The sequence below is a fragment of the Panicum hallii genome, chromosome 7 (assembly GCF_002211085.1).
Source record: "Panicum hallii strain FIL2 chromosome 7, PHallii_v3.1, whole genome shotgun sequence".
In the NCBI taxonomy this organism is placed as follows: domain Eukaryota; kingdom Viridiplantae; phylum Streptophyta; class Magnoliopsida; order Poales; family Poaceae; genus Panicum; species Panicum hallii.
The window spans coordinates 20175967-20246975 of NC_038048.1; the positions used below are offsets into that span (position 1 = coordinate 20175967).

The following is a 71009-nucleotide window of genomic DNA, read 5'->3' on the forward strand; positions in this document are numbered from 1 at the left end:
AACGTAGCCAACCACAGCTACAAATCCACTTGCCTTAACCGACGAAGCAAGCAAGAGGGACTCAAGTCCGATCCGGAGCACTACCACCTGTTCGGAGAATACAATTCATTACAAACACTTCAAATATCAAGCACAAGTAAACAGCGCATCGTCCCTACGGTCCATTCCGACAGCCGGCTATTAATCCCTAGGGAACCCCAAAACAGCAGCTGCAGTTGTCTTTTTGTATCTTTAATTTTGTAATAGCTACAACAGTAACGAGGACTCTATGAGCATCTACAGTTCACAAGCTACAACTTTTGTATTCAGACCGAATCCAAATTCCACCATCTTCTATGTCTAATCCTCGCTACAAAGTTGCAGAGTCAATCTGTTCATGACAGCAACATTGCTGTTTTGGAAAAATCATAACTCTCAGATCAATTATCCAAATTGGGTGATTAAGCTACCTGGGGACAGAACAACTATCCCACTACATCACACTCCATAGAAATAGGGCTTGATTCTGCCTGCAGCATATTTTAAATTGCATTGCAAAACTGAAAGTGGCACTGAGATACGTCTGAAACTGTAATTTGACAGGATGAGACACCTGACTTCGGAAGCCTATAACTCTTAAACCACTCATCCAAACTGCGCAAATAAACCATCCTTGGAAAGATAATCTAACATACTAGAAAACACTCTATAGAAACCAGGGCTGATCCGGCCTCTAAGGCACTTCATAACGATGCCGAAAATCAAGCACTGCAACTGAAAAATCAAAAACTGACAGAACCATACCTGTACACGCTGGTCACCAGGGAATTGGGGGTCTCCAACAGCTAGCGCTTAGATCAGCAGGAGAAAAGTGAGAGGCAGCGTAGGGGAAGGGAGGACTCCCTGGCGGCGCCCAAGAGGAAGCAAACGGGAAGGGAAAAAAGACTGGGGAGGAGTCACGATGGCTGGCTAGGGTTGTTTTGTTTTCTGTTTCCCCTTTTCTCCTCCACGTCCTGGGCTTTAGATGGGCCTTTCTTTTTTTTTCCTCAAGGCACAAAAGGCCCAATTAGTAATAGGTTATTACAAAGAGTCCAAAAACCCCCCAAAAAATTACACTTTCCGCTATCCTATCACCTATTTTAACCTTTGCAAATTCATTTCAGATTCGCTTTATTGAGTTTGTGTCTGTAGTTGAGTCTTGTTGCTGGTTCAGTGAGTTCGTAGTCATAGTTGAATCGATTGTCACTGTTTTTATTTCCGCCGCTATCCCATCCACCTTTACCCATGCAACAAGTCGAGCCATCACATTACTTGATTTGCGCCGCTAGCCGCTTTGTGTGAATTCTCGTCACGCAAACCCAAGATAGGTTGCAAGCCGCCTTGTGCCTTTCGCCTTGCATCGCAGCCCTTCTTGATTCATCTGGCGATACCTATTGTTGTATATACCAGGGAAGCTTTGCCCTTGTTGATTGCTGAGACACTTTGCTGCAGGCCAGCGCTACATCAGCAGGTAGCTGAACGTGAGTTGGATAGGTTCATGTTTTTCATTACATTTGAATATTATTTTCCAACTTTTGGAAAAAAAAGAAATATTATTTTCCTGGATATTCAGGTTAATTTTGGTGTTGGGATTTTTCAACTTAGATCTTAAATGTTTGAAAGACTGTAATTCAAAATTTGATAATTGTTGAGTTAAATGGGGACTTTCAATCCTTATGAACCTGCTACAAGGTTTCAAATTGACCCCGGAAACTTCCAATTCAACAATGTCCTCTAGCTGCAGCCGCATTTACACTCCCACCTTCATATGGTAGATAATTTTTTTAATCAATGAAGATGGACTGGGGCACTGAAGTATTACAAATATGCACTCCACTCCAACATGGCTAAGATCTATCAGAAGGTACATACTCCATCCGTAACGAAATATATAGCGGTTTGTCTTCTCTAGATATATGATTAAAACTATATATCTAGACATCATATATATTTAGGTGCATTACAAAATCTATACATCTAGAAAATTGAAACAACCTATAATTTGTATGGAGTAAGTATAAACATTTTCATTATTAGATGAGAAGATTTAAAAGTGTGTGCTTTCCACTCATAATTGTTTATGTCCTTGTTTGACTGGACGGTCTCGTTTAGGACTTTAAGCTATACACAGCCATTAGAGATTACTTCTTTGAAAGGGCCATTCGGGATTCTGCTATGCAGGAGGTTTAAGAAGACCTGGCCCGCTGACGGATTCAGGTCAGGTGACAGGTGTACCAATGAAGCAGCTGCTGCATATTCTAGTATCATAGCAGAAAATACCTCCACCGGATCATTGGTTTTAGTTCTAGTTACTTAAACCAGAGAACCGGTCGCTTTCGACTGTCCTGGCTCGAACCTCAAAGTTGCCGATTGCCGTCCTATTTCTGTTCTCGCACACAGCGATTCCTGCCGTCTTCATTCGGTGATGCAACTGTCACGACCCAAAAATTAAAACATGTAGTTAAAAATTTAAAAAACATCATCATGAACATCATCCAAGCATCAAGGAGCATCATATGCATTTAATTACCTAGTGATCATCCATTTTCTTGTGTGGTTTAAGTGGAAGTTGTGAAGAAAGTTCAAATTGTGCTATGTAACTTGCCCCAAAGATTTTATTCAAATACTAGATTTCAAATGGTGATTTATAGATTTTTTTACTCAATTTTTAGATGTCTTTTAAGAGCCATAAAATTCTTGGAAAGTTTAAAAACTGCAAGATTGTTGGAATTGTTGTGACCAATATTTAATGGATTTTTGAGTGTTTGTTGTTGCATTGTGTTCTTGGTAGTGAGATCTAGTTTTGGTAAAAATTTGGTGAATTTTGGAGCCCGGGAAGTAGCAGTTTTAGATTTTTAAAGTTGGGCCTTTCTTTTTTGGGTATTTTCCCTCCACCCGGGTCCACACGTCAGTCTCTCCTCTCTCTCCCCGCGAGCGCTCGGGCCCGCGCGTCAGCCGCCCCCTCCATCTTCCCCGCGCGTCTGCGCCCGCCCGTTGGCCGGCCCCGCGGCGGGCATCGCTTCGCGCCCGCCGGTTGGCCAACGCGGCCCGGGGTGGGAGTTACCCCGCGCACCGCCGCTCTCCCTTCTCTCTCCCCGTTCAAACACGCCGTTTCCTCTCCTCCCCAAACCCTAGCTTCGCCCGCAGCCGCTTCCCCTTCCGCTCGCCCGCCGGCCGCCGCATCCCGTCGCCATCGGTGAGCCCCCATCCAATCCCTTGCGCCCACACCACCTCCTCCCCCTCCTCGTTCGATTTCGGCCACTCGCCGCCTTCCCCTCCGCCCGCAGCTTCTCCCCAACGCGCTCCTCCCTCCGCCGCCGCCGTGCTCCGCCGCGCCGCCGCTCACCGCCCCGCCCCGCTTGCCCGTGCCGCGGGCGAGCACCCTTGCTGTGCCGCACTGCTGGTGCGTGTGCGTCCCCGGCCCCTCTCGCGCTCCCGCTGCCTCGCCGCCCATGGGCCGCCGTGGCGTCGCGCCGCGCATGCGCGCATCCGCGCGCGGGCCGCGCCACGGGCGTGCGCTGGCCGCGCCCGTGGCGAGTCAAGGCCACGGCTGGCCTTGACTCCGCTTGGGGCGTGCGCTGGCCGCCTGGGCCCGCCTGTCGGCGCCCAGGGGCGCTAGATCCAGGTGGATCTAGCGCTTGTCGCCGGTTTCTTTTATTTCTTTTATGCTGTACATTTGTAAATTGCATAGGAAATGTTCTAGGTCTCCAAAAATTGTGAAATTTAATTTGTTGGACTCCTCTGCAATAGATCTACTTAGAGAAATTAAGTTTGAGCATGTTAAAGTTCTGTACACTTAGTTAAATTTTATCCTTTCTAAACATAGTTAAATGCTTAACTTATTTTGTGATGCTCCAAAAATGTTAAATCAAACTTTGTTAGAATCCTCACTAAAAATACTAGTTGATGATGCAGATTGTGCAAGTGTTTGCATGCTGTTTGGTAGAGTTTTAATGTGTTTACCTAAATTATGCCTGCCAGTTTGTTTAATATGTAACTTTTGATTGAAAAATGATAAAATGATAAAACCACTTCTGTTACTTTTTTTATCATGTCCTGTGTCTCCAGTAGTTCTCTAAGAATTTATAAAGATGCTTTGTGTACCTTTTAAGATTTAACTTGAGTATAGCAGCTGAAAATTATAAATAACATAAGTAATTCCACAAAGATGTTTTTGATGCAATTTCAACTCTCATGAGTTTCTTTTGAGATCCCCTGTGTGCACAATTTAAATCATAATTTATGCTTGTTAAATGCCTTGTTAAGCAAATTTCGCCCTTGGCCCTAGAATTAAAATTAGTAGTCAAGCTTGTTGTGCCATGGTCGTTTTGCTTCCGTGATTGGAGTGATATTTTTCTTCCATTGCCATGTGATTGCATGTCATCTCATGTTCATATCATTGGCATCATCCTAATACATACATCTCATTCATGCATTATAGTGACCGAGACGCTGGAGGACGCACCCGTTGAGCCCACCGAGACCGTTGAGACCGAGCCGGGAGCCGAATTTGTTGTGGAACAAGAAGAAAACCAAGGCAAGCAGCTAAGCATGATCCCTTGACCCTTTTAACTTGATTAGACTTAGTTATCTCAATGGGGTATACATGTATATGCTATATGTTTATCTATTGCATTGTTGATCCTATTTACAAGTTATGACCTTCCTTGCTTTTACTTTCATGTCCTTGTCACGTGTAGTAACAATTTAATGATCTAGCAAATGCTTAGTCATGCTTAGATTTGGTCTTTAGTTTGCAAGAAACATGGGAATAAGGATCACTTTACTCTCTACACTACTCTTAGTATATTCGTGCTTATCCGTTGATTGTCGGAAGTTCGGAAAAGGGGTTGGTTGGATAGTTATATCATGATTCGAGCGGAAGGTAGGGCCTAGAGAAAGGAGTCTCGGAGGCATAGTCCGCTCAAGTTGGTTAAGGACCGTCTGTGGATGACCTCGGAAATTGAGCACTTATCGTACTACCACATATCCATTCATGGGGTGGATAAACCAATTACCCTCTAGTTCTAATCGTTGATGCACGGTCCTAGATGCGTGGCCATAGAGCTTTGTAGAGAGCCTTAGGGGTGTCCCCGGTGGACCTAGATAACTCTTCGCGCAAGTTAGGCGTGATGTTCAACGTTTGAAACTTGTCGGAAAAGGTTGATGCGAGTACCCCCTTGCTCAACGTGATCGGTTGAGTGGGTCGTATGGTTCTTGTGTCGTGTGGGTAAAGATGTACACCCTTGCAAGATTATTGAATCAATTCAAATTGTCGTGCTCTCGGTTATGAGCAAGCTCTTTATCCTACGAATTTTTTGTAGAAGTTTTGGTCGTGTTGGTTGGATACATGTTACCTCTTGTTGATGCTTAGGGATTGGTTAATTTATTTAACTAAAACTTGAGGTGGGTTGGGCAAGTAAATTAAAATGCTAGAAGGCTAGATGGTGGAATTAGGGAGCTCATGGTTATCTAATATTACTTAACTAAGTTGGTTATTAATTATTCGCGTAAGTCTTGCGAGTACCTTTGTACTCATGTTGCTTTATTATACTAAGTTGCAGGTGAGCCGAAAGTGGTGCTTGGCCATTTCTACCTCGCCGAATCCGGCGCGGGTGAGGAGTAGGCCGATGCGGTTATAATGGTGTCCTTGAGCAAGATGCCGTTACTTTATCTCGTTATGTTATCCGCTGCGCTATCATATTGGGAATTTCATGTTAAATATTAAACTTTATGGTTTATATTCCTTTTTAATGATTATTTGTGAGCCCGAGGCTTGTATAACGTATTTGAACCTTTAAATTTCCGATTTGAAACCTTTCCTTATATTAATGTTGTAATGGTTAGTTGCTCAACTTTATATTAAAACTTGCTTTTGTGGATCATTGGTGATGTATGAGCTTATGACGGTACGTGCATGTGCATGATGTTGGGCATATGTTGGAGCATATACCGGGCTATCGGGTTTAATATCATTTTTGGCGAATAATAAGTTGGTCCTTGGTAGTTTAGATGTGGGTTAACCCGTGACGCGCTATTTGTGCGAGCGCGTATTAGCTCTCGTCTTTATAATATGGACCGACGATTTCGCTTAAAATGATGTTAAATTGGGCGGTTGTCGTAGCAACATGGTCTTCGGAAGCAAGGCAAGATCACAAACGAAGGATCGCATTATGACAATGAATGTCATTGTTTGAAACGAGAAAAGAAACATTTTAGATGGGGTCAAGGTCAAGAACGAGAGTGACAGACAAGCCGAGTAGTCTAACACGACGAATCCGGGAGCTCCCAACGGATTTCGCTTTCCCAATGGAGGAGTAGCCTATGCGAATCGGATCCCGACGGATCCCCCAACGAGCTCCTCGCAGTCGCAGCACACGGGATGGCGCTCCCCTGGTGGCTCGCCACCACGGCGTGCGCTGCGCCGCAGTCCGGCTCCCTCGCCGACGCGCTCGCGTTCCTCTTCCTCTCCCCGTGCCCGCAGCGCGCGCTCCTCGGCGCCGTCGACCTCGTGTTCCTCGCCGCCTGCCTCGTCCTCCTCGCCCGCCGCCTCCGCAGGGGAGGCTCGGCTGCGGCTGCTCCTCCGGAGCGCGAGGCGTTGCTGCGGAAGCCGGATCGCCCTTCGCCGCCGCCCTTCCGCTACGTGGTCGCGCTCGGGGCCTCCGCGGTCTTCGCGGCGGCGTCCGTCGTCCTCCTCGTGCTCGCGCTCCTGCTCCTGCCGAGCACGCCGTGGCGCGCCGCGGAGGCAGCCTTCCTCGCCGTCCACGCCGTCGCGCATGGAGCGGCCGCGTGGACCGTCGCCGCGTCGCGGCCAGCAGGAGCTGCCCCCGGAGCGCACCACGCACACCTCCGCGTGTTCTGGCTCGCCACCGCGCTCGGTGCCCTGCTCTTCTCCGCCTCGGCGGTGGTCCGCGGCGCCGACGGCTCGCTGCTCTTCCCCGACGACGCTGTCGCCTTTGCCGGCCTTCTCGTCTCGCTGCCACTGGCATACTTAGCGGCCACTGGCTTCACCGACCATGGCACCTGCGCGGGAGACGTTGAGCCAGATCACGACGGCGAGGAGGCGCCCGCGTCGCCGTACGTCGCCGCGTCGTTCCTCTCGCGCGCGACGTTCAGCTGGATCATCTCCCTCATCAACAAGGCCTACGCAGCCGAGTCCATCACGGCCAACGACGTGCCCCCGGTGCCCCCCAGCCACCGCGCCGAGGCGGCGCACGCCCTGTTCATGTCCAACTGGCCGGAGTCGCCGGCGTCGCGGCACCCGGTGGGCGTCGCGCTGTGGCTATCTTTCTGGCGGCAGCTCGTGCTGACTGCGTTTCTCGGCCTCGTGCGCCTTGCGGCCATGTACGTCGGCCCGTCGCTCATCGACTGGTTCGTCGAGTACATCCGCCGCGGCGGGACGCCATGGGAGGGCCTCCGGCTCGTCCTCATCCTGCTCGTCGGCAAGGCGGCCCAGACGCTGGCGTCGCACCACTACAACTTCCAGGGGCAGCTCCTGGGCATGCGCATCCGCGGCGCGCTGCAGACGGCGCTGTACCGCAAGTCGCTGCGCCTCACCGCCGGCGCCCGCCGAGCGCACGGCGCCGGCTCCATCGTGAACTACATGCAGGTGGACGCTGGGATCGTGTCCTTCGCCATGCACGGGCTCCACGGCCTGTGGCTGATGCCGCTGCAGATCGTGGTGGCGCTCCTCCTGCTCTACACCTACCTCGGCCCCGCCGTGCTGATGACGCTCGCCGTGATCACCCTGGTGACCGTGATCACCGCGTTCGCCAACAAGCTCAACCTGGCCTACCAGCTCAAGTTCCTGGGCGTCCGCGACAGCCGCGTCAAGGCCATCACCGAGATGCTTAACCACATGCGCGTCATCAAGCTCCAGGCGTGGGAGGAGAAGTTCGGCGGCAAGGTGCGCGACATCCGGAAGGAGGAGCTCGGGTGGCTCGCCAAGATCATGCTCTTCATGTGCGCCAACACGGTGGTGTTCTCGAGCGGCCCGCTCGCCATGACGGTGCTCGTGTTCGGGACCTACATCGCCTCCGGCGGGCAGCTCGACGCCGGCAAGGTGTTCACGGCCACGGCGTTCTTCAGAATGCTGGAAGGCCCCATGCAGAACTTCCCGCAGACGATCGTCATGTCCATGCAGGCGTTCGTGTCGCTCGGCAGGCTGAACAAGTTCCTGACGGACGCCGAGATCGACACGACGGCCGTGGAGCGCGTCGAGAGCGGCGGCGCCGAGGAACCGGTGGCCGTCAAGGTGCAAGGCGGGGTGTTTGCGTGGGACGTGCCGGCCGGCGAGGTGACGAGGGACAACGTCAAAAGCCAGGCGCGCCATGGCGCAGTAGAGACGAATGGCCAAGGAAATGGGGCGGAGCTGGTGACGGTGCTTAGGGGGATTGACGTGGAGGTGAAGAAGGGTGAGCTCACGGCGGTGGTCGGGACGGTGGGCTCCGGCAAGTCGTCGCTGCTGTCCTGCATCATGGGAGAGATGCACAAGGTCTCCGGCAAGGTGAGTGTGCTGACTCTAGTGGTGTTCTGATCCAAATCTTATTGTGGCCGCCCTGTAGGTAGCCACGTAGTGAAATCCTCGCCGTCCAAATATAATTGTCAGTTTCTGATTCCGGTCTCCGAAGGTTTGATAAGGTGGTAGCGACGTGGGGATGGTTCGATACCTTGGATGGAAGTGGCTTGGATCCTGGTTGGACTTGGACTCCAATCAGGCTGTGATGCTTTGAAAGTTTCTGTCCATTGCAGTTGTAGCGTATTGCTTGGTCCACCTTCTAATTACAGGCCGCTGTTATAATAGTTGGTGGGGTCGGGTTCAAGAACCTGCTAGAAACTCTGGTATACTAGAACAATACATGACCAACTTGACTGTCACCATTGCTTAATAATGTTATGAAAAAGATTCTTTCGCACAATAACAAGGATTATCCAGCTTATATATGCTAAGTTCTGATTGATAACTATATCCAGAAATTTTAGTTATGCTAGCAGTATCTTTCTGATGGAGAATTAATATTATACATGTTGGAGAGTTAATATAAATGGATGGTTAGCTCGACTAGGTGAAAAGCATCATGAAATTCAAACATTTACATTTTAAATATAATTTTTTTGCTCCAAAAATTTATGGTTTAAGCATATTATTTGTGGCGAAGTAACATATTCATTCACATCTATTATGCCAATATGTTTTTTCAGATCATTTTACTTTTGTCTTATCTCCATTTTCTCTTTGGTTTAGGTTAGCATATTTGGAAGCACAGCATATGTTGCTCAGACTGCTTGGATCCGAAATGGAACCATTCAAGAGAACATTTTATTCGGAAAGCCAATGTACCCAGAGAGATATTTAGAAATCATACATGCTTGCTGCCTGGAAAAGGATTTGGAAATGATGGATTTTGGCGATCAGACTGAAATAGGTGAGCGAGGGATCAATCTCAGCGGGGGTCAGAAACAGCGCATCCAGCTTGCAAGGGCAGTTTATCAAGATTGCGATATATATCTTCTTGATGACATCTTTAGCGCAGTTGATGCTCATACTGGATCAACTATTTTCATGGTGAAGCCTAATCTCTTTCGTCTCATTTTTATATTACGTTCTGGCAAAATCATTCAGTTATTTAAATTTGAAATAAGTGCGAGTATTGTAACCGTTCTTGGTAAATATAAATACACTTTAGAAAACTTGTGGACACTTAATGATTGCAACACAACACATTGGCTAGATCTTGTACCGACATACAATATTCAGAAATGAGAACGATATTTCAACATCAGATACCAAAAAACAAATGTCATTGTAAAGTCAAAAAAGTAATGAATTGGCCCTTGAATAAAATTGTTCTGATATCTACTAATGTGCTCTCCCATTGTGCATGCATTTGGTCTGTTTAATCTCTTTGCCTGTAGTGCTCGAGAAAAATAAAACTTTACACTTATTCACCATGCCTTATATGTGAAAAATCACAACTTGTCATGGGGAAATGCTCAATTGTTGCTCAGTGGCTTGTATTCCTTTGCTCTGTTTCTCTGTTTAAATGTGCAGTGACTCTTCAGACCATGCAAATTACACATTTTGACATGCCCTGTATGAGGGTTTTTTTTTCTCGAACAGCGCAGGAGGACTGCACGAGGACTGCACGTCATTTCATTTAAGATAGAAGAAAAGAAAGATTGCATGGATTAGACCACCCCTGGACTCAGTTACAACTCACGCCACTAGCAGTGTCTTACAGAAAAACAAACCGTGACCACCACCCACCAAAACCTAAAGGGCCGGGGGCTGCGATCTATCAAGGAGCTCTTTGAGCTTGGAGGCTCCTGCCAAACACCAGAGAACACGCTCACTAGACACTGTCTGCAGGAGCCACTGAACACTTGGTTGAGCTCCCTCGAACACACAAGCATTTCGGTGCTTCCAGATTTCCCATGTGACCAGGATGATTAGGGTGTTTAGGCCCTTACGGCATTCTCTTGGCGCAGACTTGATAGTAGAGCACCACCAAGCGGACAGACTGGTCGTCAAGGTGGCAGGCCCGGCGATGGCCAGGCTCAGCTGCTGAGAGATCAGCGCCCAGCATTGTCGGGTGAACACACAAGTGAGCAGGAGGTGTTGGGCAGATTCCTGTTCCTGGTCACAAAGTGGGAAAGCAGCTTCGTGAGGCAGACCCCGCTTGGCGAGGCGATCCACTGTCCAAACACGTCGTTTAATAGCAAACCAAAGAAAGAATTTGCAACCCTGTATGAGATTTTATTAGAGAAATTGACAGAAGATTGATGAGTACTGTAAATAAACAGACAGAAACTTGCATCACAATCTGCACAATTCAGCAAGCTAGCACGCATAGGTTATGCAGAACCATGATGGTATGGAATCTGTTCACAATAAGGTGGATCACGACCTACTTGATTTACCAATGCTATTTATTTTTTTTGTTACTACAAAGAAAGGTCTTCTAAGCAAGTAGAATTGTGGTCAGTGTTTGATTAAGGTTCTTAAGCTGTACTCTATAACTTGGCTTTGTATGTAGGAATGTCTGAAAGGCATACTCAAGAATAAGACCGTGTTGCTTGTGACTCACCAAGTGGACTTCTTGCAAAATGTGGATACTATAATTGTAAGTCTTTTGAACTGTCCATGTTACATTTTGACGAAACAGATTAGTAATGCATTCTTCCTTCAACATGTAAACTTAGCAAAACTTTGCTTTTATTATAGTTAGTAGCAATGTTTTCTTTCTTGGTGTATGGAAATAACAGTAATATTCACATCTATGGTTACTTGAAAATAGATATATCTTAATGCATGTCTATCTTCAGATTTCTTTTGCTGTGAGCATATGATATATAATCATATTACACTGATGATACCATGCTTATGTTGTTGATGGCTACTGGAAATTAAACTGCATTGGCTTGTGTGTCAACATGCAGGTAATGAAAGATGGGTTAGTCATCCAGTCAGGGATCTATCGTGAGTTACTAGCATCATGCTCAGATTTTTCAGATCTAGTTGCTGCTCATCATAGTTCCATGGAGACAACAGGGGAACAAGGTTGCCATGTTCAGAATACAGAGAGCACTGATGCTTCCACTGGATCTTTAGATGTCCCATCTGTTAACTCCAAATCCAATAATGAAAATGGTGAAACAGTTGGCACTGCAACAAACAAAGAAGCAGGTTCTTCTAAGCTGATCCAGGAAGAGGAAAAGGAGAGTGGCCGAGTAAGCTGGCGTGTGTACAAGCTATACATGACACAGGCCTGGGGATGGTGGGCGGTTGTGGTCATTTTGGTCGTGACACTACTCTCAGAGGGCTCCAGTATGGCTAGTAACTACTGGCTGTCATATGAAACATCAGGAGGCCCTGTATTTGATACTTCCATATTTCTTGGTGTTTATGTTTCGATAGTTGCTACTACGATTATACTGGAAATGATCACCACTATTATTGTGACATTCTTGGGGCTTCAATCAGCCCAGGCCTTTTTCAACAAGATGTTTGACAGCATTCTACGAGCTCCAATGTCATTTTTCGACACCACTCCTTCAGGAAGGATCCTAAGCCGGGTATGTGTTGTATATCCAATTAAGCATAGAATCTATTTTTTGTACATTATGCACATAATTACTCCTTGAAAAGCTATGTTAACCTTTTACCTTTGACAGGCATCATCGGACCAATCAAAAATTGATACTTCCCTTGTGTTCTATGTTGGTTTTGCCACATCAATGTGTATTTCAGTGGTTACCAACATTGCTGTTACTTGCCAAGTTGCATGGCCGTCAGTCATAGCAGTGCTTCCTCTACTGCTTTTGAATATCTGGTACCGGGTATGATCCAAATACCAAAACGCATCCCAGATGACTGTAATCACTGTTCAAACTACTCAACATCAATACAACACTCAGTAACAAAATTAATGATAAATTGGATTTCTTTCTTTTTCATCATGTTTTTCAGAATCGTTATATTGCAACTTCTCGAGAGCTTACTCGTCTTCAAGGAGTAACAAGGGCTCCAATTATTGATCACTTCACAGAAACCTTTTTGGGTGCCCCAACTGTAAGGTGCTTCAGAAAGGAGGACGAGTTCTACCAGACAAACTTGGACAGGATCAATTCGAATTTGCGTATGTCTTTCCACAATTATGCAGCGAATGAGTGGCTTGGATTTCGCCTGGAGCTAATAGGCACACTTATTTTGTCTATAACTGCTTTTCTCATGATCAGCTTGCCTAGCAATTTCATCAAGAAAGGTAATGTTGTAATCTCAATTAGTTGCAATCTCAATTAGTTGTGATCTCAATTAGTTGCATACTCATAAAGTTTTGTGGTCATGGGGTAGAGTAGAATTGGTACTCATGTCCATGCTAAGCTGATGAAACCTCTAATTGTTGTGACAAGGCAATTAACTTTATATGGTCTGTTAGGCCTGGTTTGGACATTTAAACTCTCTATAATGTAGTAAATATTCTTGTCTTTTCTCTGAAATTAATTGTAATGGATGTCACATTCAGGAAGAATGTACTAAAAAAATTATTTGCTGTGTGTGAATGAATTGTGTCACTGGGATGAACTTGATAGCATGACTTTGTCTGAATATCCAAACCTTGAGTGCAGTCTTTCATAGATGTTTCCATCAACAATGAAGCATTAATATACCCGCAAAAAAAACAATGAAGCGTTAATAGTTTGTTGAAAGCATGTCATGTATTAAGAGTTTGCTGTTACAACGTTGTATATATGAGGCTGAATACGCAAAAAGGATCACTGACGAATTCTATTGAAAGTTGTATCACTATATGTTTTCTGTTTGATCCTTTGGGAGCTTAATAAACACAATTCTGATGCAGAATTTGTCGGCATGTCCCTTTCCTATGGTCTTTCTCTTAATTCCTTGGTGTACTACACAATTTCCATAAGCTGCATGATCGAAAATGACATGGTAGCTGTAGAGAGGGTGCATCAGTACAGTGCCCTCCCCTCTGAGGCAGCATGGGAAGTTGCAGATTGTCTTCCCTCACCAAATTGGCCGGACCAAGGAGATATTGATGTGAAAGATCTGAAGGTCAGTATTATTTTGCTTGTATATTTCCCTTGTACTTTAAGTGATGATGAATGAGCAATAAGTAAAACTCTTTTCAGGTTCGGTATCGTCAAAATACACCTTTAATCTTGAAAGGTATTACCGTAAGTATTAAGGGTGGGGAAAAGATTGGAGTTGTGGGAAGGACTGGCAGTGGCAAATCGACTTTAGTCCAGGCGTTATTCAGGATTGTGGAGCCTGCAGAGGGCCGAATCATTATCGACGGTGTTGATATCTGCACTTTGGGGCTTCATGATCTGAGGTCTCGTTTCGGTGTGATTCCCCAAGAACCTGTGCTCTTTGAGGGAACTGTAAGGAGCAACATAGACCCAACTGGGAGGTATTCCGAGGCTGAAATATGGCAGGTAGTACAAGCTCTGTTTTTCAAAACATGAACTATTTCTTTTTTCCCTTCTATCAAGCCTGTTGTGTTTATATATATATTTTTATTTTCCTGCAGGCTCTCGAGCGTTGCCAGCTAAAGGATATAGTAGCTTCAAAACCAGAGAAGCTTGATGCACTAGGTTTGCTATTTCGCGAACAGATGCTCTTGTTTTATATAAAAGATAAATTGTGCTCTTGTTTCAGGACAACAGATGAATAACGTTTTCTTGCTCATTGCTTGTTCATCACAGTTGCCGATATGGGGGAGAACTGGAGTGTAGGGCAGAAGCAGCTCCTCTGCTTCGGCCGTGTTATACTGAAACGCAGCCGGATCCTCTTCATGGATGAGGCAACGGCTTCGGTTGATTCTCAAACAGATGCAGCCATCCAGAGGATCATCCGAGAGGAATTCGCGGAATGTACCGTCATCAGCATTGCACATCGCATACCAACTGTCATGGACAGCGACCGAGTTCTGGTGTTGGATGCAGGTAGGACTGTGCACTGGTCTTGCCTACCTTTCCTACATTAGTTTAGACTTTAGACTAGGTTACGTTTCGCCATCAGACTTTAGGCTAGGTTACATTTCTCCATTGACCAATGGAAATGGGGAGCCGATTGCCTGTATTAAGATTTTGTGCCTCTGTCCAACCTTTTGTCTACGTGTTTATCTGTATCAGGGCTGGTGGCAGAGTTTGACGCACCCTCCAAGTTGATGGGGAGGCCATCACTCTTTGGCGCGATGGTTCAGGAGTACGCAAATCGGTCTTCTAGCTTGCAGGGAACGGATGAATGAGACCATAGTGTCTATATATAGGATAAATTTAGGCATACTAGCATACACGGCATCTAAAGAAAGGAAAAATAAATTGTAGGAGTAAGCTTGCAAGCACAAAGTGTTGTATTTCCCTGTTTGCCATCAAATGAGCAAATTACATGCCGCAACAACATATCTTATCTTACATAGAAATGGACTACTTGGTTAGCATTCCCACCAATTTTGTATCTGCTGAAAAGCTCGGTTGGAGGCATCCGCAAAGGATCAAAAGCAGCTGGATAGTTGAGAAATCTGCTGTTGCTATTCTCATTCTTCCCCTCTCTGGGTGTGTGGGAGCTCAATGTAGACCGAGCTCGATGGAATAGTTCTGGGTGTGGATAAAAATACACCTCCCCCACGGGGAAAATTTCTGCATGCCAGGCTTGGCAGCCATTTGCTGGAGTCTTTGGAAAAATAAAAAATAAAATATGCTTTGAGAATAAAATAGTTAGATCTCCTACCGAGATTATCTGCTTAGCATGCTCTTTTATCTCTTGCTAGCCTATCAACCCGTGCTCCCGCGCAGATTAATTAGAATTAATATGGAAATAAGACTTATAGATAATAATTATAATTATCTATCCCATGCTCTATTTCATCTATTAAATATTTTAACGTACAATACTCTAAAGATACATACTCATCATTACCTAGTTGTAATATGTTTAGTTAGTAACAATATTTTTCACTTTGTATTACACCTTCATATGTATTTGATATATATTTAATTGAACCATCTGTTTGAACTATGTGAACAATAAAAAATTAGTATTCTTATATCTTCCCCACATATGACACGCGCCATGGTAATATTTTTATATAAGCAATAACATAAATAATATATTAATAGTGATAGACATAATAATTTATAATTTTATATTGGTGCACTTTAAGATTTTGTTATAATTATATAACCAAGAATCAGATTTATGAGTTACTTTAACTTTTAATAATAATATAATTAGATAATTTATATACAAACCTAGAGGGTTATTTAATATTATTTTTGTAATGGTATGTGTGGGTAATTTGCATGAAGATTAGGGGGTTACTTTAGATTATTTTTTTATAATGGCAGATATGGATAATTTAGATACATCTTTAGGGGATTACTTTAGTCTATTTTCATAATGACAGATGTGAGTAATTTATTAGAAAAAATAATAGATTCAATAGCTATTATAATTAGAGTTGTCAGATTGATTGCCGGATGTATTATGAGAATTTTTAGAATTTTCTCTATTTATAGGTGGCTCCACGTGGAGGCTTTCGAAACCTCCAATTACTATAGTAAGATTGAGCACCTTTAAAAAAGAGGAAGATCAAGCCATGCTGGAGGAAGGGGCCGAACTGCTCAAAAACACGGCGCTCCATTTCCATCCACAAGACAGGGGAGGGGGTGGTGGACCAGCTATCTGCCCTTAATATGGCTCCCAGGGGGCGCGCGTGGATCTTGTGCAAGATATTACTGCGTGGATCTTGTGCAGGACTTCCCTCGTTTCAGTCTTTGCTGTTGGCAGGGCAGGCTGCTAGGGGTATGTGGAGACAGGTCTCTGGGTGTTCCCGCTGTGGGTTCTTTTCAGTTTCGCTGGCCCCTCTGAGGCAGCTCTTTTGTTAATTTCGTTGCATGGTAATGAAATTCGGGGAAATCCCCTTGGTCGAAAAAATAACTGCAACAAAATCGAGGTTGTTTTCTTTGATGGCTTCTGAAGTGTAACAGTATTTAATCAAGTCGGGGAGACCTAGGCCCCGTTTAGATCGTAACTTTTTATAACATTTGGAACTTTTTGCTACTGTAGCGTTTTCGTTTGTATTTGACAAATTTTATCTAATCATGGTCTAACTAGGTTTAAAAGATTCGTCTCGTGATGTACAATTAAACTGTGCAATTAGTTATTTTTTTTACATATATTTACTGCTCCATGCATGTGTCCTAAAATTGATGTGATGGAGAGAGAGTGTAAAAATTTGGAACTTTGAAGTGATCTAAACGGGGCCCTAATAGAAACCTTTCATGGAGTAACATGTTTTTTTGTTTTATCTTATTAACCCTTTTCCGATCCTTTGCTTTCTTAGAAGATGATTTTGACCTGCGACTCGATTCCCTATGGTCACAGATTCTTGTGGCTAGGTCAGGGTCATCGAGATCAACTTCCGTTATTTCTCGTACCAAAGTGAGCAAGAAGAGAATTGTCATCTTCATTTTTTCACTTTCACTAAGCACGAAAGGATTTAAGTGTATCTTGTTGCACATGGTTCTTTCCAACAGGCTTCGGAACCATGATTCTCTTATCTACCTCCATTCTTTTCAGAGCACTAAAAGACATATTGATTGCATCGCTATTTCTACCCAGAGAGAAACCTAAGCTAGCTAGGTTTGATAGCCTCTTTCTTTGGGTGACGAACAAATGGTAAGCGGAGAAGGCGATGCTATACCTGACATCGCTGTGTAGGGAGATGAAAGGCGAGGCTATGACTCTGTATTTCCTTGGCTGATCCGGCTATCCAAGTTTCAAACCGCTACCCTCTTCATAGCTCTATCCATCACGATCTCATCAGCTGCAACAATGCCTTCAGCAGATGATGTAAAATTAGACCTGATACTGCGGCGTTTGCCTTCTAAATACATGGGGCCTGAACCGGGCGTACCTTGGCTTGCCATGTACGGAGCTGCTATGGTGTTGCCCTCCGTCCTAAGTAGACTACTTTCCACTCGCAGCTCCTGCACCTCGACGGGGCTGAGTGCTGACAGTTTGGTACAGGCTGAAGCACCATGTGAGGAGGTTTCCAACCCCCTATATGGTCGGTGTACGTCCTGTTTCTGCTGTCCAACACCCTCCAATGCAATGCCCTCCTGCTGGTCGATGCCATCCAGTACTACGGATTACCGATCCAGCCTTAGACAGTCGGTTCAACTCCACTTGATCTAACTCACCAGTATCTGCAAACCTTGAGTCAGCTTGTGTGGAAATAAGATGATCAGTACATGTAAAATAATACACCTACTACCTTTGTCTCCATGATTCAGAGCCAGACTTGATTGCCGCGGTTTCGTGACCCAAATCAGAGACGAGGTAGTTGGTGCATTCAACACAAGCGGCTTCGTAGGTGAGCATGGTCCATTAGTTCCTAAAGACGTCCCCGCAACATAAGTCTGCATTGGTGTATAACCAGGGTGGTAAATAACTTAAAATTTAACCTACATAATTTAAGGGCCAGGCTTTAAAAAGTCAGGCTATCTTATATAATTTTGAGCTAAAAATATATAATATATATTGGATCTGAGATCCTTCTGCACTGCCCTGATTAGTCGTACTGCGGCAGTATACATGTAGTTTTAGGCACACTAGCATACACAGCATCTAAAGAAAGGAAAAATAAATTGTAGGAGTAAGCTTACAAGCACAAAGCGTTGTATTTCCGTGTTTGCCATCAAATGAGAATTACATGCCGCAACAACATATCTTATCTTACATAGAAATGGACCACTTCGTTATTCCTACCAATTTTGTATCTGATGAAAACCTCGGTTGGAGGCATCCGCAAAGTATCATTCTCTCTCTCTCAAACGGTCCCTTGACCCGGCCTTCTTCGGAGGCCGTTGAGCCAACAGAACTCTGGGCGGCCAGCTTCTACCTGGAGTTTTTACCACCTCTACGAGTGAGCTCAAATCATTCTTCCTCTCAAAGGTTATTCTTTTTATTTCAAAATATAGTGCAAACGCAGATGCTCACATACATACACGTACATTCACCCTTATAAATACACGCACGCAAACCCATCCCTATAAGCATCTTCGAGAGACTAAATTAATAATCTAGATGCCGTTAGTTCTCGAGATAAAAATTGGTTCTTTTGATTCTGCTTAAATAGAACAGAAGCTTCTTTTTCATAAGTGATGATTGTGTGGGAGCATTCTGTAGTAGCTATGGATGGTTGCGGACGTGTGGTACATGATAAAAGGATTGTGGAAACTTAGCTACTACAAGTACTTTTTTATACTATTGACTTCAGCTTTAAAGGACAATCATGTTGAAAACGGGAACCCCCTAACCCCCCTAAGACTAGAAGACATACCCCGCACCAGTGTGCTCACCGACACCGATCATGAGATTTTTACATTTTTTGGTGCATTGCGATATAATTTTGTAATCCTTCTATCTCACCAGGAAGATATATTATTTGAGAATAAAATTATGGAAGACAGATTGTGGGTAAAAAAAAAACGATGCATGAGGAAGGGCCTTTGCTAGGATTGAAGGTGTTTATTTTTTTTCCGAAGTTCAAGAAATTTCTCTGTCCGCTGAAATGCCAAAATTTCCTTCAAAAATTAAAATCAAGGTTTAAATTATTCCATTAAATTTAACAACATTTAACTAAAATTTCCTGGAAATAAAAATAATTTAGAAGAAAAAATAGAATTTGAACGGATCAGGCTTGAATTCAACTTCAAAATGAGCCAGATGTTAGACTGAAATTAGATTATTTCTTACCTACCAGCTTCCAGAGTTTTAGGTGGCATAAAATACCCAGCATTGAAGGCTCCCAACAGCCAACAAACTTCGCACATGCTCAGATCCATCAGTTCAACCCGAGCTGGGCATGGGCAGTGGAGGCAGGCAGCACGAGATGGCGCTTCCCTGGTGGCTGGCCTCCACGGCGTGCGCGCCGCCGTCCGGCTCCCTCGGCGGCTGGCTCGCGTTCCTTATCCTCTCCCCGTGCCCGCAGCGCGCGCTCCTCGGCGCCGTGGACCTCGTATTCCTCGTCGCCTCCCTCGTGCTCGCCGCCCGCCGCCCACGCAGCGTAGAGTCGGGGCCGGCGGCTGCACCCGAGCGCGAGGCGCTCCTGCAGGAGCCGAAGACTTCGCCGCCGCTCTTCCGCTACGCTCTCGCGCTCGCGGCCTCGGCCGTGTTCGCGGCGGCGTCCGTCGTTCTCCTCGCGCTCGCGCTAGTGCTCCAGCCGGGCACGTCGTGGCGCGCCGTCGAGCTCGCCTTCCTCGCCGTCCACGCCGTCGCGCACGGTGTGGCCGCGTGGACCGTGGCCTCTGTGGTGAGAGGGGCAGGAGGAGATGCTCCGGCCGCCGCCGCGCCTCCGGCACATCTCCGCGTGTTCTGGCTCGCCACCGCTGTCGGCGCCGCGCTCTTTTCCGCCTCGGCGGCGGTCCGCAGCGCCGACGGCTCGCTGATCTTCCCAGATGACGTCCTCGCCTTTGCAGGTTTGCTCGTCTCGCTGCCTCTGGCGTACGTGGCGGTCACCGGCTTCACCGGCCGTGACGCCAGCGCGGGAGATGGTGAATCGGACCGCAACAGCGCGGAGGCGCTAGCCCCGCCGTACGCCGCCGCGTCGTTCCTGTCGCGCGCGACGTTCAGCTGGATCAACCCGCTAATCTCCAAGGGGTACGCAGCCAAGTCTCTCGCCGCCGATGACGTTCCCCGGGTCTCTGCCGGCCACCGCGCCGAGGCGTCGTACGCTCTGTTCATGTCCAACTGGCCGGCGCAGCGGTCGCGGCATCCGGTGGCCATCGCGCTGTGGCTGTCCTTCTGGCCACAGTTCGTGCTCACCGCCGCGCTGGGGCTCGCGAACATCGCGGCCATGTACGTCGGCCCGTCGCTCATCGACCGGTTCGTCGAGTTCGTCCGCCGCGGCGGGACGCCATGGGAGGGCCTCCGGCTAGTTCTCATCCTACTCGTCGGCAAGGCTGCCCAGACGCTGTCGGCGCACCACTACAACTTCCAGGGGCAGCTCCTGGGCATGCGCATCCGCGGCGCGCTCCAGACGGCGCTGTACCGCAAGTCGCTGCGCCTGTCCACCGGGGCGCGCCGCGCGCACGGCACCGGCGCCATCGTGAACTACATGCAGGTGGACGCCGGGCTGGTTTCCTCCGCCATGCACGGGCTCCATGGCCTGTGGCAGATGCCGCTGCAGATCATGGTGGCGCTGCTCCTCCTCTACACCTACCTCGGCGCCGCCGTGCTGCTGACGCTCGCCGTGATCGCCGCGGCGACCGTCATCACCGCGTTCGCCAACAAGCTGAGCCTGGACTACCAGATCAAGTTCATTGGCGTGCGCGACAGCCGCATCAAGGCCCTCACGGAGATGCTGAGCCACATGCGCGTCATCAAGCTGCAGGCCTGGGAGGAGACGTTTGGTGGCAAGGTGCGCGAGCTCCGGCAGGCCGAGGTGGGGTGGCTGGTGAAGTTCACGCTCTTCATGTGTGCCAACAACGTGGTGTTCTCGAGCTGTCCGCTCGGCATGACCGTGCTCGTGTTCGGGACGTACCTCGCCTCCGGAGGCGTGCTGGACGCCGGCAAGGTGTTCACGGCCACGTCCTTCTTCAGCATGCTCAACGCCCCCATGCGGGACTTCCCGCAGACGATGGTCTCGTCCTTGCAGGCGTTCGTGTCGCTGGGCCGGCTGAACAAGTTCCTGTCGGAGACCGAGATCGACGGCACGGCGGTCGATCGCGTCGAGAGCGTTGCCGCTGGCGCGGTGGCCGTGAAGGTGCAGGGTGGTGTGTTTGCCTGGGACGTGCCGGCCAGCGAGGCAAACAATGGCGAGCCGGGCCATGGTTCGGAGCATAATGGCCATGGGGAGGAGCCAAAGATGGAGACGGTGCTGAAGGGGATTGACGTGGAGGTGAGGAAGGGTGAGCTCGTGGCGGTAGTTGGGATGGTGGGGTCCGGCAAGTCGTCGCTGCTGTCCTGCATCATGGGAGAGATGCACAAGCTCTCAGGCAAGGTGAGTGCACCTACCTCTCATTGAGATCCAAAATCCAATCACTAGAAAACATAGAGAAAGAGCTGGTGACTATCAAATGGACTAATTTGTGCTCATGATCTTGGCGGCACATTCTGGCAGCTTCCTGGGGAACAGAGATTCTCTGCAGGCTCTGACCAGTAGTTGAGATTGTAGATGCAATCACTGGACCCAAATTTTCCAAGAAATGATTTCATCAGATCTTGATGTCATAGTTTTTGCTTTATAATGCTAGTAACTAATGTATACTACAGTAGTACCAAATTAGCTCAGCAATCATGTGCTCACCACATCTTAGTAACGCTACAAACAACAATTATCCTTCCTTCAAGAAAAGGACAATTATCTTACACACACAACAGGAGTAGGAGCAGCGCTAGATTTGGGTTGCTTGGATCTGATCTAGTAAATGTTTAATAAGAAGTAGTGCACATCACAGTGGCTATGGCTAACTAGATGCAATAGGAATATCAGGTACTTTTACACATTTTTTTTGAAGTACTTTTGTGCCATAAAAATTCAGATAATCCTCAAAAGTAGCCTAATTTGGTGAATTTTAGTTTAGACATTAAAATGTTCAATATCTGTTTTTATGCAAAATAGGTTCGTTTCCATCTCTTGTATACCAAGAAAAGGTTTTATGATTTTTTGAGGTGATTTGTATGTGGTTTTGGTTAAAAAAAGAGATTAGAAGCATTCACGGGTTACTGTTCACGACACGTAACCGATGGAACAAATGGCGGTGTTGAAAAAGGAATGAAAGTTTAACTCAATGTCAGACAGTGAACAAAAAAATTTGAGGGTCAAAGAAGGAACCACTCATTATATGAGTGTCAAATATGAAATTTCCTCTTTCAGCAAAGCTCTGTTATCAACAGCTGTCGAAGTTTCTTTTAGCCATGTACCAGATGGTAAACTTATAAGGCTATAAGAACCTGATACGATCCAACTCAGATGATGCAACCACCAGACAAATGACAGCTATTAACTCTTTAAGTTGCAACTCGGCATTAATTTGGTGCAGTACAGTTAGATCAAACAATTTGAAGAAACAATTACAGAGAATGGACGTTATCCAGATTTATCTGTTCTGACACAAATATGCCAATACAAATATGTACTATTTCAGTTTCCGAGATAGAAATTAGAGCAAGTTTTAGAAGAGGTTCTCCTCCTGTTTTTTTTTTCTATCCTAACCAGCTAGGCTTATGTAGTACATTGTCTTGTGTAAGATTTTTAATTCAACTGTAAGTACCATGTCAGATGGAATTGCATCAGGAAATCTTTAGTATTTGAGTTTCCTAGAAAAAAGATAATAGAGCAAGTTACAGCAGAAAAGCTCCAAGTTCAGTTTTGTTCTCTAAACAGACAAGCTTATCTAGAAATTAAAGATAATAGAGCAGTTGAACTTAATCTAGACAAGAAAATGTAGTAAGAAAGTTATACTGTTCACTCAATGGTGGAACATATAGTGTTGAATAATTAGACAATCGTAGTATTACATTCCGAAACAAGTAAATCATGACAAGCAAGAATTAGCATGTATACATCTAACATACTAGAAAGTATCAACAACATAACCAGGATCTCAGGATACATATTTAAAAATTAGATCCAAATATAGTATATGTACTTGTTAGAAATAATCCTTGTGTTAGCTTACTTATCTAGTATTAATCTAGTCTGGTTACTATAAGTTAGCTTCCTTATCTTCCCTTGATCAGCAAGGTAAGTTCTAAGTCAACAAGGTCCATCCTTGGTCAACAAGATTCTTAGCCAGCAAGTAAGTCTAGCAGCTGCCTTGGACAGCAAGCAGCAGTAGTCAAGTTGATTTTTTCAACATTGCTGGATCGCAGCATTAGTGTTAGGTCTCCACTATATATATATGTACCCATATGCAATCTAATGAAGTAAGCTATTGCTTCAAACGAACCAAGTCTCTTCTCTCAGCTCCTACAGTCCCAAAACAGAACTATGTGCTACCTAAACACTCCCTGTTTCCTTTCCTGCTCACTCTATAGTTGCTGCTATTCCAACATTTGGTACCAGAGCTGAGGTTGTTGATCCATGGCGTCAGCTCTGGCTGGGAATGGTCTAAGCTGCAGCCCCGTGCGGCAGACGTATCGTCGCCATTCCTGTGGATATGTGGTTGTCCAGCGTGGTAAAGGAGGTGGCCGGCACGCCATTCCCGCAGCTGACGCGCAGCAACTATGAGGATTGGAGCCTCCTCATGAAGGTAAAGTTGGAGGCCTGAGGCCTCTAGAAAGCGGTCCAGCATGGCGATGCTGATCACCAGGAGGATCGCATGGCGCTTGACACCATTCTTTCTGCCATGCCTGCGGAGATGGTCCCCACCTTGGCGATGAAGAAGATGTCCAAGGAGCTGTGGGAAGCGATCAGTCGATTCACGTCGACTCTGATCACGCTCGCAAGACAACCCTACAGTGGCTATGTAGTGAGTGGGAGGTGCTCTCCTTCCGCGACAACGAGCAAGTGGACGACTTCGCGCTTCGCGCTCTCCGGCCTGATAAGTTCATTGAACATCTACGATGACAACATCGACGAGCAACGATCCGTTGAGAAGCTGCTGCGTGTTGTCCCCAAGAAGTACTTGCAGATCACAATGTCGATCGAGACTCTTCTTGACACAGCAAAGCTCACGATCGAGGAGGTGACAGAATGGCTAAAGGCTGTCGATGATCGCGATGACATGCCGCCACAATCAGCCCCAAATCAGCCTTTGTTGTCCGGCGGCAAGCTCTACTTCACCGAGGAGCAATGGCTCGCTCGGATGAAGTAGAGGCACAACAGCGAGGGGAGCTCCAAGCCTCCCAAGTCCAGTGGCGGTGGAAGACGTCGCTCCCACACCACGCAAGAAGCAGGCTTGCGCGCCGACACCAATGATGGAGGCAATGACGACGACAAGGATAGGTGACTCAACTACGGTCGTTTTGGGCATTGGGCAAAGGATTTCCGCAAGCCCAAGAAGGCGCAGGCACACCTCACCCAAGCTGATGGGGACGACGAGAAGCCCACACTCCTTATGGCGCATGTTTGCACGCTCTCGGTGGTGTCGGAGGGTGTGCACCTCGAAGAGCCGTGTGCGCAGGCGTCCCTTGGAGCAGTGGACGATGACGCCGAGCATCTTGATGGGTGGTACCTTGACACAGGGGCCACCAATCACATGACGGGTTACGTGGATGTCTTCTCCGACCTCGATCGGTTCATGGTCGGCTCCGTCAAGTTTGGCGATGGCTCGGTGGTAAGCATCCAGGGCCATGGCTCTGCCGCCTTCACCGGCAACCATGGCGCGCACAAGGTCCTCACCGGTGTCTACCACATCCTGCGGCTCGGTAACAGCATCGTGAGCCTTGGCCAGTTAGATGAGAATGGTGCCATGATCTATATCGACTCAGCATGATTCACATTTAGGATCGGCAGTAACGGCTGCTCACCAAAGTGTTGCGCGGCGCCAATCATCTGTACGTGCCGCGCCTTGATGTCGCGTGCCGCATCGGCCTCACCGCTTAACATAATGATGACACATGGCGATGTCATGACTGGTTCGGCCACATCTTTTTCGACGCACTACGACGCATGTCTCGTCACAAGATGGTGCGTGGGCTGCAAAAGCTTGAGCATGCGGACCAGCTTTGCGACGTCTGCATCACCACCAAGCATTGTCGCACGCCCTTCCCCAAGCAGGTGAACTTCCAAGCTGAAGGATGCCTCGACCTCATCCATGGTGATGTCTGCGGTCCGATCACACCTGCGACACCTGGTGGACACCGCTACTTCCTATTGCTAGTCGATGACTTCACCTGTTACATGTTGTTGGTCCTCCTAAATAGGAAAGGCGACGCGATGGCGTCGATTCGTAGCATTCAGGTGGCAGCAGAAGCATAGTGTGATAGGCGGCTGTGCGTGATTTGCACATAATAGTCACGAATTCACCTCCGATGAGTTCGCACACCACTAGGAGGACCACGGTACCACTTCATCCGCGAGTGCTTGGAGAACCGCGAGCATCTTTGCTGAATTTGTCAGCACCAAGGACCAACTCGTAGACATCCTAACGAAGGCATTAGGGTGAGTTTGCTTCCATGAGATGCAAGGATTGAAATGGTCAAAATCCAAGATGGACACAAGGATTAGGGGGAGAATTTTAGAAATAATCCATATGTTAGCTTACTTATCTAGTATTTTTCTAGTCTGGTTACAATAAGTTAGCTTCCTGTACTTCCCTTGGTGAGCATGGTAAGTCCTTGGTCAGCAAGGTCAGTCCTTAGACTACAAGTTCCTTAGCCAGCAAGTAAGTCTAGCAGCTGCCTTGGACAGCAAGTAGCAGTAGTTAAGTTGATTTTTTTCAACATTGCTGGACAACAGCAGCAGTGTTAGGTCTCCACTATATATATGTACCCATATGCAATCTAAAGAAGTAAGCTTTTGCTTCAAATGAACCGAGCCTCTCCTCTCAGTTCCTACAGTCCCAAAATAAAACTATGAGCTGCCTAAACACTCCCTGTTTCCCTTCCTGCTCATTCTATATTTGCTGCTATTCCAACAGTACTGAGCGTATGCAGAGAGGAAGCCGTGGCTGGAGCATATGCCTTGTCGATGACAACCCGCTGTAGTAGTCGACGATGAAGGTGGCTAGCCCATATGACGGGTGAGTTGATTGGAAGACGTGGAATGGCGAATATCTTGAGCAGTCGCGCAGAACGCTTCCTAAAATCCTTATTTGTCTCTCCCGGTGCAAGATCTCAAAAGCGAAGGATTTCGGAGACTTGCTCTCCTATTCGCTGGTGCACGCTGGCGCTTGGGATGGAGAAGACTACGACAACATCGCAACAACGATGTGGAGGCAAAAGGCCTAACTTGATTAGGTGTAAAATAGGGTCGTATATATAGGAGAGCTGCACGGTCTCGCGAGGTCGCGATCTAAATTGATTAGGTTTCCATATCTCGTAGACTCATAGCCTAAGTAAAAAAAATCACAAAAGTAAGCCGCGGCCCGCAAGGAGGGGGGCCGGATTTCGACGGGCCATTCACGCATGTTTGCACCACTTTCTTATGCACACATGGGCTTTTGAGATTTATTAGGAATTTTTTAATTTCCAAATGGATCAAGCCTAAAATTCCAGACATAGGTCCTAAAAGGTGATTCATCATATTGATGCTGATCTCCATCTCTTTTTCTGCACATTTAGTGATACTTAACAGATTGCCATATCTTCTAGGAGAAATGCAAGAGGGTGTCCAACTATGAACATTGTATATCTCATTTTGTTTTCGCATTACAACACTAAAATTGAGTTTTCTGCATCTTATTTGTTGCCAAATAACATATGCAAGACCTAATATTATGGGTTCTTGTTCACAACATGTAACTTCTGTCTTATCTCTGTTTCTCGTTGATACAGGTTAGCATATATGGAAGCACAGCATTTGTTGCGCAAACTGCTTGGATCCGAAATGGAACCATTCAAGAGAACATTTTGTTTGGAAAGCCAATGCACCCAGAGAGATATTCAGAAATCATACATGCTTGCTGCCTGGAAAAGGATTTGGAAATGATGGATTTCGGTGACCAGACTGAAATAGGTGAGCGAGGGATCAATCTCAGTGGGGGTCAAAAACAGCGCATCCAGCTTGCAAGGGCAGTTTATCAAGATTGCGATATATATCTTCTTGATGACATCTTTAGCGCAGTTGATGCTCATACTGGATCAACTATTTTCATGGTGAAGCCTAGTCTTTTCCTTTAATATTATATTTTGGCAATTTCATTTTATACATATTTTAAACTTCAAAAAAAATTAAGTGAGGCAACAAATGAGAAATGGGATACAAAGCTATGCTAGGTATCCAATGGGCTGTAATTGCACAACCAAGAGAGGTTCAAATGCACAACAAAGCACATGGGCTCTAATTGCTCATATTGGAGAACTCCAGTATTAAGTTTTTTAAACAGAGTATTTGGCTGTGTGCGGAAACAATTTTCATTTTCTAAGAAAAGCATTTGGGCTATTTGGCTAAGTGAGCTTCAAGTGTTGGGCCCTCTAAAACATTTTCTAATACGTTGCCATGCCAATGCATATGGCAGTTTAAAACCAACACTATGGACCTTGGAAATCATGCAAATTATATCTTGATATGTTGCATATGAGAACTTATCAGAGAAACTGACAGAAGAATGATGACTTTTTTAAATTAATTAAATGGAACCTTGAACAATAATGTATGTAAAGTTCAGTAAGAATGCATAATTTGTGCAGCATCATGATGACATGTAATTTATTCATGATAGGGTGGACTCATGCCCTACTTTATTCTCAGCGCTGTTTATGCTTCATTGTTACATTCCTTATTCCAAATGAAAGTTCTTGCAAGTAAATAGAGAACTATGGTTAGTGTTTCATCCCAGCTCTTCAGCTGTAGTCTGACACTTGGTTATGTTCTGCAGGAATGTCTGAAGGGCACACTCAAGAATAAGACTGTTATTCTTGTCACTCACCAAGTGGACTTCTTGCAAAATGTGGATACAGTATTTGTAAGTTTCATGTTTGATCTTCCATATACTTTGAGGAAATAGATTAGAAATAAAGTTAAACATATTATCCAATTACAATGGTTGTAACAATGTTTCTTTTGGTTTGAAGTAGGGCAAAACAGTGATATTCACATCTGTATTTCCTAGAAAACATATAACAGATCTTTATTTAAGCGTTTTAAATCCTTTCAGTTTGCTTTGGCCATAGACATGCACTGTATATGATACCACCCCAATGATACGTGCCGTGCTAATATTACTGATGGCTAATATAATAGAAATTAAACGCCACTAACCTGTGTGTAAACATGCAGGTAATGAAAGATGGGCTAGTCATCCAGTCTGGGACTTATCATGAATTAATAGAATCCTCCTCAGAGTTTTCGGTTCTTGTCACTGCTCATCATAGTTCAATGGAGATGGCTAAGGAACAAGGCTGCCTAGATCAGAACACCGAGACTTCTGTGGATACCAAGTCCAGAAATGAAAGTGGCGAGATGACTGCCATTGCACAGAACAAAGAAACAAATTCCTCTAAGCTGATCCAGGAAGAGGAAAGGGAAAGCGGCCAAGTCAGCTGGCGTGTGTACAAGTTATATATGACAGAGGCCTGGGGTTGGCGGGGAGTTCTGGTCCTTTTAGCAGTCTCACTGCTTTCAGAGGGCTGCAGTATGGCGAGTAACTACTGGCTGTCATATGAAACATCAGGAGTCGCCATATTTAACACTTCCTTATTTCTTGGTGTTTATGTTTCAATAGTTGCTGCTACAATTGTATTCGGAATGATTAGCAATCTTGTTGTGACATTCTCGGGCCTTCAATCAGCCCAGGCCTTTTTCAACAAGATGTTTGATAGCGTTCTACGAGCTCCGATGTCTTTCTTCGACACCACTCCTTCAGGAAGGATCCTAAGCCGGGTATGTAGTTTGTAGCAACGAGCCATGTAGTTGCTTTGTTGTGCTTTATCTACACAATCACCTTTTGAAGCAACTTATTTACATAATCACCTTGTTCTTTTGAAGCGGTGCTAACCATTCACACTTTTCATCAGGCATCTTCAGACCAACTGAAAATTGATATTGTCCTTGTGTTTTATATTGGTTTTGCCACATCATTGTGCATTTCAGTGATTACCAGCGTTGCTGTTACTTGCCAAGTTGCATGGCCGTCGGTCATAGCAGTACTTCCACTGCTGTTTTTGAACATTTGGTATCGGGTATGGTCCATCTACCCTGACTTCTCTCAGATGACTAAAATCATTGTTAATACTCCTCAAGTACTAGACTCAACTGAATAATGTTAAATTGAATTTTGTTTTTGTCTTCTTTCTTGTTTCTCAGAACCATTATATTGCAACATCTCGAGAGTTAACTCGTCTTCAAGGAGTAACAGAGGCACCAGTTACTGATCACTTGACTGAAACCTTTTTGGGTGCTCCAACTGTCAGGTGCTTTAGAAAGGAGGATGAGTTCTACCAGACCAACTTGGACAGAATTAATTCGAATTTGCGCATGTCTTTTCATAATTATGCGGCTAATGAGTGGCTTGGATTTCGCTTGGAGCTAATTGGCACACTTATTTTGTCTATAACTGCTTTTCTCATGATCAGCTTGCCCAGCAATTTCATCAAGAAAGGTAATATTATAATCTCAATTAGTCTGGAACTTGTAAAAGATTGTTCGATAGGGAACATAGTATACAATGTATACCTATGTACTATGTATATAAGTGTACAGTCACTTGCTAAGAATAGAGGTTCTCGTGAAGTCTTCTAGGAATAATAACTTAGCAAGGTCGTTCTTGCCATTTTTTTGGGAATACTAAGCATAGATGTCACCTTAGAGGTTCCTTTCCTGATTATTCAAATACCCGAAACTCAAATGCAGTCCCTTGCAGATGTTTCAATCTTTTTAGGAGTATTGTTGGAGCATATATAGACTGTTCGCTGAAGCATGTCAAATCAAGCTTTTACGAGTTCAATGTTGCTTTATAGTATGGTTTCAAGCTGAATACTAAAGAAGGATTTCAGATGATGAACTCTACCGGAAGTTATAACTTGATATGCTTTCTCATCAAATCTTCATAACCTTCAAATACATGACTTAATTTGTGATGCAGAATTCGTTGGCATGTCCCTTTCCTATGGTCTTTCTCTCAATTCCTTGGTGTACTACACGATTCTCATAAGCTGTATGGTTGAAAATGATATGGTAGCTGTAGAGAGGGTACATCAGTATAGTACTCTCCCTTCTGAGGCAGCATGGGAGGTTGCAGATTGCCTTCCCTCACCTAATTGGCCCAGCCGAGGAGATATTGATGTGAAAGATCTGAAGGTCAGTATTATTTTGTTTGTATCACTCCCTAGTACTTTAAATAGTTAAGATGAATGAGCAATAAGAACAACTCTTTTCAGGTTCGGTATCGTCGAAATACACCTCTAATCTTGAAAGGTATTACAGTAAGTATTAAGAGCGGGGAAAAGATCGGAGTTGTGGGAAGGACTGGCAGTGGCAAGTCGACTTTAGTGCAGGCCTTATTCAGGATTGTGGAGCCTGCAGAAGGACGTATCATTATCGACAGTGTTGATATCTGCACTTTGGGGCTTCATGATCTGAGGTCTCGCTTTGGTGTGATTCCCCAAGAACCTGTGCTCTTCGAGGGAACTGTAAGGAGCAACATAGACCCAACTGGGAGGTATTCTGAGGCTGAGATATGGCAGGTAGCACAAGCTCTGTTTTTCAAAAGGAAAAATCTATTTTTAACCATCCAATTATCGTCTGAAACTATCGTTTTAGTTCGATTTTGACCATGCAACTTTAAAATCGGATATTCTTAATCATCCAATTATCAAAACCGTTTATGTATGGCTATCCGGCTGTTTTGAAGGGTGGTTTCGCTGACGTGGACAACACGTGGCAGTGGGGCCACATGTCAGCTCCTTTTTCTCTCTTCTATCTCATCTGCCCGGTCAAAACCGCGGTGGCCGGCCGGTTGACCGGCGCGTTCCTCTTGGATGCGTAACTATTTCTTTTTCTCCTTCTATCAAGCCTGTTATGTTTATATTTTTTATTTTCCTGTAGGCCCTCGAGCGTTGCCAGCTAAAGGATATAGTAGCTTCAAAACCCGAGAAGCTTGATGCACTAGGTTTGCTACTTTTTGAACATATAGCTTTTTTGTGTGTGTTTCTTTTATCAAAGGATAATTGTTATTCAGTTGGGGACTTGCCGGTTTCAAAATCCAATTCACAATCATATTTGAGAAAACCGTACTAGTTTTGGGATCTGCAAGGAAATATTTCAATAGTGGGAACCGAGATGAATATGTTATCATTCAATACTTGTTGCTTCTTGTTCACACACAGTTGCCGACATGGGGGAGAACTGGAGTGTAGGGCAGAAGCAGCTCCTCTGCTTCGGCCGCGTTATACTGAAACGTAGTCGGATCCTCTTTATGGACGAGGCGACAGCTTCTGTTGATTTACAAACGGATGCAGCAATCCAGAGAATCATCCGAGAGGAGTTCGCTGAATGCACTGTCATCAGCATTGCACATCGCATACCGACTGTCATGGACAGTGATAAAGTTTTGGTATTAGATGCAGGTAGCTCCTTGCACTGATCTATCAATTCTGCATTTCCCTGAATTATTTTCTCAAGAAATAAATTATGCATTATGTCAACATTATGTCTTCCTCTTGTTTAAACTTTTTTATGTGTCAATCTTTTTCAGGACTAGTGAGAGAGTTTGATGCGCCCTCAAAATTGATGGGGAGACCGTCGCTCTTTGGAGCGATGGTTCAGGAGCATGCAAATCGCTCTTCTAGCATGCATCCAGTTGATGGAATGTAAATCATACAATTTATTCAGTTTACAACTGATACAATTTGAGTTATAAAACTATACAAACCAATAAGTGAATTGGCCACATCTTCCATTAGCTTAATCTTTTGAGTTGAATGGGTTGGTGTATGCAGCTCAATATGGTATCAAAGCCAGAGGTCTCGACTTCGAATCTTGACGGGCGTGATTAAAAAATATAATTGCTGCCAACTTCTATTTCCACGTTTGAGGCCTAATGGAACCGGCCTAGTGGAACCTGCATGTGAGGGGAGTGTTTGAAGTATAAGCTAATTGCCCATCTCTTCCCATCGGCCTAAACTTTTGGATTGAGTTAGTTGGTGTATGCAACTCTGAAAGTGCATCTGGACCCCCTAGTACGTTTTGGTGAATTGAATGAAACCACTAGTGCGTTTTGGTGAATTGAATGAAATCACGATCAAAAGAACTAATGATTTTTGTTAAATATGAGCAGGAATTAATTATCGTATCAATGGATTCTTTGTGATAAAATATATTGAAAGAAAAGACTCATGTGACAAGGCTATGATTAAAGTGATGATATTGACAATTAAAGGGTACTGTATGGATTGAGTCATGTGCTTGATAACAATAATTTATTCTCATATCCAAATGAAGCTTGTTGACAATATCATAGCACTAGAAGGGAATATCCTGTGAAGAAATAGAAAATTTATCAATAGAAGATATATGCTGCAAAGATTTGAAAAGAATGGGTTTCATTAATGATTTAATTGCGATACAAACCTATATGGAACTCTATGTGATGCAAGGATAAAGAGTTGGAATTCGGGATAGTGTTTCGAGGGACTAAGCTTGACGAAGGTCAATTGGTTTGTGTTAAGACACCAACGCTCGGGTGAAGAAACTTTCTTTGGATTCAACTTGAAGAATCTTGGTCATGTATGGTGTTCAATTAGCAAGTATCAATCTTTCTATGATTTGTGAAGATGGTGTATTGAACTAGAAGTGGTTTTCATTCATAAATGAAGGTTCAAGTCACCAGCTCAAGAAAGTTGTGCTCAAGTTATAAAAACCAAATTTGATGCGCTCCTCAGATTGTGAATGATCAAGGCACGATATAGTACATATTTGAGAAAATCAAGTGGTTGAAATGTAATCTATATTTGATCTTGAGTATAGGTATGTCCTACTATCAAGAGGGATGCATCACATTGTATTTTGGTTTAATCTCAGTTCTCAGGTAACCCAAGTAATTTGAGAGAGACACAAAAACCTCAAGTGCACATTGGGTGGAATTAACCGTGGCAACCAAGAAGTTTTGGGTTTTGCACACGTAGCACTAACAGCTAGTTGGTTTAAAAATCTAGAAGTTCCGGATATAGGGATCTGGAAGTTCTGGGTTCTAATTGTCACATAACAGCTAGTTTCTTTGGATCCAGCTATTTATACCTTGAGCCCCCTTCCTTGGTGGGCTGCTATTCCAGTTATTGTTTAGCTGCTTGATGGTCATCCTAAGAAAGCTTGGTAGCCTTGTTGAGCTCTCCCCAACCTCTGTTTGTGAGATTGTGTGATTCTTGTAATATCTTTGAGTTGGGTTTGAGAGAGTAAAAGCTTGATAACAGAGCACAACAAACCTTGAGCACTTGAGTTTGGCCAAAATCGTGTGTTCCGCATTTATTACTATTGGAGCTTTGGCTCCTAGACGGCTAGGTGTTGCCCTGTGAGCATCCAATTGTGTGGGCTGTTGCGGAAAGTTTGTAAGGATCGGTTTCTACCTCTACAAGGAAAGGGAATCAAGATAGTGGAAGGCCAAGGTGTGCTTGTGTAGCGTCTTGGCGGGGAGGCTTTGCAGAGCTCTTCAACGGAGAGTAGGATTCACTGAGCTTGTGTAGCTAATGCAGTGAATCCAAAATTCGGTAAAAATTCTTGTGTCAATTGTGTTTGATATTATCTTGTGGATTTGAGGAGCTCTTCATTGGACACTTGTATTTTTGGAGAGATTGTTGTTTTTGTAAGTACATGGACTATGTGGACCTGCTCTAGAAACTCCACTGAGCCTACTCTACATCTGGGGTTTGAACTTGTATCCATTTACTTGCACTAGATTTATTGTGTTCACTCTGCTCTGCGTAAACTCAAAAGTTTCGGTTTGCAAATCTCAAAAGTTCTGAATTAATCTACTGCCCTGCTCAAATTTGGAAGTTCCGGATTTGCAAACCCGAAAGTTTCGGGTTTGGCAGGCAGTGAATTTTATTCGCTGTTTTTGAGTAAAAATTTGTAGGTGCGTCTATTCATCCCCCTCTAGGCGACATCACGGTCCTTTCAAACTCAATACTAGTCCTCCATTTTCAAAGTGTTCTTTCATAACAACATAGTCATCAAGACTTTACAGTTAATTGCATGAAACACATACAAAATGTAGCCAATTTATTGAGACTACTTTTGTAGGCAAATCTAGCTGTACCATTTCCAAAAGTTTATTGGAGTACATCTAAAGAGATATGATTTTCTATGTAACCTAAGGGTATTTCAAAATTTAACTGACTCCAAATAAATATCGTTTTCTATGTAACCTAAGAGATCAATCCTGACAATAAGCATGATTACAGATATAAGGAATGACATGTATGGATAGGAAGCATATAAAGCTTGTGAAATTATTCATGTTGCATGATCACAGATATAAAGAATGGCATGTACGGATAAGAAGCATATACAGCATGTGAAATTATTCATGTTGTCATCGTAAGAGAGGGAGGGAGAGGATTAGCAAAGTTAAAAACTACTTGAGGTTCAGCAAACTTGCACAGGAAAAAGCCATCTCACATTTGAGATATACTCTAGGTTTTTCTAGTGTGACTATTTCTACCACATATATAGGCTTGCAAACTAGTTCCAAATCTTACCAACTACTCTATGAAAGAAAACATTCAACCAAGTAAGTAAATGTAGTAATGTAAATGCATAACTAAGGATATGAGTGAGGGTGCAAATTAGGCACAAGGATTTATCCTGTGCTATCAATGGTTGGCAAGACTACCCTTAGTCCATGATTGTAGCAGTGACTAAGTGCTATCCTCCTGGTTAACTCATCCACAAAGAATGGGGTGTCCTTCTTCACTAAGGTGCCAAGTCTACATACATGTGCCTCTTGTCACAACTCCACACTAGGTGGGAGGGTCAGCAATCATTAAGCCAGCAAGGATCAAGGTTTGGCAAACCACCAATGCCCTAAGGTCTTGTCATGCCAAGTGAAAGGAATCGGTGCTCGTAGCCTAAGAGGGGTAGGAGGTGAATTAGGCAAACTTAAAACCTTAACATATGGCTTAAATTAATTTGCACAAAAGATAATCTAGAACATGCTATCTAGATATGCAACTATGGTTCATCTAGTGTGATACCATCATCCCAAAATAAGTTTTGCAACCTATAGCCAATCCTAGCTTGATGCTACTCTAAGAATGTAAAGGCACACAAGTTGCAAGTAAGAAGTGCGAAAACGTAAAAGAGAGGATGAGAGGAAGCAAACTCTTGACGCGAGGATTTATCCAGTGATATTGTTAGGCACTAAGCCACTTCTAGTCCATATTGTTGAAGCACTCACAAAAAGCATTGCTTTCCGATCACCAAGTCTCTTCCGAGGCACCCCTTAAGTTGCCACAAAGGCTAGGCCACTAAGGCTCACGCCAAGTTTCCCGGCCACCTTGATGCCGCCTTCTCTACGGAGCTTCCCACGAAGAAGTGGTCTACTCGTCCCCCACACAAAACCGTCGTCAACGCTCCACACCAACACGGAGGGTCGAAGATTTGCCGACAAGCCACAAAGACTCCATGGGCCGGCACACCGAGATATAGCAGTGTTTCACTCTAGAACCAGCCACAAGGGAGCTACACTTTTCTCTCTCACTCTCTAGGCCTAACCTAGCACCAACACTCTCAAAGCTTGTGCTAAAGTTTATGGATGTAATCAAAAAGTACTTGGGTGGCTTGGAGAACTTCTTCAGAGTCCAGTTGCTTCTCACAAACTCTAGCGGTCTCAAATGACCCGGGGTGAGGTCTTATATAGGCCAGAGATCCACTCATAGCCATTACTTGCTTTTCTGCTAAAATTCTTAAAGCGTCGGATGAACCGGTCGCACGTGTCGGTTCATGTCATATCCTAAAATATTTAATTTTAAGATGTGAATATCTTCTAGAATGTGTTCATCCATCTTTAGATTATTTTCAAGAATTTTCCAGATTTTTCTAACAATTTTCTCTTTTTCCGTAGATCTAAATCCATTTATTGGAAAGTTCTAAAATCTTTTTCTCAAATCTCAAGTATTTTATTTGGATTCCTCATATCCCAAATTATCTCCAGAGTTTTCCTTAGAATTTTTGGGATTGTTCTGGATATACGTTTCGTGGTTTAAAAGATTTATCTGAAAAAGATTTATTTTAGGCTTGAAAATATATTCTCGAAAAAATGAAATATTTTTTGTTTTCATCTCGAGCTGGATTCAACTCATTTTGGGTCAAGTCCACCTTAAATCCTAGAATCTTGCCGCATGCAAGCTTGAGCTTGACCACCACCATAATCTCGTCATCTATCGCGTTTTGTCGACAAAAAGTAAATCAAAAGCTTCTTCTTGAGGTACGGAAGTGAAAACCCTTGTTTTCGCCTTTTGCCCTTCTTTTGCCCTTCCTTTCTGAAGCTTAATAGCTCATCAAAGCTACCTGACCGACACTCACGGCAGATCACCTTCCTCTGTAGAGTTGGAGTTATCGAGAAACTTTTTCGTTTCCCCTTTCTTTCTTTTTCTCGTTCTGAAGTTCCCAATTCCTTGTTGTAGTTGTACCGATCCATTTTATCACCATTCACCCTATTTTCCTCTATCCGCTCCAACACACTAAGATGCCCCAACGAGTTCCCCGATCTCTAATATTTCTCCCCGACCAAATCGTGTTCGAAACAGTGGCCCATGCCTCGTCTTTGGCGTTTTTGGACGAAGGTCCGCTACAGCCACCACTAGCACCACAACCTAGCACCGTAGCTACAGAACCCTCTCTCTCTCTCTCTCTCTCTCTCTCTCTCTCTTTGTCGAGCTCTCGAATGGGCCATCTTCGCTAACGAGCCAATCCTACCTCGACCCTAACCTGATCCGACCCAGTTCGGCCATCAACATCCCTCTCTGCTCTTTTCCTTTCTCCACACGACAACCATGCCGTGCTAAGCTCGGCTTTCCTGTGTGTGCATGCACCAGGACTCGTTAGTTGAGTCTGCTCTGGTCACGCATGCTCGACCTTACCGTACCCACCTGCAGGCAGAGCTAGCTTTTCTCTCCATTGTGGACTTCGTTAGAGACCGGATGGCTCTTACTATTGTCGTCGACATGTGCGTCATGCGAACACTGCTATTCGCGCCGTATAAAAAGGTGCAGCCCGCTTGACCCTTTCTCTCCCTGACTTGTGGGCCCACCGTTCAGCTCCATCTTGTTTCTCCCATGGACAACGTGGACTCAAGTAGAGTCCAAGCCGTGCACGCTGCCATCCTGGGCGTGCACAGCATGCCAACTCGGTTGCCCCAGCACTATAAATTGCGAGCGGCCGAGCCCCTTGCAACCTCCCCCTGCATCGTCGACCCTAGCCCTCCCATCGCCCCCTTGCTGCTCGCGTTCGCTCCTCCTCCCAGCGTCAAAACCAGCACCATCGCTAGCCTCTGCACCAGCGCCCCCTTTAGCTCGCAAGGCAGCAGAAGTGTCGCCGCCCCTCACCCCCCTGCGCGACTGCGACTGCATGCCCATGCCGTGCTCTACTGCCGCCAGCCTCGCATGGCCACACGCCTGCGCCTCTCCCTACGCCACCACCGCCATCGCCAGGTCTGCTCGCCACGAACAGAACACTGCCCCTAATTGTTCTGCTCAGAACATACCACTGGCGCCTCCGCCCTGATCAAATTCCGGCCATCATAGTGCTCCTCCGCCATGGGTAAGCAGTAAAATGGATTGCCCTCAACCTACTCTCTCTATTCCCCATCTTCCCATGCTCTCCTGTGCCCTAGAACGCCGGGAATTAGTGCTACAGTACCCGATGGTCCTCCATGGGGCTGTTCCAAGCTTCTTGCAAATTAGTCCTTGGACAAATCTGTAATTTCTGCTATTTCTCTTGTGTCTTGCCAAATCTGCAGAAAACACCCTGGTAGAATAGATCTTTTCAACCCAGCCCTAACCCTAACCTTTTTCAGATCTAACCTATTCTTTATCAAATTTGCGAGCACTGTTTCATGTGTCTTGCAAAAAGTTTCTGCTAGCCCTTCAAGTCTATAGTTAATCGCGTCTAGGTCCTTGCAGCCTTATTTTTGCTATAGTTTTTGCGTTTTAGATCCGTTTTGATCCATTCTCGTTGCGTTAGTCTTATTCTAGCGTAAGCTATCATTTAGTAGTAGTGTTGTTGTACCATAGTCCATATTTTAAAATTAAATATAGATCTAATTTGATTAATATCCTCTCATCTAGTTTTTCTAATTAAAATCCAATTAGATCAATTAGATCTATACTTTGGTTTTTATAATTAATGTAACTTGATTAATATCAACTCAAATATGTTTGTAATTTAATTTGTTTAGTTCAACACGAACCATAAAGTTTGACGTTTAGATGATCTTACCAGTTTCTTTTCTAATTAATTGTTTAATTATAGTAATTTGAACATAGACAATTATCACATAAATCTTTCGATAGCTATTTAGCTCCGTTTTCCATGTTTTCTTGCGCTCTCGTGACCGTAGCAACGAGCCCTATCCTTTAGTATGCTCTTTTTAAGCTTTGTTTTTGTTTGATATATCTATTCTTAGTTGTTCTTGTTTGTTTGTTTGCTTGTATGCTTGGGTCCGATGCTTGTGTGACGTTAGAAGGAGCGTGATCCAAGAGTTTTGAAGATTGAGTTTCAAGAGCTAAGTGTTGAAAACTCTGAGCAGCTATTCTTTGGAAGAAAGGCAAGTGTTTCTTTGATCATTTTTTGTCCTAATAATCACAATAAATACAAGTTTCTTTATGCATGCACGTGTCTTAACCTGATGGATCCTAATTAAGGATATGCCTAGTCTTTATGATCATTCCTTATCAACCTGGATTTTATCTTTTGTGTTGGGTAGTTTCTGCTTAGTTGATATAACTAGCTCCTGCTTGGGAATTATATATAACCATGATGACAATAATGATGATGCTACACCTGTTTTATCCATGGTCATGCTCTTTGTGTTGTTAATCATAAGATCATATGTTTTAATCGGAACATGGAGAACCACCCAGGAAAACAGTGCAACCACAATTCTATATGACTCTGATCTTGACTAATTAATTAGAAACTATAGCTTGTGATAATCTTACTGAAAGGGCAAGAGGGGAGTGTGTTGATGGGGTATAGCTCGGTCCTCTTGATGTTTAGATATGACCTGGTTAAGGCGTCTTCCTTATTAGGGAGGGTTATGACCACTACGGTCTGAAACCTTAGCGGATTGTCACAAGTTAGTGAATCTTTATAAAGGTCTCGTAGTGAATCCCTAACCACTCACCTTGGAAGTGTTTAAGAGGCTCGCGACCTTGGGCAACATGGGAAACATGAATTGTAGGTAAAGTGTACAACCTCTGCAGAGTGCAAACTGATATATCAGTCGTGCTCACGGTTAAGAGCGGCTTGGACCCTCACATGATTAATGAACTTGAAGATGAATTAAATCATGGACCATATTTATGGTCGTGGTTATGCTTCTGCTATATTTCTTCTGTTTCTTTTAATGTGGGTTTTGGGATATACTTATGCCTTAGTAATCAGGTGCTAAAAAATTTGACCAACTAAAATTGCTTATCGCAGTAAGCCTGTTAACCTTTCCTTACTTTTGGCCTTCATATCATATAATTCCCAACACTTGCTGAGTACCAACCATAAGTGTACTCACGCTTGTTATAATTGCTGCTCAGAAGAGATAGTTGATATGAAGTCTTTTGAAGATGATGCTGAGTTCTAGGCGTACACAACCCCCGGTCGATTGCTTGTGAAGTTTGGAGTCTTCGTTTCCCGGATAAGCTGTAAAACAATGATAGTCTTTTAATATTTTATTTCTCTTTCATGATACTGTTACTAATTATTCACTAATGAAGTCACTATATATATGAAACTTGATCCTATCATACATATAGTTATGCATTCGGTTTTGTTCTTAAAATCGGGCATGACAGTTCATCCGGTCACACTATACTTGCATGATCTTTTAGCTGAATCCTGGACTAACTGCCTTTTGTTGAGCCTTGGACTATATATGCATCATGATATATCACTTATGTTCGGATCCTTGTCATCCTTGTTCAAACGTGGACTTCTGAAGTAAACTCCGTGATATCCACTTAAAAGAATTTTCTTGGCCTATCTGCATGTGATGGTGTATTATAAGTTGAAAAGAAGAAGAATGACTCTTGTGTTGAAGAGAAGAAGAATCGATGGGTATTGACAAGAGAGACCTCTCTCATCTGAGAAGTAGAATGACTCCTATGTTGTTCCAAGAATAGACCCTTGGAAGGTAACAAATCTTTGCGAACACAATGCCTTTTTTCTGTTTTGAATAATGAAAAGATCAGTATACGGGGATTTTTGTAGATGATGTAGTGTTTGAACAAGTCAATTTTTTAAAAAAATCTAGAATTTGCTAGACATACTTTAAAACCTAAGGTAGATAGGAATAGTAACAGAAGATGCCTTCTGTGAGGTAGAACTTACTAATGATAGTATTCAACCTTTGATTTTAGAATGGTTACAGGAAGGTGCTGCAAAGCGAAATTTGCTAGGAAATCTAAGAAAAATAAAGAAAAGCAGAAAGTAGTTGATAGATTCAGTTATTGGTTAGGAATATGGGATTGTCATTAACTTTGCCATATTGTTTTCTTGCTTGACTATCATAGCCTGTCACACTAGTGCTTTCCTTATCTGTGAATTATTGCAAAGCTTTTGAAACAAATATCGATTCCAGTACTTTCTGTACCTGGTGATCTAATTTTGCAGTTAATTGATAGGTGTATATTATGCATGTCCTCATAGAGGAATTATATGCTGCAGGTTTGGCAGCCTAAGCAATTTGTATCAGTTTTACAAGAAGAAAACAGGTTGGTGGTTAAATAGATTCCTGATACATTATTGCCAGTTTTTGTATTGTAAAGGTTTGGTTGTAGATTAGTCCGACTATTGTTTGTCCAGCTATGATGGTTACAGAAGATTGCCATGCATTCTAAAGATCATGGTTACATGGAGTGCAGGTGGAGATGCTGAGCTCTAGTACATTGGTTGCTTGCTGTTGGTGATGACAGCCATAAGCAATGGAAGCAACATGTGGACTTTCAAGGGAATAATTGAAAGGTTATGTTCAACCTTACTTCTGCTGTTGTCAATTTAACACGCATGATCTAATTTCATATGGACTTTTCTCTTATTGAAATATGTAGTCAAGCATATTCCTTAAAGAGGTTATTTGCAATGCATGCTCTTTTAAATTATTGTGCTGGTTGGCGGTCAGATGAGAATGAGAAGGAAATGCTGGCAAGAGCAGAAGTTGTAGGATGCTTCATCATTCAAATGGCATCCAAGAAATGACCTTGAAGGAAGGTCAAATGAGTTGAGCAGGACATAATCATGATGACTCCAGAGTGCTGATGGCAAGCGATATGACATTAAGAGGTTCGAGAGAATGACAAGATGGTCTAGAAAAAGGAGGAACAAGGTATATATATTTATTTGATTCAGAAACTAATTTGAAAGAGGTAGGTATGGTTGCCCACTGCTGATTTGGAGGAGGGATATATGCGATCTTGCATGGATTGGAACTGGTCCTGACGTTTCACTGATGGGAACATGAAACAGTCTTGATATGATTGGTGATAACCTTATTTCTATTTTTTACATATGTGACCTATTTGTAGGGCAAGAAGGTGACAAGAATGCTTAGACCCATGGGAGAGTTTTCGAATTTTAAGATGCCGTGTCACACCTGATTTATAAGAACATAAATCGAGCAATCATATATGCGCCAGGATCAAGTCACGTATATATACAACAGAATCATCAAGATATCACCACACGTATCTCGAAATAAATGCGTATAATTTATAAATGAATATCTTTATTACAACTGAATCAAAAATCAGTTCAAGGAAATGCGGAAGCGTAAAATAAATACATGAATAACAGGGCGACACAGGGACGTCGGCTGGGAGACAACGCCTAGAAATCATCGAGTCCGCTGATGTAGTTCTCCACATCGCCTGGAACTGAGCAGCAGTCGAAGATATCCCAAAGAGAACAGAAGAGTAGAGGAGGCAAGTGTGAGTACACAACTGGTACTCAACAAGTATAACACGAATTATGAGGCTCTAAGGTTGGCTGACTCAACTGCATTAGCTTTTAATCTTGATAAATTTTATTAAAGCTATTTACTACAAGTGAATGAATTACCATAACCCAAGTTACATAATAATTAATCAAAATTATTCATGAGACTACTGAAAACCAAGCCAAAGCCACCAAAGGTGAACCCCACTAATCAGACGGAGGATCTGGGCCGCTCATGACCGTGAGCACGGCTAGTATACTAGTTTTACACTCTCGAGAGGTTGCACAACTTTACCCACAAATCGTGAGCTACGCTAGTTGTTCATCACACTTTCTTAGGTGAGATGACTAGCAAGCGCACTACGAGACCGTTACAAAGGATCACGTTAGTAAGGTGTAACCGCTAAGGTTTCTGGATCAGCAACGATGGGGCCCACCTCACGGGGGTACAAGACACACAGCACAGACCAAGCCGGAGGAGCAGGGACCATTGAAGCTTACCACCCCTCTTGCCCCGCAGGTAAGTTACTCCCGAACCAAAATGACCTAATTAGTAAGTCAAGACCGTCCCATTCCAGTCTTGTGGTTGCGCGGTTGTCCCAGGTTGTCGCTCTATGAACCGGTCCTTATGGAGAGTGGCCAACCAAGCACTAAGCACCGTGCTGGCCCCCTAAACCAAGTTTCTATAAAAAAACATCTTTTAACGAGACGTGAGCCGCTCAAGCACACAGCACAGAGGGCCACTCTCAGGATTAAGTTGCATATAACCATTAATCAAATTAATTAAAAAGGACCGAGATGTGTGAGAGCGCAGCACCTAGCACAACTAACCAAAATGCAACCCAAGGTATTTTATAAAGGACAAAAGTGGCTAGGAAATCCTTATAGGCATACGGTATTAAAATGCAGTATGAAATTGTATTTAAAAGTGATAGGATGTTCATGTTATACTTGCCTTCCTCAAAATTCTCCTACTGTTGCTCAAATTGCTCTGCAGAAAGGGGCTCCTGGTACTCGTCCAAAGGCTCAGCGTCTACTCACGATCGCAACGCCAAAACATGGTCCAGCACATACACATACATGCAAACAAAGACAAAAGATAAGGAACAGTACACATTACATGAAAACAGCACACAAAACTATGTTAGAACTGTTCTACACGTTATAACGATCGCGTGAGCGCGAAAACCACCTAAAACGGAGCTAAGACGCGAAATCTAGAGCTAAAACAGGGTCCAGGGACCTTTCTGTACGAAACCAGAAGTTCCAGGGGGGTTCTGGGCAAAAACCGGGGACCTAAACATAATTAAAGGCTAGATCTGGGGCCTAACCCGTGAAAACACAGGGCATGGACGGTGGACCCAATTTCCAGAGAACTCAGGGGGGCTCCGGTGCTAAAAACAGGACCTAGTTGGAATTTCTTTTGAATAGGTATGGACTGCGGGTTGATTCCAGGAAAACAGAGGGACTCTTTAACAAAACGCCAGGCCGAACCGGTACGCGGGATCTAATCCTGACCGCTGGTTGCAGATCGGACGACCCAGGCGAAAGGGGCGCGAGGTGGTGGCGCTGGGTCGCCGGAGACCATTTCCCGCGGCGGCGCTTCGCCACTGCTGGGCATTCCGGGCGCTCTAGTGACCTAAACTACTCGAGCTCGGGTCTGGAAGGTTCAGCGCAGCATGCGTGATCCACCCAGGGCTACTGTGGGCTCGGGGAGGGCTCAGGTGGCGCGCACGACGACGGGGGTGGTTCGGCACGGCGGCATATCGCCGGCGCGCGCGTTCCGACCGCAGGGGCGGGTTTGGGTGCACGACATCTAGCGCAAGATGACCAGGGGGATGATGTGGTGCTCACCGAGGACTTGAGGCGGCCTTAGATGCGGCGAGGGTGATCGTCGACGACGGGCAGGCGGCGGAGGCGGGCGGCGCTCTCGGAGGAAGGTGATGCAGAGGTGATCAAGCCCTCTGGGTTGCGGAGATCGGTCCGGGGAGCTCTTGTGGAGGTGGCCCGAGGGTTAAGGAGACCCGAGACTCACCGGAGGCGAGGAATCGCAAAGGCGGAGCACTTATCGTTGGCGGATCAACGGCGGTGGCGCCTTCCAATCCGAGCGGTGGCGTGCGATGCAAAGGTTCGGGGCGTGCTAGGAGGCTGCTGCGGTTTAGGGTAGGCCCAAGCGGCGGCTGTGGATAAAGAGGAGGGGGGCTAGGCAGCCTCGGCGTGTGGGTCGTCCGCGCAAAAGACCCCGCGCCTCCCGCGGATTCGTTGCGGCTAGACCTAATCCGAGCGCGGGCGTGCTTCTAGAAGGGCCCTGGCGTGGGTGAGGCTGGCGTGCGGACCCGGGCCGAGCACGGCGAGGAGGGGAGGGCCCAAGAGCAGAGGGAGCGGCCGCGGAGAAGGAACAGAGGAGCTCGGGTGCGAGGAGGAAGAAAGAAAGGGGGAAGAAGGAGCGCCGACAGGTGGGCCCTGGCTGTCAGAGGGAGAAAGAGAGAGAGGAGGCGCGCTCGGGCTGGGGACAGGGGAAAGCTGGGCCGGGCGTGGCCCACGCGGGGAGAAGGAGGAAGAGGGGAGAGGGAGATGGACCTTGGGGGAAAAAAGGGCCGGCCCAAGGGGGAGGAGGGGAGGCAGGTTGGGCTGCCTTCTCTAATTCTTTTCCCTTTTCCTTTTCTAATCCCTTTTGAAACCCAAATCTATCTGAATTCAAATGAACTTTTGAATTCAAACCCTGTGCACTCATTCCAATAAAACATATGCACCAGCATGAATGCACAATCATGTTGTTCCTAAAATAAATTTTATTTCTTGGTATAATTTTATTAGGTTAAATGCAAACTACGCACAATAAATCTTTAGAAAATTAATGGAGCCAATTTAAATCCATTATAAATCTTGGAAATTTACATTAGGGTGTTACATGCCGACAGGCTGCAACTAAACTGCCTTCACCAGATTACTATGAATTATGAAATCCAGGGCTTTCTGTTAAGTTGCAGTAGATGCTTAATACTTGCATATAATATATGAGAATTCTTAATAGCAGTTTGATTGTTTTATTCCTAAGTAATCACAGCTCGTAACTTTTTTGTACTGCACTTAGTTTTTGAGTAAAAACTGACTGCTACTCTCATGTGATGCTTACATCATACTGCCTCAAAACATTACTGATTGCTGAGGTTCAAATGCATCTTTCTATGTGAGATTATTTTTGTAAAATAAGGCTATGTACACATAGATAAATCAACTTCAGAATAATTTGGCTAATACATTGCAATCTCAATATCTGAACAATAGAAAATGGCAAAAAATCCGATTGATCAGTTATTCACAGAAGGACTTAAAATAGGTTCTCTTTGTCTGTGTGCTTAGTCTTGGGGAATTCTGCTCATCTTTCATGGATAGATGCTACTTTTCCTGTAATGTCGAATTGAAAGTAACTTCATGTGTATGTCAGCTTGTTGCTTGCCCAAGGAGCTTGTGACTTGCAGCTGCTACTACTACTTGATTCAATGATCTCGAATAACTAAATCATTTGTTCAGCTTCTAAGTTCTAATTATCAGGTCTTTTGCTGATGTCTTTATGTCTGTGATAGGGGCTTGACGAGGAGGAAGAGGTTTGAGGTGTTGGATGAGAAAGGGCTAATGGTGGTGGTTATCATTCTACCAGAAACTAAAGTAAAGCTTGTCATTATGAGTGCTATATTTGTAGCAAAGAAACGTTAGGGTTGCTTTAGTGGTAAACCATGATGGTCGCTCGGAGACTTATCCATGTGAGGACAGTCGTCAAATACATATTGTAAACCTGCTGAAATAAAATGATTTTCTATTCCTTGAATTATGTGTACCATGCAAACTGCACTTACGACCCATTCTACATTGCTTTGTTGGTATTACATACCGTTCCTAATCTGATGCTTATGGAAGGAATTTGTTTCGCTCGTGGCAACACATGGACACGAACCTAGTCAATAAAGAAGAGGGAGGACGATTTGGACCGCAGGATAATTTTCATCAACGTGGAGGGTTGTTTTGTAAAATAGGCAGGGACACCTGGCGAAACTGGAGGCGCGGAGCGCTGTGGTGCTTCCAATCGCTAGTGGTCTTTAAGAAACCCGGTATCGTTTCTCATTCATTCTTGAACATGCCATGATGGAAGTTCGGATATGTCGGTGTTTCAATCACCAGATAGTAATTTGCGCGGCGCTTCTCTGTAGCTCGATGGCTAGTAATTGAAGGCAAGGATTTAGAATGGTTCGGGCTAATGCCCTACGTCCAGTATGGGGTGGTATTCTTCGTATTCCTCACGTTCGAGTGCTGGGTGCTTACAATGGGGCGCTTGCAAGCAGTGTGTGTCTACGTGTGTGTGTGTGTGTATCCCCCTATATGTGAGAGGGCCTAGCTCTGTCTCATACATCTGGTGGGTTAGGCTACAATGCGTGAGAGAAGGGGGTACCTCGCTCCTCGGGGTCGGCATCCCGAGGATGATGTTGGCTGTCCTATACGTATCCTGTCCGGGGCCCGTAGTTGAACGTGCCTTGCCGCTTCCCGAAGCCAAGTCTCATCTGCCCGGTCCGCGGCACCGCCTGATACATCCTTAACCCTGTTCACCATCGTTGTCACAGGGGATGGCGCTGTCGTCCTTGCGGCACGCCCCTCCTGATGCGCCAGGGGCGGGCCTCCCATTTGGTTGGTAGGTCCAACCTCCCTCGCCTCGGTCGGGAGGTCGGGCGCCTCTGTTACCGTTGCCACCGGGTCTGCGGCGGGGCCTGCTAGCACAGCGTGTCTGCCTTTTCCCACCCCTGGCGGTGGAGGTTGACCTGGTATGATCTATCCTGCCAAACTAACAGAGGTGGGGCGCGATCGGAGCGAGCGCCGGTTGCAGTGTCATGATGGCCCGACTGACCGGGGGTGCCCCGCCGGTCCTTGGGTCCGCAAGCGGCGCCCCTACCCCGGCTTGTCGGGTGAGGGCGTGCATTGCATGTCTTGTTGGGTTCAACAGAGTTAATGCCACCTCGTGCCTTTCCTAAGAGACCCTACGCCCGGGCTCCCTCTAGGGAACAGCTCGGGCCTCCTGACCCCCGCGATGACGCTCTTGGTTGGGAGGGCGTCACGTGTCCTGTGCCTTGCTGCTGCTGGGCTCTAGCGACTTCCTTCATTGTTGGGCTGGCGCTATCTGCACTCGGCGTCCCGCTAGGCCGGGCTGCTTGGAGATCAGCCGATTAATCCTTGCTTGGGCCCTTGAAGGCCGTGCTTTGGGGTACCCGTGGTACTTAACCCCGTCAGTAGCCCCCGAGCCTGTGCATGGCTCAGAGAGCCGCGTGGAGGCTCTACTCCGTTCAAGTGTCGTCCTCCCGAGCCAGGCGTGCCGGGTTAGGTGGCCTTCCGCTGGGTTCACGCGAGCGGATCCAGTGGGTCTAGCCCCGAGCCCCAGGAGGAGTCCTGGGAACTCGTGCAGGGGATTAGCAGCTTGTGCTTGCTCCCATATCCAGGTTGATGTGACTTCAGGCGATCTCCTTCAGCCAGGTCCCATGTGGTTGCGCGCGAGCGCACCTAGTGGGTGTAGCCCCCGAGCCTCTGGGCGAGTCAGGGACTGGCGCAGAGGGTCACCTAGCGTGTCTAAGTTAGTCTGCTACGCCCTGCGCCTTGACCCGAACGCTCCCCGTCCTGTCTTGACACTATCGGTCGCTGTCAGGGGTAGCTTTACTGACGTCAGGATTCTTGGCGTGGATTCGCCATCTGTGCCCATCCTTGCTACCCTCTGAGCTCGCGCGTCGCCCGTTGCGTGGCCTCGCCTCCGCTAGCGCGCGCCCGTCTTGGCTTCTCCAGCATTGTCCCATCAGGCGGGCTGTCGCTGGCGAGGACGGGGGCAGGTGAGTGCCTTAACGCTGGTCTGCCAGTCATGGCCCATCCTTCGTTTCCAAGGTGTGTTCTACCCGGATGCGGCTATAAATAGTGGCGCTGGTCTCTCGTTTGCTCACCAAACTCGGCGAGCTTGGCTTCCAAAGATGAGTGGTAGATTTAGGCCCCCTAGAGCTCGGGTCCGGCCTGCTGGACCTGAATCCCGGTCCTTCGTTGGTTGCTGCTAGAGAATTGACTGTGAGTGGCGGAGCATCAGGAAGGAGAACTCGAGCCTCCAGACCCTCGATGTAGCTGTTGCAAGGCGGTTACCTTGGATCCGGTACCGGGGTCCTTCGAGGGTGGGAACAGATCTGTTTGTCCGTGTGAAATCGTTTGGTAAGTAGTGAACCCTTGCGGCCTTCCCATTGGGAGGTACAAGTGGGCTTCACCGCGCTTGCCTTGATCTCACGGCGGGGCGCTGGATCTGCCCGGTGTCGCACAGACCCATCCGCCAGATACGGCTACCGGGGTTTATGGCTCCGAGCCTCTCTTTCTCATCCTCCCCGTTTCCCTTGTCGGGGCAGTCCTGATGATATAGGATGGACTGCGATGCAGTCATCCATCATGGCTCGGACCCGTGCAGAAGCAGACATGCGACAACTCCGTAATTGAATAAATGAGTTTTCTTGTCGCGTTATTTTGCTTTTGCGCGTGTTCCATTGATGTGTTTGCTAAGGGTCAGATCCGTCGCTAGACCTTTGCCCTTGTTCCTCCAAGGATGACCCATGCACCATTTGCTGCGCTTGCCGAATGGTGTGCTCGTTGAGCGTCGTTGAGTAGACCCAGCGGAAAATGATCGCCTCCCTTTCGTGGGAGTTCGGTTGTGCCTCGCTGGGAGACGTTCCATAAATCCTGACCGCCCGCTCTTCTAGTTCCCGACCCCCCTCGCAGGGGGTCGAGCGGCTCAGTGCCTCCCCTTGTCGGCATCACCCAAAGCGGGAGCAAAGTCCGAACTCGGTCGCAAGGTGGCGTGGTCGAGCAGCTTCGCGCCGGCCCGCTTCACGGTCGCTGGGCTCTCTGCTGTCCTACCTCTAGCTCATAGTGCGCGCGCTGGGGCTGCCTTGTGCCCATTCTGAATGGGCCGGCCTACGAACCCCACGCACCACGGGCCTGGTCGCGCCATCGGCCTTGGGCTGGCTGACGGGCTCCATGGGCCCCTAGGGGTAGTCAATTAATCATGGAAGATGAAGCGCTTGAGTGGCTTGCTCCTTCGATTGCCACGTGCCTTAATTGCGCCTGCCACGCGCAGGTGCCGGCGTCTTCCTTCTCCCGAAGCATCGGGTGGTGGGGCCCTCTACTTCCCAGGCAGTTTCTACCCCGCTGCGCCCGCTCGGCTTCCTCGGGGGTGGGGTATAAATTGCCCCGCGCGTGCCCCGCAGTGGCTCATCTCTATCACCTCCTGTCATCCAAGCTAGCACAAGTAGGAGAAGGGGGGCGAGAGGTGTAGGTGACAGAGGCGCTTACCCTGCGCTCACCGTCATAGCCGTCACCACCATTCGTCGCTCGTCTCCACCTTGGCAGCCATGTCGTCCTAGAAGAAATCCATCATGTCAGGGGAGAAAATCTGGATCCTGGAGGAGAAGGGCCTTCTTCCCCATGACTCCGACTGGCATCCCGCGGTGGGGAGCTCTACCTACGGCCCACCCCTACTCAGGCGGTTTTGGTGGCGGAGTTCTTCCACCGCGGCTTTGGCATGCTGGCACATGACTTCCTCTGCTTGGTCCTGCGCGAGCTCGGCATCGGGCTCCATCATCTCCATCCGGAGGGGCTGCTTCAGCTCGCCAGGTTCGTCTCCCTATGCGAGGGGTTCCTCAGCATCTCCCCCAAACTTTCCCTCTTCTACCGGCTATTCGTGGTCGAGGGCCGAAAGGAGAAGCCTGGCGACGCAACGTTCGCGCACGTGGAGGGGTGACGGTGGCAATTTGTCTGGACCTGGCCCGGGACTACCCACGCTTTCGACCGACGGGGCTGATCCTGGCTGGGAATCTGAGTGGTTCTACATCCGCAACGATGTCGACGGGCCCATCCTGGAGTTCGTCATACGGCCCCTGGTGAATCTGCCTCCTCCTCAGTGGGCGTGCCCGGCGGAGGATCTCCCGTGGCTCGACGAGCTTGTTGGGACTATTCGGGTCCGGGCCGGCCTCACAGGCGTGGGTCTGGTGCGCATGTTTATCTGCCACTGAGTGCAGCCTCTCCAGCATCGCGTGTGCTTGCTCTTCGAGCTGCCCTTGGGAGATGGTTCATCCGCGGAGGGGCAGCAGATCTTGGAGGACGCAGTCGTGGATCGTCGTCTGCAGGCGATCTTCGGCGAGGAAGAGGATCCGAGCGCCGTGGGGAACCAGCACCGCTCTGCCTCGAAAGGCCTTCTGACCAGGTACGTCCCTGCCTGGCATCTCCCTTTCCGCGCGTGATTGTCTTCATGCCTCCCTTAGGATTAGCTTCTTTCTCCGCTGGCTTCGGCGCTGGCGCGGCCGGTCCTGGGGCTTGGCGGGCCATTCCTCCCTCGGCGAGCTTGGGGTCAAGTGCGATGCGCCACTCACGGACGCTGGGTCGCTCCCCAAGCAACTGAGGTCTGACTCCAGAGCGAGACTGGCCCGGACTTCGTCGATGAGCTGCGGTCTGGTGATCCACCCGTGCCTATCTCCTCCGCCGTACCCTCTGCAGGGTGGTCCGGAAGAGGATCTCGAGGAGCTTCTGCCACCCGCCCCCCGGCCTGCCTCCCCCTACGTGGAGAGCTGGGAGCCGTCGCCGTCTCGGAGGTAGCCCTGTCGCTGATCTCCGACGGGGGCGCTACACGCGCGCCCGGCGTTACCGCGGCCTCCCAGGTGCTTCCGGTGCTTGCTGATACGGCCGTGCCCCCCGCAGCCCCCTTCGCTCCCCGCTCCAAACTACGCTGGGCTCATCGCTTGCGCGCTAGCCAGCCCGTTCGAGGGTCTTGCTGCCGCCGGAGCCGGCGGTGAAGTGGCATCGCTCCGACGAGCCTTCGCGGACCCTATTCCGCTTAGACGATGGGCCGGAGCTGGAGGGTTGGGACCTTCTTCGTGCTCAGGGGGATCTCGCGGAGCGCCAGTTGCGGGAGGCGCAGGGGACACTCTGCATGGCCGCCGCATCGATCGCTAGTGCGCTTACTGCGCTGACTCGCGAGGTCATCCTCACCAGCCGGGTGAGAACGTGTTTCGCTCTATCTGTGCCTCTGCTTCGTCTTTTTGTCACGTGTTGAGCGCTCGCACATTGATCCATTTGCTCAGAAGCTCATGGAAGTTTCCCTATGCAAGTCGGAGTTTCTGTGGGAGCTGCATCACCGCCAGGGGGTTGGTTCCTTTGGCACTTCGGGAGCGGGAGACGCCCGCCTGTCGCCGCGGCGTCGGGATGAAGAGCTGGTCGCGGCGCGGCTCGCAATGAGCCGTGCGGAGGACACGGCGCGGCGTGCCTAGGTCACCAGGGCTGTGGCCGCGGGAGATGCGGCCTGGGAGCGGATGCGCGTGGAGGAAGCCGAGGTGCAGCTCCGGGAATTGCAGGCTTCGTGTGGTGGTGTCTTCAGAGGTTGTTTCCACCATCCTCCTCCCGGGGTTTGTCTCTTACATCATTCACTTTTGCTCTATCAGTGTGGCAGCGGCGGGTCGGGACCGCTTCCGATCGATGCGCGGAGCTGAAGGAGGAACTTCTGGACATGAAGGAGGAGCTTGCGGAGTTTCGCGTGGCGGCTCAGCAGCTCGGCCATCATCTCTTCGGCTTGAGCTGGGGGGATGACGGCGAGCTGATGGAGCGACTCCACGCGGCTCCACAGCGGGTCGATGACATCATTTCTAACGGGGTCTTCATGGGCGCCCATGCCGTGCTCACTGCCACCACCTCCCACTATGACAATGTGGATCCCGCGGTCATGGGTGGCGACTGCAATCTCTTGCATCCGGAAGGCGACATACTCGCGCTTGGCGACGCCGCGACTCTGCACGCTCTCCTACTGGCTGATGAGATCTCGCCGTTTAGCGTCATCAGAAGCCGTAACGATCTTCCTTAGGTTCCGGCACCCGCGAGGGCATTCTGTCTTTTTGGTTACTGTAATGAACAAGTACGGCCCTCGATGGCCATAGTACATTTCTTTTTAAGTTAATGTTGCTTTTGCTTGTATATCTGAGCGCGTTTCGTTATCTCTGTTGCTCGCTTTCCTTTCTTGCGTGCATGCTGGAGTTTAGGGGCTGGCCTGCTGGACTCGCTTTCATGCGGCGGCAACATGGGTTGGCCGTGAACAACAGGAGAGAAGGTTCCCACGGCTCAGAGGACGAACGAGTTGTTTGGAACAGAAGTGAAGTGCTTACGAAATTAACTTAGAAAGGTATGTACATGCATATGGACATGCGTGAAGCCCCCGCTGGCGGGTCATGTAGACTGCACGCGCGGGACGGCACCATCCGCTCGGGAGACATACATAAAAAGAGTTCGCAAATTTTTGCGGCGTCTAGGCGCCGAGCGGGGCGAGTCCCAGCCTAAGGGTGATCTAGTAAGCGAAAAAAACAATCTAAGGGGAGAAGCGACGTAGCTGTTCGATATTCTAGGCGTTAGTGTAGACCTCGCTCTTCTCGTTCTTCAACTTGTAAGCCCCCGAGCGTAAGACCTGCGCGATGATGAAGGGTCCTTCCCAAGGAGGGCTCAGCTTGTGCTTGTCATTCTGTTATCGCCATAATTTGACTGGACCAAAGGATGGGCCGAGAGCATCATGGGCATGGTAACAGTCTGCAAATCGGCTTCTGTGCGAACATGTTAAGGGCCAAGATGGCCGTGTATCTAAGAATAGTTTAAATATAGTAAGTTAGAGATTGTATCGTAATCAGATAGGGTTAGTTAGAAAAGATCAAGTATCCGGACTATAAATATGTATCGTGAGATTCAATAAAACAATCAATCAAACATTCACAACAAACTCTCGGCGCATCGCCACCCCTTCCCCAAGGGCTTTCTTCAGGTAATCGACATGCTGCTCCGATCATGTTCTGCATGATCGGAGCAGCGTTGCGTTTATCTGTTTATCTTTGTGTTTCTTGTACTGAAGCGTTTTTGATGGCGAGTAACACTAGTTATCTTAAACGATTATGATACTGCATTGGTTTTGAATAGTAAATCCATGTTCTACTTGTTGTTCGTAATCGTTTAGCTGCTCTTGTACGTGATCTCAGGTGCAAGGGTAGCGTATTGCTCTGTTACTGCTTAGTAGATCTAATCTGTTACGGTAGTTTTTTGTGTTACAAGGAATTGGTTTAACATCCGTATGATTAGGCTTTCAAACGGGTTAAATGTTCCGGCTGCATGTTTGGTGTCTTATGGTAACCTAATGAGGGATTGTTCTGGGAATCGACTTGTTAGTTAGCTTTTAGGCCTCTCTTCGGGTTAGCGTATTGTTATCTTTCATGTTCGTTAGGCTTAACCACGCGTAGGATGTTCCAGTCATACGGCGAAAGCTTTTACCGCCGCAGATTGGATTAGCTTGACAATTACAGAGCATGCTTTTATCCTTTCTATCGGATTCGTATAAAACATTCACATATTAGTAGATCTGATCTGTTAAACATGGCAATCGGCTTCTTGTAGCCGATTCTGAAAGGTACCCGAAGGTCTAACTTGGTACGAAGACAGGTCCGATCTAGTACAGTGACTCCATCAGCTTCTTTAGCTGATCTCGGGGTCGCTGTAAGAGCCGATCACAGCTCGGACTAATGTTTGATATGGCTGTGCATGCAGGAAGATAGCTGACGAACGACTTCTACACCTTCCTGATCAGGTATAGGTCAGGTGGCACGCCTAGCACTTCATCAAGCCAGGGCGTGTGCCGGACTTCTGGGCCGTTGACCGAGGGACCGGGACCCACCAGCAGTCCCGGAAGCCTCCCGGCTCCTCGTGTTGCCTGTCGCTGCTCGCTGGTGGGTTTCGACCGACAACACATTCTAGCACGCCCAGTGGGACTACTTCATCGACTACAAGATACAACATCATCGACTACTTCATTGACCAACACAACATCATCGACTACTTCTTGACTACATCAACATCATTGACTACTTCATCGACTACATCGATTACTTCCTTCGACTACATCGACTGCAATCGGCTGCAGCATCTTCTTCGGCTTCATCGACTTCCATTGTCGAGATGCCGGACGAGAACCCGATTACTTTTGAGGAGTTTTCCGATGAGCACAAGCAGAGGTATAATGAAATAAAAGCTGCTTTTGAGGCCGATCTTATCGGCTCGTTTGAAAGAACTCATCACCACGGCATCAGATGGAAGGGATTTTCATCTGAAGGGGCACTCGACGAAGTGGATCTGTCTACTCCTACAGAAGAACGTACGCGAGCTCTCCGCCAGGAAGTCAACTACATGGTGGCTCACTCATTACATCGACATTCTGAGAGTTTGGTGAACACCCTTGAGCGCGTTGCAGTGCGCGTGGTGCAGGAAATTATGAAACACCAGTACTCTCCAACAGGACCTGCTTTAGGGAGTCACAAAGGGGAGTTGCCTTCTCAGTCCAGACCACCAGTGCCTTACGCATTTGCCGCCCCAGAGCAACAGAACTCTCCAGCATATGTCATATACAAGGTGGGAGGTGACGCTGTTGATCACCAATTCTTCAGTGAACCACCCAAGGAGGTACCGCATGGATATGTTTGTGCGTATATACCAGATGGTGGTAACCCGGCGCAACCCACACAGAGAGCAACTAGAGGAACATTTGCAGTCGATGCCGACAAACAGGCATGGTTGGCTACTTATGCAACAGGGCCGAGTTGTAACACCCTGAAAATTTTCGCCCGAAGTTTTCACGCTAAATTCTTCGTTTCGCCGAAATCCTTAACCCCCTCGAAACCCTAACCTTCCCGAGACCCGAAACCGGCAACCGAATCCAACCGCATTCACGCCATCTTTTCCTCGTTCCGCGCGCAAGCGCCGCGCGCGCATGGCCGACCGGCCGCGGTCACCGCCGCGAGTTCCGCCGCGCGGTCGCCGCCGTGAATTCCGCCGGCGCGCGCGTCTTTTCCTTCCCTTTCTTTTCTCCCCATTCTTTTTCTCTCCCTCTTTCTCTCTTTTTCCTATTCTTTTTCTTCTTTTCCCTTTTCCTTTTTCCTTTCCTCCTCCCTTCTCCTTTCTTCCTCCCTGTTCCCCTGCTCCCGAGCCCCACTGCCGCACCGGCCACCTGCACGCCACCGCACGCACGCCACCTGCTCCTGTGCGCGCACGCCGCCGTACACGGCCGCGCCGCCGGACCGCGCGCGCACGCGCTCCACGCGCACGCGCACTCGCGCACGCCACCGCCGTTGGCGCCCCGGCCTCGCCGCGCCCCCCCCCGCCGCTGTGCCGCTGCCGCGCCCCGCCTTGCCGCCCGCGCCTCCCCTGTGCCGCCTCGCCGCTCGCGCCCCCCCCCTCTGTGCCGCACACCGCCGCCCGACCCCCCACGTGCACGACTGAGCCCCGGGCGCCATTAATGGCCGCCCGAGGAGCCGCCCGCCGGCCACCGCCTTCCCCCTACCGCCGGCCGCCTATAAATAGGCCCGGCCGCAGCCCCCGCCCCTCCACAAGCTGTGCCGCCCCTACCTGCCTCCTCTCCCGCGCCCGGACCGCCGCCACCCGAGCCGCACGGCCGCCGCCGCCTGCCCCACGCCGGCCCGCCGCTACGCGCCGCCCCCGCCCAAGGAGAGGGTAGGAACGGGATCCCCTCGCTCCCCTCTCCCTTTTCCCCCATGCGCCCGAGCCGATTAGGCCCTAGGGCCGCCGGATTTGGGGCCGGCCGAGCCTCCCCATCCCTCCTCTGTTTCACGTGGTGAGGGGAGGAAGAAGAAGGGCAGTTTTGCCCAAAACCCCCTCCCTTCTCCTCTATTTAGTTAAAAGCCCCCTCCACCCTTTGACACCTTTGCGAAAAGAACCTATTCCTTTTGCTATTTCCAAAACTAGACCCCCCCGTGATATAAATTTAATTTCAAGTAGATCCCTCGCACTTTTTGTTATGCCTCCTATATTTCCAAGATTTACGAAAAGGCCCTTCTGTTTCTAGAAAGTTTACGAGCAAGCCCCTGGACCCCCGTTTAAGCCCTGAAACCACCTTTAGCGCGTCATTTTATGTGCGAAACGACCTCCGATTGACCCGAAACTTTACCACGCCCTTTCTAGTATAGTTTTAGCCATGCCATTAAGAAACCACCCAGAGATATTGCCCCTAACCCCGTAACTAAATTATTTCCGATTCAAGCCTATCGGTAAAAGCTTTTAGTTCTTTCGCTTGATTGTGTGTCTGTTTGTTTGCGTCGTAGGACACGGAGTGAACGACGAGGTTCCCGACCGCGACCAAGCAACTGAGGACCAGTACTGCGACCCCGAACCCGAAGGACAGTGCTCCGATCAGGACTTTCCGCAAGGGTTTGACGATGGCAAGTTCAATTCCGCCCTTTGATGCATGTTTCTGTCCTAGTTTTTATAAACACAACCCAGTGGCCTGTTTTATAAAATTGCATGGTTTTGCGTGCTGAAAACATGGTAGGATAGCCACCCTTGTTTGAGATAACCCTACCTTGATCACCTGATTTTATAAAGAAAACGTGTGTGTGTGGGAAGGGATACAAGGTGGTTTTGAAAGACGAGTTAGACGGGATGGATGGCATTTCTGTGTGAATTGCCGTTGGTGTGCTCGTACCTATGTGGTTGAGCGAGGAAGGGAGATGTCCGTCCTGTCACCCCTAAGGACCGAGTTGTTGTGACATCTCACCTAGCTTCCTGTCGTGCGAACCACTTGACCGTTGTATGGGCAACGGCTTGGCCTAACCCCACTAGTTAGTCTGATAGCCACCAGGAGAGCTGGGAGCAACGGGTGATCAAGGAGACGGGATAAGCTCTGTGTGACTTATGCCCCGGTTAAACCTCGGTGTTAGGTCGAATGACCCCTTGATAGATCCCGTGGTGGCTAGTCAGGTCTAGCTACGGTGGGTAAGGGCTTCGATGGGATCTGCACCGGCACTAAGGTGATCGTGCTGTGGTACCCCGCCTGTGGGTAAAGTTGCACACCTCTGCAGAGTTAAAATCTATTCGAATAGCCGTGCCCACGGTACTGGGCAAGTTACGGTGTGGTCACATAACTAGTGTTTCTCTCTAGGAAATGGTTGAACTAGTGTGAGTTGTTTGAAAAGTATCCGGCAATGATGCGGTGTGCTACGACGGACGGGGAGTCCGGTAGCGGCTTGAAACTTGGATCCGTGAGGATCGACATTGTGCGTTCTTAGACACTTGAAAACTTGTTTTGAAAAATGCTTTTAAAACGAACCTTTGCATATAATTGTGTTTCCGCAAAAGAACCGTAACTTTATCCTTGGATTATCCTGTGCATCTAATTCTGTTATAACCCCCCCCCCCCCCCCCCCCCCGTGGGTGTGATTGGACTTGCTGAGTACGTTTGTACTCACCCCGTTTTTACTCTACAGTGGAGGATCCCGACTACATCCCCGAGAACGACGAGTAGGGTTCCGTCCTGCACCCAGTCTTGCCTGTGGGTGAGGTCACCGTTGGAGCTCCGCATGGCGCAAGACTCTGATGATCCTTTGTTCGTAGCCAGTGTAGTCGTGTGGGTTCTGGTTGTAATCCTCGCGATAGTGGCGCTTCACTGCCCATTACCGCGTAGAGTTGTACGGTGATGTACCATCTGATGTAATAAAAGTGTTATCAGCCTCCTGGGACTGATAAAGTGACACTTTTAAGTCTTCCCTGATGGGAGGACGCTTCAGGTGGTATCAGAGCCGTAGGCTGGCCGTAGGACGTGACCCTAGGAGCGAGACCACTTTTTAGGCCCTAGAACTGTCCCGGTTTAGAAACTTTCTGCACAATCACTCACCACTGGTCTTTGCCTTGTTCCAGATGGCTGGCAATGGATGGGTTAGCGGAGTCTGCCACGCAGAGCCCGGCCTCCCCAAGTTGCTATTGCTCAGCCTGGAACGCGTCGGGGTTATGGAACCACCGGAGTATGCCTACCGTGAGTACATCGCCGGAGGCACCCTTCGATGTGACACAATGCTTTTTGTGGAGAAAAGCACCCGCTACCCGGATGTGGACCCTTGGTTCATCTCCACCACTGGTTTCCGTTTCCCCGACACCTATCGAAAAGCCGCCCGCAAAGCCCTGCGACGGCTGCGTGTGCTCTACAGGCACCATCTTCAGCGGACTCCTATGGGATTTTTCCCACCCGCTGAAAGGAGTGGACGCACTTGGATTGCCCGAATGAGGGGACTTGGACGAGAAGAAGAAGACCTGGAGGACACGGTCTCCCACCTGTCCATCTACCTCACTGGCTTGGATGCACTCTGCCGCGAACAGTCGGCACAACTGAAGAAGCTAATCCAGGGGATTGAAAAGATAACCCAGGAGCTGGAGGAACAACGGACAAGAGCTGCAACCGCCGAGTATTCCTTAGCCGCCCTCCAAGCCCAGATGCAAGAATATGAGAACCGCAACGGGATAGGCGGGTGGATCGAAGAAGAAGAAGAAGAACCCATGGAGACCCATTGGGACAAGGGTACTCAGACCGAAAATGAGATGGATCGGTTCCTTCCAATAAAGAAGCGCTCTATCAGGACTGAGGAAGAATCCCCATGATAGGATTAGCACCCCTAGCAAAAACCCCACCTTAATGACCACGTATCCATGAAAACTGTACCACCCTTGTTGTAATAATAAATATCATCTACTCGCTTTTGCACCTGTACCATGTTGTTTACCCTACTTCTGTTTCAGATGGCTGAGGAAGGATGGACCCAGGGCGATTGCCAAGCTGCACCTGGATTCCCCAGCCTCTTGATCAACACCCTGGAGAACCTTGGCGTTACGGAGCGCCCAAGGTACTACAGCCGAGAGTACGAACACCATGGTACCCTCCGCTGCAGGGTGATCCTGGTCATCGCCAGGAGCAACCGCTACCCCGACATCCAGCCCTGGCGGGCGACCGCCACAGGGTTTAGACACCAAGACACCTACCCCTTGGCCATCAGAAAAGCACTCCGTTACTTGTGCCGGATTTTTGAAGAACACCTCGCCCCTACACCAGCGAAGTTCTTTCCGCCGGCCATCAGAACCCCAGTCTGGGAAGCGCGCATGAGAAACCTGGAGCGGCGTCGCCACGAAGAAGGCCCCCTGTACCAAGTGGCTACTTACCTAGCCGCCCTGGACCAACTCTTTGACGAGCAAGCCAACCTTCTGAGGGAGCAGACTCACCGAGCCGAGCAAGCAGAGCTCGCGGTGAGGATACAGCAGATCCGAGCCGCCCATGCCGAGGCGAGAGCCGCAGCCGCGGTCAGTAGCGAAGCAGTCGCCCAAGAGAGCCTCAGGCAGGCCCGAGACCGGCGTATGCAAGATTGGACCCAAAGTGGAACACCAGTCCCGGCGATAGGGGAAGACCACGTTTTACTCGGGACGCCCGTCATAGGGTGGGGATCACTCTTCAGGAGCGCACGAGCCCCACCCGAGAACCCTGACAGCTTTGCTACCGCCGACGAAGGGGATGCTGCGATGCAACCCCTGACCGATGGGAACCCAGAAAACGGCGAACGAGAACCTCTCACCCTGTCCGCCCCGGAAGAAGACACACCACGCAAGTAGAGTGACCGACGCCATCCCAGTGATGCCTTCCCAGCCTTTCTGTTTAAGACGTGCCCTTTCGCAAGACCCTGGCCGAGTAGCACGAGACTTAGTCGTACCCCTAAGTTGTACCCTCCCTGCTTAATATAATAGTGGTGCTTGTTGCTTGTGATGTCGTGTGCTGGTGTGTTGTGTGCTGCTTATTTATATGGATGTCGGCAGAAGGTAGATTCTGCCTTATATATACAAATTAAACACCTTAACCATCACAAAATCGTAACCTCGATTTACCCAATCAACAGGTGACCCCCCGGAACGTCGCGAGGGCCTCCCGTGGCCGGAACCCCGTAGCCGCTAGTGTCGGAGCACACCCCGTCGAACAAGATCTTCCCCAAGGAGAGCAAGAAGTAAGCCAGAACCGAGGGGGAAGTCAAGAAGGAGAACAACTACCACCACCCCCACCCCTCGGGGACCTGGCACAAATCATCCATAACCAGACCCTCATACTGGAGACTCTGGCAAACGCCCTCATGAACCGGCAACCGCGAGGGCAGAATATGAACGATAAGCTGACGGCCTTTCTAAGGACCAAGCCACCAACCTTCGCCGGATCCTGCAACCCGTTGGATGCTGACGACTGGTTGCGAGTAATCCAGAGGAAGCTCGAACCATTCGAATGCCAGGACCGGGATAAAGTCCTTCTGGCAGCCCACCAACTCACCGGAACAGCGTTATCCTGGTGGGAAAACTATTGTGCCGCAGCCGAAGATGCCTCTACCATCACCTGGGGAGAATTTGTAAGGGAGTTCCGCCGCTACCACATCCCTTCGGCCACCATGAAGTGCAAGGCGGATGAATTTCGCGCACTACAACAAGGAAGCATGACGGTGGAAGAGTACACCCACCGGTTCATTGAGTTAGCCCGTTATGCACCAGAGGAAGTGAATGACGACGACAAGAAACAGGATATGTTTAAGAAAGGACTAAGCCCAGAACTCCGGACCCTGCTCACCCCTCAGATCTACCCTGACTTCAACACTCTGATGAACAAGGCCATCCTTACGGAAAGGGCCAAGGCTGAAGAAAGAAAGGAAGGACAACAAACGCAAATTTCTGGAAAGCAAGGCCCGCCAGCAGGACCGCTTCCAAAAGCCGAGAAACTCCAACTACACTACACCAAGATCTCAGGCCCCGATGCAGTATAGGACTCAGTCGCAAGTGACAGGACCACAGGCCCCGCCCAGGAGCCAGAATACCACGAGGGCCCCGCAGAGCAATACAAGCCAGGTCACCCCCGACAACAACAATGTTAGGGCCTGCTTCAACTGCCGTGAGATAGGGCATTATATTGCCAATTGCCCTTATGCCAAGAACAAGCCGGCCACATCAGCCTTCTCCAACTCGGTGAATGGACCCAGACCAGCCCTGACCGGTGCCAACCGAGTGCCTGTCCGCAACAACGACAACAGCCAGCAGACAAAGCAGCCCCAGCAATCCTTTGGACGAGCCCGCGTCAATCACATCGATGCGCAGGAGGCTCAAGAAGCTCAGGGCGTAGTGCTCGGTGAGTACCTAGTCAACTCAGCCCTAGCAACAGTATTATTTGATTCTGGAGCATCGCACTCGTTCATATCCTGAAGCTTTGTGGGAAAACACAAAATACCCACAGTACTACTAAATACACCCCTATTAACCCGGACGCCTGGAGGCGACATCAATTGTCAATTAGGTTGTCCCCGGGTAAGGATCAATTTAAGTGGGGTAGACTTTCTAGCAGACTTGGTAGTACTCAAGTCTGGGGGAATAGACGTAATCCTTGGAATGGATTGGTTAAGCCGACACAATGGTCTCATAGGATGTACTGACAAAGTGGTACACCTAACAAACCCTGAAGGAGTACAAGTGATCTGCCATACCCGGGATAGTAAATATGACCCAATGGTATTTAGTATGGAAGCCAAGCCCTTAGAAGGAGTTCCGGTAGTAAACGAATACCCAGATGTATTTCCTGAAGAGCTTCCCGGTATGCCGCCGGACAGGGATATAGAATTCGTCATAGACCTTATTCCCGGAACCTCTCCGATAGCCAAGAGACCCTATAGGATGGCGGCCTCTGAATTGACGGAATTAAAGAAGCAACTAGAAGAACTGCAACGGATTGGTTTCATCAGACCAAGCTCGTCGCCTTGGGGAGCCCCAGTCCTGTTTGTCAAAAAGAAAGATGGGAGTATGAGGATGTGTGTAGACTACCGAGCACTGAATGAGGTTACCATTAAGAACAAGTACCCTCTTCCCAGGATTGATGACCTGTTCGATCAGCTAAAGGGAGCCAAGTACTTTTCCAAGATCGATTTAAGGTCAGGGTACTTCCAGCTCAAGATTAGAGAAAGTGACATCCCTAAAACAGCTTTCGTCACCCGCTACGGGCAGTTTGAGTTCACCGTAATGTCCTTTGGACTGACCAATGCCCCTGCCTATTTTACGAACCTCATGAATAAGATATTCATGGACGAGCTAGATAAGTTTGTTGTAGTCTTTATCGACGACATACTTATCTACTCCAAGAGTATTCAGGAGCATGAGCAACACCTGCGGGTAGTATTGGAAAAGCTAAGGACACATAGGCTATATGCCAAGTTCAGCAAGTGCGAATTCTGGCTGGAGAGAGTAGCTTTCCTTGGGCACATCCTAACCGCGGAAGGCGTAGCCGTGGACCCAGAGAAGGTCGAGGCAGTCTCCAACTGGCAGCGACCAACTAACGTTAGTGAAATCAGGAGCTTCCTTGGGTTAGCCGGGTACTATCGGAGATTTATCGAGGGATTTTCCAAGATAGCCCGACCCATGACGGAACTTCTTAAGAAGGAGAAGAAGTTCGCCTGGACGGAAGGTTGTGAAAGAAGTTTTCAAGAATTGAAACAAAGGTTGACAACCGCCCCAGTGCTGACCCTACCGGACATTCATCGGGATTTTGTCATTTACTGTGACGCGTCCCGACAAGGATTAGGATGTGTGCTGATGCAAGACGGGAAAGTCGTTGCTTATGCCTCCCGCCAACTCAGGACTCACGAGCAGAATTATCCGACCCATGACTTGGAATTAGCAGCCGTAGTGCATGCCCTCAAAATTTGGAGGCATTACTTGATTGGGAATAAGTGTGAGATTTACACTGACCATAAGAGTCTGAAGTATATTTTCACCCAGTCAGATTTGAACCTAAGACAAAGAAGGTGGTTAGAGCTAGTCAAGGACTATAATTTGGAAATCCATTACCACCCCGGAAAAGCGAATGTGGTGGCCGATGCCCTGAGCCGGAAGACTTATGGACCCAAGGATGATAACCTGCGCGAGGAAATGGCACGATTAAATGTGCACATTGTTCCTCGAGGTTCGAGCCATGTGCTGAGCGTTCAATCAACCCTAGAGGATAGAATTAGAGAGGCTCAAAGCTCGGATCAAGAGTTAATGAAGATCTGCAAACAAACTGGAGAAAACAAAGCGCCGGGCTTCAGAGTAGATGATAAGGGAACATTATGGTACGAGGATAGAATTTGTGTACCCCAGAATGGAGATTTCCGGCAATTGATCATGGACGAAGCCCATAACTCGGCCTACTCTATCCACCCGGGATCCACCAAAATGTATATGGACATAAAGCAAAAATATTGGTGGAACGGAATGAAGGCGGATATTGCAAGATTCGTGGCTCATTGTGACACTTGCCAAAGGATCAAGGCCGAGCATCAGAAACCGGCGGGATTATTGCAACCCTTGCCTATTCCGGTGTGGAAGTGGGATGAGATAGGAATGGACTTTGTAGTGGGACTACCCCGGACACAGAAGGGACACGATTCCATATGGGTAATTGTGGATCGACTCACTAAAACGGCACATTTCATACCCGTAAGGACCACTTATGGCGGAGAAAAACTGGCAAAACTTTACGTGGAAAATGTAGTGAAGTTACATGGAGTGCCCAGCAGAATCGTCTCGGATAGAGGGACCCAATTTACATCCAGGTTTTGGAAAAGCCTACATAAAGCCATGGGCACTAAGTTAGATTTTAGCTCCGCATACCACCCACAGACGGATGGTCAAACCGAGAGGGTGAATCAGATCATGGAAGATATGCTGAGAGCATGTGTCCTGACCTATGGAAATGATTGGGAACAGAGTCTGCCCTATGCAGAATTCTCGTACAACAATAGTTACCAAGCCAGCCTGGGCATGTCGCCATTCGAAGCTCTCTATGGGAGAAAGTGCAAAACTCCCTTAATGTGGTCGGAAGTTGGAGAACGTGCGCTAGTAGGGCCCGCACTTATAAAAGAGGCAGAAGAAAAAGTAGCGGAGATCCGCGAGAAATTGAAAGCAGCTCAATCCCGACAAAAGAGCTACGCAGATAAGAGAAGGCGAGAAATAAGTTTCGATCCGGGAGAATTTGTTTATCTCAAAGTCTCACCCATTCGGGGGACACGAAGATTTCAAGTGCAAGGAAAATTGGCCCCTCGATACATAGGGCCGTATCAAGTCCTAAAGAAAGTCGGAGCCGTAGCATATCGATTGCAATTACCAGAAGAAATGTCAGATATACACCCAGTATTTCATGTCTCGCAATTAAGGAGGTGTTTAAGAGTACCCGAGGGAGAACATGTGCCTGCGGAAACGATCGATCTACAGCCGGATCTGCGATACCAGGAAGTACCGGTCAAAATCCTGGACACTGTCACAAGGAGGACACGAAACTCCGAGGTACGGATATGTAGAGTTCAATGGAGCAGACACGGAGAAGAGGAAGCCACCTGGGAACGCGAAGAGGCTCTAAAGAAAGAATTTCCCCATCTATTTAGGAGCCAGCCGAATCTCGAGGACGAGATTCATTTAAGTGGGGTAGGTTTGTAACACCCTGAAAATTTTCGCCCGAAGTTTTCACGCTAAATTCTTCGTTTCGCCGAAATCCTTAACCCCCTCGAAACCCTAACCTTCCCGAGACCCGAAACCGGCAACCGAATCCAACCGAATTCACGCCATCTTTTCCTCGTTCCGCGCGCAAGCGCCGCGCGCGCATGGCCGACCGGCCGCGGTCACCGCCGCGAGTTCCGCCGCGCGGTCGCCGCCGTGAATTCCGCCGGCGCGCGCGTCTTTTCCTTCCCTTTCTTTTCTCCCCATTCTTTTTCTCTCCCTCTTTCTCTCTTTTTCCTATTCTTTTTCTTCTTTTCCCTTTTCCTTTTTCCTTTCCTCCTCCCTTCTCCTTTCTTCCTCCCTGTTCCCCTGCTCCCGAGCCCCACTGCCGCACCGGCCACCTGCACGCCACCGCACGCACGCCACCTGCTCCTGTGCGCGCACGCCGCCGTACACGGCCGCGCCGCCGGACCGCGCGCGCACGCGCTCCACGCGCACGCGCACTCGCGCACGCCACCGCCGCTGGCGCCCCGGCCTCGCCGCGCCCCCCCCGCCGCTGTGCCGCTGCCGCGCCCCGCCTTGCCGCCCGCGCCTCCCCTGTGCCGCCTCGCCGCTCGCGCCCCCCCCCCTCTGTGCCGCACACCGCCGCCCGACCCCCCCACGTGCACGACTGAGCCCCGGGCGCCATTAATGGCCGCCCGAGGAGCCGCCCGCCGGCCACCGCCTTCCCCCTACCGCCGGCCGCCTATAAATAGGCCCGGCCGCAGCCCCCGCCCCTCCACAAGCTGTGCCGCCCCTGCCTGCCTCCTCTCCCGCGCCCGGACCGCCGCCACCCGAGCCGCACGGCCGCCGCCGCCTGCCCCACGCCGGCCCGCCGCTACGCGCCGCCCCCGCCCAAGGAGAGGGTAGGAACGGGATCCCCTCGCTCCCCTCTCCCTTTTCCCCCATGCGCCCGAGCCGATTAGGCCCTAGGGCCGCCGGATTTGGGGCCGGCCGAGCCTCCCCATCCCTCCTCTGTTTCACGTGGTGAGGGGAGGAAGAAGAAGGGCAGTTTTGCCCAAAACCCCCTCCCTTCTCCTCTATTTAGTTAAAAGCCCCCTCCACCCTTTGACACCTTTGCGAAAAGAACCTATTCCTTTTGCTATTTCCAAAACTAGACCCCCCCGTGATATAAATTTAATTTCAAGTAGATCCCTCGCACTTTTTGTTATGCCTCCTATATTTCCAAGATTTACGAAAAGGCCCTTCTGTTTCTAGAAAGTTTACGAGCAAGCCCCTGGACCCCCGTTTAAGCCCTGAAACCACCTTTAGCGCGTCATTTTATGTGCGAAACGACCTCCGATTGACCCGAAACTTTACCACGCCCTTTCTAGTATAGTTTTAGCCATGCCATTAAGAAACCACCCAGAGATATTGCCCCTAACCCCGTAACTAAATTATTTCCGATTCAAGCCTATCGGTAAAAGCTTTTAGTTCTTTCGCTTGATTGTGTGTCTGTTTGTTTGCGTCGTAGGACACGGAGTGAACGACGAGGTTCCCGACCGCGACCAAGCAACTGAGGACCAGTACTGCGACCCCGAACCCGAAGGACAGTGCTCCGATCAGGACTTTCCGCAAGGGTTTGACGATGGCAAGTTCAATTCCGCCCTTTGATGCATGTTTCTGTCCTAGTTTTTATAAACACAACCCAGTGGCCTGTTTTATAAAATTGCATGGTTTTGCGTGCTGAAAACATGGTAGGATAGCCACCCTTGTTTGAGATAACCCTACCTTGATCACCTGATTTTATAAAGAAAACGTGTGTGTGTGGGAAGGGATACAAGGTGGTTTTGAAAGACGAGTTAGACGGGATGGATGGCATTTCTGTGTGAATTGCCGTTGGTGTGCTCGTACCTGTGTGGTTGAGCGAGGAAGGGAGATGTCCGTCCTGTCACCCCTAAGGACCGAGTTGTTGTGACATCTCACCTAGCTTCCTGTCGTGCGAACCACTTGACCGTTGTATGGGCAACGGCTTGGCCTAACCCCACTAGTTAGTCTGATAGCCACCAGGAGAGCTGGGAGCAACGGGTGATCAAGGAGACGGGATAAGCTCTGTGTGACTTATGCCCCGGTTAAACCTCGGTGTTAGGTCGAATGACCCCTTGATAGATCCCGTGGTGGCTAGTCAGGTCTAGCTACGGTGGGTAAGGGCTTCGATGGGATCTGCACCGGCACTAAGGTGATCGTGCTGTGGTACCCCGCCTGTGGGTAAAGTTGCACACCTCTGCAGAGTTAAAATCTATTCGAATAGCCGTGCCCACGGTACTGGGCAAGTTACGGTGTGGTCACATAACTAGTGTTTCTCTCTAGGAAATGGTTGAACTAGTGTGAGTTGTTTGAAAAGTATCCGGCAATGATGCGGTGTGCTACGACGGACGGGGAGTCCGGTAGCGGCTTGAAACTTGGATCCGTGAGGATCGACATTGTGCGTTCTTAGACACTTGAAAACTTGTTTTGAAAAATGCTTTTAAAACGAACCTTTGCATATAATTGTGTTTCCGCAAAAGAACCGTAACTTTATCCTTGGATTATCCTGTGCATCTAATTCTGTTATAACCCCCCCCCCCGTGGGTGTGATTGGACTTGCTGAGTACGTTTGTACTCACCCCGTTTTTACTCTACAGTGGAGGATCCCGACTACATCCCCGAGAACGACGAGTAGGGTTCCGTCCTGCACCCAGTCTTGCCTGTGGGTGAGGTCACCGTTGGAGCTCCGCATGGCGCAAGACTCTGATGATCCTTTGTTCGTAGCCAGTGTAGTCGTGTGGGTTCTGGTTGTAATCCTCGCGATAGTGGCGCTTCACTGCCCATTACCGCGTAGAGTTGTACGGTGATGTACCATCTGATGTAATAAAAGTGTTATCAGCCTCCTGGGACTGATAAAGTGACACTTTTAAGTCTTCCCTGATGGGAGGACGCTTCACGAGTCATGAAGGTATGCACTTGGCCCCAGGAGTTCATACAGTGGATCAAATCAGTGCCATTTTGAGAGATCAATTTGGCATTCTCCCAAGAAGGTGAGCGATCAGCTACACAAAGCCGTATCCAAGTGACTACGACCTGATTCCTCTGCCGCCCAAGTATCAGCTACCTGAGTTCACCAAGTTCAGCGGAGCAGAAGGATCCAGCTCCATAGAGCATGTGAGCCGATATCTAGCGCAGCTGGGGATGATTTCGGTGTCGGATCCATTGCGGGTGAGGTTTTTCTCGCAGTATCTCACAGGGCTGGCTTTTGGATGGTACGCATCACTGGGTCCTGATTCTATCCGCACTTAGAAGCAGCTAGAGGAACAGTTCCATATACAATATCATTAAGAAGCTGCAGAAGCTGGGATTGCTGATTTGGCACAGGTCCGCTAGAAGCGGGGAGAAACAGTGGCAGAGTACATCCAGCGTTTCAGGGAAGTCAAGAATCGATGCTACTCGATTTGAATTTTAGAGAAGGAGGTAGTTGAATTGGCATCTTTGGGATTGGTAAAACCGGTCAGAAATCTGGTTTTCCTGCTGGAGTTCAACTCTTTAGCACATCTGGTACAAAAGATGACAGTATACGAGCAGCGTCACCTAGAATTATACCAAGACAAGTTCAAACGTCAAGTAGTAATGGTTGACGCTAAAGACTTCGAAGACTCTGAGGATGACCAAGAGATCGCAGTTGTGGAGTGGGCACGGGGGGCAAAGCCCGTGTCCTGCAAGTGGGTGAAACAACAGGGTCCTTTAAAAGGATTTGATTTTGACGTGAGCAAAGTCGAACAGATATTCGACTTACTCCTGAAGGAGAAGCAGTTGAAGTTCCGTGAAGGTTTCAAGATCCCAACAGCCCAGGAGCTCCAGGGGAGGTCATACTGCAAGTGGCATAACTCTTTCACCCACGGTACCGGCGACTGCAAGGAACTCCCGCGACAGATACAATCGGCTATTGAGCAAGGCCGGTTAATTTTGGGACAGTATGCCATGAAGGTCGATACTCAACCGTTCCCAAACATAAATATGGTGGAAGGGTACGACCGATCAATGCGTCGATAGCTGGATTTTACGCTCGGTATTAACATGGCAGAGCATGCATCACGACAACTTACAAGGAGACAAGAGGCCAATTCCCGCGATCGGCCCCAAAAAGAAGAAAAAGACTATATCACCGAAGAACAGGTCAGGCACGTCAGGAATCAACGACCGGTTTTCTCTCATCTTCTGAGAAAATACTAGTATCAGTATCAACAGCGTCTCCAACGCGAGACTGAAGAAGAAGAGTACGAGTGACGCACTGGGAAATGCCTCAGGAAGCGAGAGGATACACAAGATCATTGGCATTGCCCGTTCTTCAAATACTATTGGGATTCTGGTATGAAAAGGCTACCTACCCTTGAGGATTGCCCAGAGTGCAATTCTCAGAAGTAAGATACAAGAAGCGCCTCAGTTTTTCAGCGTTTGGGACCAGGGCAACCCCGCCATGAACAAGACAAGTCGACACATACAGTGGGAAATTCAGAAGATGAGGAGGACAAGTATCACCGACCACGCTGGTGCCCTGATGGGCTCAACCGGTCCCAGAAGCGGAGGGTGCAGCGGCTGCGCAGCCTGGAGGAAGCCGAGGCCCAATACTTAGAAACACTAAGGAAGGCGCGGCCGGATTTGGCGGAGAAAGTTCACCGCCCCCAAAAGGCAGAGACCAGTTCTTCCAAGAAGGTATGGCAACCCAAGAAGTCGAAAGCCGATGTGAAGACATCGGCTGACGCACACATGGTATTTGTTCTCCCTGCAGAGTTTCATGCACCAAGTCACGAGGAGGTGCCCGTAGCTCAGCTTGATTTGGGGCCACGGCCAGTCATATTTGAGAAGCCCCGAGAGAAGAATTATAGGCACCTGAAGGCTTTATATCTCAAGGGGTACATAAATGGCCAGCCTGTCAGCAAGATGCTAGTCGATACAGGAGCAGCGGTTAATATAATGCCGTATTCAGTGCTGCGCAAGTTGGGGCATTCTGTTGGGGACTTGATCAAAACCAACATCACGCTAAGTGACTTCAACGGACAAACTTCAGAGGCGCAAGTAGTCCTCAGCGTGGATTTGATGGTAGGAGGTAAAACCATCCCCACATTATTTTTTGTGGTCAACAGCAAGGGCTCATACACCGTTCTGCTTGGGAGAGATTGGATCCATGCCAACTGCTGTATCCCTTCTATGATGCACCAGTGTCTGATTCAATGGGATGGAGATAAAGTAGAAGTAGTCCACGCAGATGATTCTGTTGAAGTTTCACATGCCGCCATGAGTGTCTGGGACGCGGAGGACCAGGAGCCAATCTCAGGGATTAGCTTGGAGGGCTGCGACTGCGTGGAAGCTACAAAAAATGGGGTGAGGCTAGTCTTATCCACTGGCCTTACAGAGTAGTCAATGGGGTGCCAAAGCTAGTTTGCACCAAAGAAACAGGAGAGGCCGATCCCTGCGATCAGCCCCAAAAAATAATAATCGAGTTGTTTTTGTCATCCATGTTATATTATTATACACTTCATAAAGAGGCCCGCTCGAGCAGCCGGCCATGTGTTGATTGTAAAGTGGCACAAGTTAATGAAAAGAACAAGTCGGCCGATCCCTGCAATCGGCCGAATCCTTTTACATCATATTCATCGTTTATTTGCAGTGTCGACTTGATGGATGAAGGAAACTAGGATATGGATTTACATCGGTTGATGAGCTAGAAGAAGTCGATATTGGTCCTAGGGATAAGCCACGGCCAACATTTATCAGCAAGAAGTTAAATCCAGAGTTGCGAGAGGCGATAATACTACTGCTGAAAGAATATACGGACTATTTTGCCTGGGATTACACAGAGATGCCCGGGTTGGATAGAAGTATTGTTGAGCATCGACTCCCTCTTAAGCTAGGATTTCGGTCGTTCCAGCAACGAGCACGGCAAATGAAGGCCGAAGTACTAGAAGAGGTCAAGATAGAAGTCGAAAAAATGATAGTAGCAGGCTTCATCAGGCCATGCAGGTATGCTGAATGGATTTCCAGTATTGTGCCTGTACAGACGAAGGACGGCCGGTGGCGGGTCTACGTAGACTTCAGAGACCTCAACAGAGCAACACCAAGGGATGAGTACCCGATGCCAGTTGCGGAAACGTTGATCAATGCATCGGCTAAAGGGCATTTAGGAGATCTACAGCGAGTTCTGGAATGAACTAGGAAATTCGGGCTTAGAATGAATCCTAAGAAGTGTGCCTTTGGTGTATCGGCCGGTCAGTTCCTGGGTTTTCTGGTTCATGAACGGGGAATTGAGAT

The 71009-nt window shown here is 47.9% G+C and overlaps 2 protein-coding genes and 1 long non-coding RNA gene across 6 annotated transcripts; 2 read left to right on the forward strand and 1 right to left on the reverse strand.

The window, feature by feature from the left end:
• The first annotated feature begins 6281 nt into the window (after nucleotides 1–6281).
• Nucleotides 6282–15188, forward strand: LOC112901119 (ABC transporter C family member 4-like). Its single transcript, XM_025969957.1, has 11 exons — nucleotides 6282–8524; nucleotides 9263–9583; nucleotides 11055–11141; nucleotides 11458–12093; nucleotides 12193–12357; nucleotides 12488–12782; nucleotides 13380–13594; nucleotides 13672–13977; nucleotides 14073–14136; nucleotides 14248–14487; nucleotides 14677–15188. The coding sequence occupies exons 1-11, from the start codon at nucleotides 6401–6403 to the stop codon at nucleotides 14790–14792; spliced, it is 4569 nt and encodes a 1522-aa protein (XP_025825742.1). The 5' UTR covers nucleotides 6282–6400; the 3' UTR covers nucleotides 14793–15188.
• Nucleotides 9990–21228, reverse strand: LOC112901121. 2 transcript variants are annotated; one of them, XR_003230249.1, is made up of 5 exons: nucleotides 19307–19443; nucleotides 17823–17967; nucleotides 17463–17754; nucleotides 17250–17384; nucleotides 9990–10762 (listed from the first exon to the last, which is right to left on the reverse strand). It is a non-coding gene; the product is annotated as an uncharacterized LOC112901121 (long non-coding RNA). The 2 variants fall into 2 exon arrangements; XR_003230248.1 differs by lacking the exon at nucleotides 19307–19443 and adding an exon at nucleotides 21093–21228 and having other exon boundaries at nucleotides 9991–10762.
• On the forward strand, nucleotides 19380–32064 carry LOC112901120 (ABC transporter C family member 4-like). Of its 3 annotated transcripts, none has more exons than XM_025969958.1 (11): nucleotides 19380–21551; nucleotides 26993–27313; nucleotides 28036–28122; nucleotides 28437–29039; nucleotides 29174–29338; nucleotides 29463–29757; nucleotides 30241–30455; nucleotides 30536–30841; nucleotides 31203–31266; nucleotides 31484–31723; nucleotides 31852–32064. In XM_025969958.1, exons 1-11 carry the CDS (start codon nucleotides 19416–19418, stop codon nucleotides 31968–31970), a joined length of 4551 nt encoding a protein of 1516 aa, XP_025825743.1. In that variant the 5' UTR covers nucleotides 19380–19415; the 3' UTR covers nucleotides 31971–32064. The 3 variants fall into 3 exon arrangements, with proteins under 3 accessions (XP_025825743.1, XP_025825746.1, XP_025825744.1); XM_025969961.1 differs by lacking the exon at nucleotides 31852–32064 and adding an exon at nucleotides 31009–31052 and having other exon boundaries at nucleotides 31484–31717; XM_025969959.1 differs by lacking the exons at nucleotides 31484–31723; nucleotides 31852–32064 and having other exon boundaries at nucleotides 31009–31239.
• The last annotated feature ends 38945 nt before the right edge of the window (nucleotides 32065–71009 follow it).

Excerpts from the sequence above, each read along its gene's own strand:
- LOC112901119 (XM_025969957.1), top strand. The coding sequence starts at position 6,401 with ATGGCGCTCCCCTGGTGGCTCGCCACCACGGCGTGCGCTGCGCCGCAG. Across the intron at positions 8,525-9,262 it reads TGCACAAGGTCTCCGGCAAG|GTTAGCATATTTGGAAGCAC; the intron begins GTGAGTGTGCTG and ends TCTTTGGTTTAG. Across the intron at positions 12,094-12,192 it reads CAGGAAGGATCCTAAGCCGG|GCATCATCGGACCAATCAAA; the intron begins GTATGTGTTGTA and ends TACCTTTGACAG.
- LOC112901120 (XM_025969958.1), top strand. The coding sequence starts at position 19,416 with ATGGGCAGTGGAGGCAGGCAGCACGAGATGGCGCTTCCCTGGTGGCTG. Across the intron at positions 27,314-28,035 it reads CTGGATCAACTATTTTCATG|GAATGTCTGAAGGGCACACT; the intron begins GTGAAGCCTAGT and ends TATGTTCTGCAG. Across the intron at positions 31,724-31,851 it reads AGTTTTGGTATTAGATGCAG|GACTAGTGAGAGAGTTTGAT; the intron begins GTAGCTCCTTGC and ends AATCTTTTTCAG.